Consider the following 66,580-nt stretch of genomic DNA (forward strand, 5'->3'; position numbering starts at 1 on the left):
TGAGTTATCGACAAAAAGACGAAAAGTCAACATTAGTCAACCATGATCAACTTGAACGAGGAGACATAATTTGGGCGGAGGTGCCTCAAGACCGGAGCAAAAGAGAGGGAAAAGGAAAAATAGAATAATATTGAGAGGGATTAATTAAACAATGTTCAATTAATTAAACAAATGTTTAATTAATTAGACAATTGTTTAATTATAGAAGGAGGCACGTGGGCTGTGAAAACAGAATGAAGGGATGGCTTGATTAACATAATCATCTCCATCAATGAGCACATGACACGCAGCAAGAAGAAAAGAAGAAAAGAAAAGACCAGATTTCCTTCTTCAATCCCAGCCATCCACACCGACCATTGCTTTTTCTTCTTTAATCACAACCGTCCATTACTCATCCAATTTCGCTCCTCACGACCAGCCACTCCTTTTAATTGATGGATTCATCCTTTCTCTAGGAGAGAACCCTACGGAAGACACCCTTTCTGCAGTAGCCGCACCACCACAAAACAGAGGCAGCCCTTTGGGCTGCTCTCTTCCCCATCTTTCTCCACCATTTTTTCATATTTTCTTTAGTTTTATTTTAGGGATTTGAAGGATTTACTCACCCAAAGCTTCAAAGAATTCATCAAGGGCTCAATCTCCACAAGATTCAAGATTTGGGTATTTTATGGGGTTGCAATTCAAGACTAGTCATGCTAACTTCATAGCTATTTGTGACTATCTTTGTTTTCTCCTACACTTCTATACTCTTTTCCCTTTGAATTTTGTATCTTTGATGTTCATAATTATTGGTTGTGAGTAATTTTCTTGTTGGTGGTTAGGGTTGTGTCCCTAACCCAAATTTTGTGTAAAAGATGTTTAATTTAATGTAATGATGCAATTTTCATATGATGGATGCTTATATCTATTTTTGTTGAGTTAAAATGTATGTCTAGGAGCCTAGTCAACTCTAGGGTTTGTATTTTGAGCATGTCTAGGACGAAGTTAGAGGCTTGACCCCCTCTAATTCCTAAGCTAGAAACCTTCAATTTCGTATTTGAGGGGTTAAGAGCATGGTGATTTACACCCGTTGCGTGATTGCGCGGGTGGGTCACTTAGTAGTCTAATTCCTCGATCTCTACGCCTCTTGATGTGAATTAGGGACCCTTGAACAGGCTCTAATTCATGTCAAGTGAGTCCCTATGACCCTTGAACCAGAGTAGGAATACCATGAAAGGGAATTTCGGTCCTTGAGCCTTGAAACGCCTTGGATACGACTACCGCTAAAGTAGGAGATTTGCATCTATATTATATTATCTTCTGACACATAGAATTTGGGTGAAGGAGCCTCCCTAGCACCCGACATTCCCATCTATTTGGTTTACACTTTTATTAATTTCTTTGCATTTTTATTAATTGTTTTACATTTCATTACTTTTTGTTAACCTAAAATCAACTCTCAAAATATTGAATTTATACCTCATTGTAAATAGTCATCACTAGGCTCTTAGTTTTGATTAGACTTGGGTGAAAACCAAAGCCGAGCATTGCTAAGGCCTGGTGCCTTAGATTAGCATTTTTTTTTTTTTTGTATTTGTATTTGTTTGCTTAGTGACTTTAGTTCCAACCACCCAAGGATTGTGGGTTAGCCACTAATCCCCGTGGTACGATAATTTTGGGCACAATATTTCCCTATCTTGACAACGATACGTACGCTTGCTTAAATGTATATCAAGTCAATGACACCGTTGCCGGGGATTAGGGTTTCATAGCCTTAATCCCTTGGTGAATCGGTTCTTTAGGTCATATTAGCATATTTTTGTTTCCTTATTTGAAAAAAAAAAAAAAAAAAAGAAGAAGTTGGTTGTTTATTTTATTTGCTTACTCTCTAATTTATATTTTCTAATTTTTTGGTTACTAATCTTACTTTTGGGAACTCATAGGTGCTTAATTCTTATCATATTGAGTTATGGATCAATGGAATTATGGATGGGAAGATCCGAGGGGATATGAGCAAGAAAGTTTCTATGGTGGAGGTTATCAAGAGTGGAATTCTCATGCGATGGGTTCTATGTCCTCTTGCAATGAAACTTGTGCTTTGTGTAATTCTCTGTGGCATTCACGTTTTGAGTGCTCTATGAGATTTGAATGCCCAAATTTTATGCAAGAGCGTGAGTTCATGTATCAAGAGACATTTGTACCCGACGCATATCCACAAGATGAAGTTTATGAGCCTAGGAAGGAATTCGTTGAAGGACTACTAGCTCAATTGCAAGCCTCCCGAGATCTTTTACAAACCTCCCAAGTTAGGATTTCACAAGAGACCATGGTGTCCGAAGGATATCCTCATGAGCAAGTGTATGAGTCTAGGAAGCCTTCTCTTGAAGAATTGCTAGCTCAATTGCAAGCGTCCCAAGCTCGATTGCAAGCTTCTCAAGAAATACTTATACATACCAATGAACAACTTGAGACCAGTCTTTCACAAGAACCACCCTTCACCATTTATGAGCATGAATCTTTCTTTGACCAAGTGGAGCCTATTTCAAGAGAAGAAGTGTATATTGAGCATCTTGAGTAAGAATCCTTTATGCAAGTTGAAAATGATGATAGTGATGTTGATGTACAAGAAATTGAACTTGGTTATGAAAGTTTCAATGCAAGTGAGGTGAGAGTCTACACTTCGGAGGAATGGGTGCAATATTGGAAATCTAAGATTCCAAATGGAGGAGAGATATTTGAAGATGATTCCAAAGAAGAAGATGTCTTGTCTAGTGAGGAGGATGCGGAGCTTGAAGTTATACACCAAAATCCCTTGTTCATCAAGGAGGATGCGGAGCTTCAAGTTATATACCATAATCCTTTATTGATTGACATCAATGTTCCCAAGGAGGAAGAGAGTCCTTCAATACTTTGTGATGGTCAAGAAATTGAAGAGCCAAGGACTTTCTCTCCTCCCACATCCATGGAGATCCATCATGAGCTTCCCAAGGTAAATTGTAGAATATTGAGCACTTATGTTATTCATGAGAAGGTTGAGATTAATGTACTTTTACCACTCAATCCACCATTAAGTGGCCAATGTTTCTACAATGAGGTGATGGATTGGAAAGGAAATGGAGCACTTGCACTCACCCTTTCCCATCACTCTCAAGAGCTTGTACCACCTATTTTTCCTATGAGCATCATTTCTACACCACTTTTGAAGGAGAAGGCAAGGTTGGCTCCTAAAAGAACAACTATGAAGAAGAGGAAGATTACGAAGCAACACTTTTGCTCGCCACTTGGAATATTCATAGGTAGTTCTTGGTCTTGCCTCTATGATACATCAAGGAGTCCATTAGCGCTGAACAATAGGGTGGTCATACTTGAGAAGTACCCACCTTGACAAAAATTACAATCTATGGACCGGCAATGAAGTCCTTAAACAAAGCGCTCGCTAGGGAGGCAACCCTAGCACAACATTGGTAGTATTTATTTCTTTCATAATTTATTTTTGTTGTGAATGAAGCTTTTGAATCATTTTTGGGAGGATGGGAGGTGTCCGGAGTTGGAAATGTGAAGGAGAATTAATTTGGTAGTGGGCAGTTTCTGTCTAGAAAGTTTAGTTAATTTTGGGTGACTATAGCTTCCATTATACATGTTATTTTAAGCTGAAGTTTTTTGCAGCTATTTGCCTATATGTCTACTGTCTTGTACCAAAATTTGAGTCACTTTCAGTCACTAGAACTCTAGTTATGTAATGGTCAATGCAGGGTGGTCAGAACAGAGACAGCTACTGTAGAGTGATTTTGGGAAGCACATCCTCTACATATTAAGTTATTTGGAGCTTAAATTTTCAGAGATGTATCTTCACATGTCCTCTATATGCTGGTATAACAATTTTTTATTTGAGCCTCTCTAGCTTCAGATATGGTATTCCAAGCAACAGGGGCCAGAAACAAGACACAGCAGAAACTGCAGAACAGATCAGTGAGTTTGGAGGCCAACGATTTTTTACTCAGAATTTATTTTCCAGTGTAATTTTAAGATAATATAGCTTCATGAATCTAGTTTTATATCCAGTTGGTCTCACCCTCTTTGCACGTCTGGAACTTCAGAAATTGCAGTATTGGTGACTGAGGGTCAGCAGCAAACTTCATTACAAGCTAGCTAATTTGACCAACTATAGAATTCTTCTCAATTGGAGATAGGTGGCTCACTTTATTTGGATAGAAATTTCTTTGAGTCTACTTTCCATTCCAAGTGGTCTCACATATTTATCTCTTTCTGAGTCTGAGATATGGGCATTTGAAAACAGAAAGGTCATTGCTGGAAGTTTTCTGCACTCACTAGTTTTGTTCTCTCGGGGTGATTGGACTTCTTTGCACTTCATTTCATCTTTGGAGGATAATTTATGGGCAGTCGTGGAGTGTGTTGGATGTGTTCAAGGCCATGATCTTAATGGAGGACCTTGGTCCTTATTCTTTGAAGTGAGCCTATTGTGTGACGCATTGCTCTTTGGACACTATATATTTCTCAATGGAGTCAATCTTTCATGAGCACCTAGAGCTATTATGGAGCATACGTTGAGGAAGTCAAGGCCTTGTGGCTTGAGGTTGGTGTCTCATATTTGTCTTCTCCGAAGGTCATGAGCAATGGAGGTCTACAAAGGGGGTTTTCCATAACTCTACTCCGTATTTAGATTTTTATTTTCGTAGTTAATTTTTGTGCTTTCACCCAGACGTACTTCACTCTCATGCCTAACTCCAACACGGATTTAGCTTTCGAGCTCACTTTACAACATTGAGGACAATGTTGGTTTTAAGTGTGGGGGTGAGGGCTCGGGTGCCCCATTTTTCATTAAAAAACAAATAAAAATAAAAAAAAATAAAAAAGATTTTCCTTTTTTAGATTAGCTTTTGTAATTATATATAGTGGTTAATGCCTTTTCCAACCCCAATGACGAGTCATGAACTTAATTTGTTATGATTGTGAATAGATTAATCATGATTAGGACTTTGAATTTGTTTTGTGATTAAGTATATATGTGATCTATGCTTGACTATATGTGTGCACATAGCCTAAAGTTAGGTTGGTTTATCATAATTAGAGAAGCATATTGGTGATTTGATTAGCTTGTATACCTTATTTGTGAGCTTTTGTGCCTATATCTATAGTGTATGCATCGTTCATTCACTTATTCTTTCATGTGTGTACAATTTCATGACATTGCGTATCTAGAACTTGCTTGAGACCTCTCGAGGCTATATGTTAGCTTACGATGGGATAGAAAGGATTGAGGCATTAGGCATAATACCACCATGGCCAAAGAAGCATATGCCCAAAGATATTTACCACTAGATTGCCACTTTGAGATTTAGCCTTTTTGTTCATTTGCACCACAAATCTGTACCTAGCCTAAACAGTTTTATCCTACCCTTCCATGGTAGTTGGTGAAGCGATTCGAGAGAATGACTTTATGTTTGAGTGCTTCAATAGAAAAGAAAAGTCAAAAGTGTGAGGTTACAAAAGAATAAGTGTGGGGGTGAGTGATTTGTATAGAAAAGAAAGTTCTCAAAAAAAAAAAAAGTTTGTGAAAATAGGAAGAATGCTCAAGGAAAAGAAAAGTAGAAGAACAAAAAAAAAAAGTAAGTTGTGTGAAGAAGAAAAAAAAAAGAGTATTACGGCTATTCGAGAGAATGACTTTATGTTTGAGTGCTTCAATAGAAAAGAAAAGTCAAAAGTGTGAGGTTACAAAAGAATAAGTGTGGGGGTGAGTGATTTGTATAGAAAAGAAAGTTCTCAAAAAAAAAAAGTTTGTGAAAATAGGAAGAATGCTCAAGGAAAAGAAAAGTAGAAGAACGAAAAAAAAAAAGTAAGTTGTGTGAAGAAGAAAAAAAAAGTATTACGTAGTATAGTGTGGGTTGTACATTGGATTTTAGAGTGGGTGACTTAGCATTCGAAAGCAAAAGTCTTAAATCTCTACAAGAGAGAGTTGCTTCACCGATTTCTATGGACTTTGTATTTCCTTATCCTTCATTTCTATTAGCCACTTGCCCTTAGCCCTATTACAACCAAATAAAAGACCTCTTGATCTTGAATGTTGTGGGCTACCCAGCGGAGATGAGATCGAAGAGTAAGCATATGATGGCGCATGTTGTGAAATTACTTTTGAGTGAAACACATATAGCCTCTAAACACTTGAGCGGTAATATTTAGTGAACCTATGTGAGTTTAGTGGGTTATATCGGGTCTTCTATATGTCTATTTGATTGTGGTGGATTGATTTGACACATGGTCAACACATGCATATACTTGAGCATTTCTCACATGTGCATCTTAATTGCCTTACAAATTCAAAAATCTTATGTTGTGCTTTGTCAACCTCATGGTCATATACATAATTAGTTCTCTGAGGGTTATGGTTGGAAAGGCTAATACTAAACTATCTTTATGTTTGTGAGTTATCAGATTTTCGGATTAAATTTCATTTAGTTTGCTTGAGGACAAGCAAAGTTCAAGTGTGGGGGTGTGATTACACGCATTTCTATGCGCGTAATTACTTTCTAAACGCTAGAATTAAGTTAATCTTCAAGTAAATTATTATGTAATTAACCCATTTTTATTTATTTTGTAATAAATAAGCGGAGTTGTAGATCAGAAGAAGTTGTGCAAAAATGGAGCAAATTGAGTTATCGACAAAAAGACGAAAAGTCAACATTAGTTAACTATGATCAACTCAAATGAGGAGATATAATTTGGGCGGAGGTGCCTCAAGACTGGAGCAAAAGAGAGGGAAAAGGAAAAATAGAATAATATATATTGAGAGGGATTAATTAGACAATGTTCAATTAATTAAACAAATGTTTAATTAATTAGACAATTGTTTAATTATAGAAGGAGGCACGTGGGCTATGCAAACAGAATCAAGAGATGGTTTGATTAACATAATCATCTCCACCAATGAGTTTGTGACACGCAGCAAGAAGAAAAGAAAAGACCAGATTTTCTTCTTCAATCCCAGCCACCCACACCGACCATTGCTTTTTCTTCTTTAATCACAACCATCCATTACTCATCCAATTTCTCTCCTCACGACCAGCCACTCCTTTTAATTGATGGATTCATCATTTGACTGGGAGAGAACCCTACGAAAGACACCCTTTCTGCAGTAGCTGCACCACCACAAAACAGAGGCAGCCCTTTGGGCTGTTCACTTCCCCATCTTTCTCCACCATTTTTTCATATTTTCTTTAGTTTTATTTTAGAGATTTGAAGGATTTACTCACCCAAAGCTTCAAAGAATTCATTAAGGGTTCAATCTCCACAAGATTCAAGATTTGGGTATTTTGTGGGGTTGTAAGTCAAGACTAATCATGCTAGCTTCATAGCTATTTGTGACTATCTTTGTTTTCTCCTACACTTCTATACTCTTTTCCCTTTGAATTTTGTATCTTTGTTGTTCATAATTATGGGTTGTGAGTAATTTTCTTGTTGGTGGTTAGGGTTGTGTCCCTAACCCAAATTTTGTGTAAAAGATATTTAATTTAATGTAATGATGCAATTTTCATATGATGGATGCTTATATCTATTTTTGTTGGGTTAAAATGCATGTCTAGGAGCCTAGTCAACTCTAGGGTGTGTATTTTGAGCATGGCTAAGACGGAGTTAGAGGCTTGACCCCCTCTAATTCCTAAGCTAGAAACCTTCAATTTCGTATTCGAGGGGTTATAAGCATGGTGATTTACACCCGTTGCGTGATTGCGCGGGCGGGTCACTTAGTAGTCTAATTCCTCGATGTCGACGCCTCTTGATGTGAATTAGGGACCCTTGAACAGGTTCTAATTCATGTCAAGTGAGTCCCTACGACCCTTGAACCGGAATAGAAATACCATGAAAGGGAATTTCGGTCCTTGAGCCTTGAACTGCCTTTGATACGACTACCGCCAAAGTAGGAGATTTGCATCTACATTATATTAGCTTCCAACACATAGAATTTGGGTGAAGGAGCCTCCCTAGCACCCGACATTCCCATCTATTTGGTTTACACTTTTATTAATTTCTTTGCATTTTTATTAATTGATTTACATTTCATTACTTTTTGTTAACCTAAAATCAACTCTCAAAATATTGAATTTATACCTCATTGTAAATAGTCATCACTAGGCTCTTAGTTTTGATTAGGCTTGGGTGAAAACCAAAGCCGAGCATTGCTAAGGCTTGGTGCCTTAGATTAGCATTTTTATTTTTTATCTTTTTCTTTTGCATTTGTTTGCTTAGTGACTTTAGTTCCGACCACTCAAGGATTGTGGGTTAGCCACTAATCCCCGTGGTACGTTAATTTTGAGCACAATATTTCCCTATCTTGACAACGATACGTACGCTTGCGTAAATGTGTATCAAGTCAGTAAAGGTCATGCAAATGAAGCCCGGCCCGACCCTTTAAGCCCATCCAATTAAGCCCTAATAATTTTCTATTTTTTCTATTTTTTAAATATGTTTCTCTTTAGTCTATAACATACAACTTATCTATTTTTTGTAATTGATTTCCTAAGCTTTATTTTCTCTAATTTTTGTTTCCTATGTTAAACAAGAATTAATTTTGAGTGGTTTAGAGTGATAGTTACTTGAATATAACCATCTTAACTAATATTTATAAATGTTATAACTTACAAGTTAATTCCAATATATATATTTATATTAAATATGATCCACAAAAAATAATCAGTCTTGTATTACCTATATAACCATTAAGCCACATTTTGAGCTAAAAAACAAAAGTAATATATTTCTTTTTGTTAAACAAATTAAGGCCCATTTCGGCCCTATTTCGCCCTATTCGGAGGGCCGGCCCTTTCGGCCCTAGTGACTCGGGCCTTTTCGAGTGGGTAAGGGTTAGCATATTTAAGCCCCGGCCCAACCCTATCCGGCCCTAAGTTTTGTTGACTTTAACTAGGCTCCGCCTGGCTCGACCCTAAGCCCTAAAATTTAGAGTAAGGCCTGCCCTAGCCCGGCCCATGATGACCCCTATATTGACGAGCGCCTAAACCGAAGCAAATCTTTCACATGCTAGTTCTGAAGATTAATGGTCATTCTCTCAAGAACCAGTGGACTTAAAAGTAGAGATTTGATGATATCTAATTCAGCAAGTCACAGTTGAGTAAATGTGAAATTGTAATCCTTATCCGACATGACTTCAATTCTCCAAAGATAACTCCTCTAATCATTTTGGCAGGCATTCAGAAAGGTCCACAACATCAAATCATGAAGTACAATAAAATTTGATATGTAGATTGACTTCACAAATTAGTACGCTAGTCTGTGACTACTTCACTTTTGTATCAAATTAGTTTACCTCTATATTTAACTAAGTGTATTTGATGTATCGGTACCATAAAATTTTTCTAAATGAAATTTGTGTAAAGTGTTTTACAATTTTTTACCAATTTGTTTATAATTATAACCATTGTAGGAGTTGTTAAATCACAATGCTGTTTCTTGTTGTTGGAGAAACTATATCTTATTTTTCAATAAACCAACGCTAGGATAATTGCCAAACAACAATTTAAAAACTTGGGGAGGTGATGATTTAGTTGCAGTGGGTAGCAGAGGATTACTAGGGGCAATGTTTCTTTCTCGCTGTTGTAGAATGAACATAAAAGAACTTGAGAGATGGAGAGAGTTTTGATGCTAAGAATGGAGTGTAATATGTTCTGTATTCATCTCATAACATGGATGAGAAATGGACTACATATAGTGGAAGACAAGGAACATGTAACCTAAAGTCCTCCTTAAAACAAGGACCCCTAAAGTCCTCCTTAAAACATGGAACCCCTAAAACTAGGAAGAGAAAGGCATTTACATGATATAGCCATTACAACACATTTATACTATAACACTCCCCCTTGGATATTTCATGTCAATAGTGTTGCCTAGGCCGTGCGCTTCTAAGTTGCCTCATTAAAAACCTTGCCAAGTAATAAAAACCCTGTGGGAAAAAACAACCTTGGTCAAAGGAGAAAAAGAGCACAACGCGCATGAGTGTGGAGTAGTAATATCACAGCTTCAGAGATAAATGGAGTCTTCTTATCAGCATCAGAAGTAGGTAGTATGTCGACGAGGGGGATGCATTTAGATTTTTCTACACCAAAACCTTGCCCGGTAAACCCAGTGGGAAAAACCCTTGGTCGAAGGGAAAATATGAGCAAATGCATATATGTTGAATCAAAACATCTTCAGGATGTAGTATAAGTGGAGTGACCATGCTAAAGATGTGCCTCGTTAAAACCTTGCCAGGTAACAAAACCCAGTGGGACAAAATAACCCTGGACGAAGGACAAAAGAGTACACGGGGTCAAGTGGGTATGCTTCTGGATACTCCCCCTGATTTCAACTCCCCCTGAAAATATAATCATGGGAGTTCGGATAACTTTCTCAATCCGATACTCTTCACATGTTTCTCGAAAGGGGATTTTGGTAATGACTTAGTAAATAATTCTACTACATTATCCTCTAATCTGATCTGATTTACTTCAATATTTAGAAGTGCTTGTTGTAGCTGATTGTAGAAGAATTTAGGAGATATATGCTTGGTATTGTCGCCCTTAATAAAACCTAATTTCATTTGCTCAATACAGGCAGCATTATCCTCGTAAATGCATGTAGGTTCATTTGAGGTAGACTTCAAACGACAAGTTCCTCGAACATGTCTAATTACAGACCTTAGCCATATGCATTCATGCATAACTTCATGTAGAGCAATAATCTCTGCATGATTTGAGGAAGTAGCAACAAGGGTCTGCTTTGTAGACCTCCAAGATATCGCAGTGCTTCCTATGGTAAAGACATAACCTATTTGGGAGCGACCTTTGTGAGGGTCAGAGAGAGATACCCTGCATCAGCAAAACCCATCAAGACATCGTTGTCATTTTGATGGAGGGGAGGAGGAGGACGTTGGCCACCACGGACGGCAGTGCCACCATCTACGTTACGGAAGGTGGCATTCTGCCTTATGGGGTCCGATCCCATACTTCCGTTATTTCACTTCTCTCTGTAGGGATAAAATAAGCCCATATCAATCATACCTCTCAAGTATCGAAAGATTGTCTTTATACCAATCCAATGGCGGCGTGTTGGCGCAAAGCTATGTTGAGCTAACAAGTTTACTGCGAATGAGATATTCGGTCTTGTGCATTGAGTTAAGTACAATAATGCGCCTATTGCACTTAGGTAGGGCACTTCTGCCTCTAACAATTCTTTGTACTCATCCCGTGGACGAAACGGATCTTTTCTGAGCTCAAGACTTCGGCTGATCATGGGAGTACTCACAGGCTTTGCTTTATCTTCATTAAAGCGCCTTAGTAATTTTCGAGAATATGCAGACTAATGGATCATAATCCCATCATTACGGTGCTCGAGTTCTACTCCGAGACAAAACCATGTTTTCCCAAAATCTTTCATCTCAAGTTCAGATTTCAAGTATTTAGCAGTTTTCTTTAACTCATCTAGGGTTCCAATTAGGCCCATGTCGTCGACATAAACTGCTACAATTGCAAATCCGGAACTTGTCCTTTTTTATAAACACGCATGGGCATATTTCATTGTTGACATATCCCTTCCCAATCAAGTAGTCAATTTGACGGTTATACCACATCCGTCCGGATTGTTTCAATCCATATAGTGAGCGTTCCAATTTTATAGAAACACTACTACAAAAAGGTCATCAGACGACGATGGATTTGTGTTGTGTGATGACCAAGCTCACCGTGGTCTAAGTGAGTGTTGTGTGATTGAAAAATCAGACAACGGTGATTTCACCGTTGTGTGATAATAGTTTGCTCAACAGAAATACCTATTTCCGTTGTGTGAGTTCTGCGCAGCATGTGCCTGGCATGGCATGCGCGGCGATGCCTTGGCACATTCAGACAACAGAAGATGAAATTTTGCTGTTGTCTGAAATACATAACACACAACAGGTATGACTTATTCTTTGTTGTCTGAGATTCATAACACACAACGGATATAACTCATTCTTTGTTGTCTGAGATTCATAACACACAACGGATATAACTCATTATTTGTTGTCTGAGACTACTAACAGACAACGGATATAACTTAATATTTGTTGTCTGAGGTAAGTAACACACAACTGAAGTAAAATGATCTCCCTTGTCTGTTGATTACTCAGACAACAGTGATCATTTTATTTCTGTTGTGTGTTATGAATCTCACACAACAGAATTTTGTTTTCTTTTGTTGTTGGTTGTTAGTTCACACAACAACTATATTTGGTTATCCGTTGTGTGAATACTGTAATCAATTGGGTACCAACTAGTGACTGTTGTAGGAGAAGCCTCAATTTTGAACTCTTTTACATTCATACAACACATTGTTTTGTATTGTGTTGTATGACAAACCCTTGAACAACAAGAAGAATATCGATATAAATGTTTGTCCAGAATAATGCTCAATATATTACCATATAAACAATACTCTAATCCATATATATCATTCAAGTACCATTATTCAAGCATCAATACATTCAAGTAACAAGATAATGCACCAAACAAGAGCATTCGCTTCTACAAAAATCTTCGTCACTCCAAGATATGCCTTAAGTTGATCCTTTATTTACTCCTTCGTCAAATTAGGTTCCTGGTTTTATCTAGCAGGCACTCCTCAGTAGTGAGGCAAGTCCCTAAAGGAAGAAAGCAATTTATGATTAACAAAATAAGATGACAACTGTGCTTACACAGAACGAGCTTTCATAGTGCCTTGATTGTTACCTTCTCCATCTGGCCAGGATGCTTAGTCATTGGAGGCAGATTAGAGGAAATGCTATCTACTTTATCTGTACATTCTAATATTGACTTTTGTATTGCTGGAGCAACTTCCTTCAGTTGATTAATGAGGACCTATACAAGTTACAATTGGAAAATCTCAGCACGGCATCAGATGATTATACAAGGACATTCAAGAAAAATGAATTTTGCATCGCGGGAATTCTAGAAGGCGTATCCACCACTTGTGTCTCAATTTCATAATTGCCTGCCTTACGATGTCTATTCAGTTCTAGGAGTCCAAGCATACTAGGATTCACTATCCCACATCCCCTCATACCAACAAAAATAACTCAAATTGAAATACTTAATTTAATGTCATATATGAATATTCAAATGAATAACAACTTCATTACAAGTTTATGTTAGATGTCTACCATGTTAGACAAGAATTGGTTCTAACTTCTACATAAGTCCAAACTGAGAAGCTGGAAGCACTTTAGCCATAACCAGTTCAGTTAAAGCATAAGCTTACCTGAAAGCTAACCAAGTGCTGCTGATGTTCAGCTAGTGTTGCAGCTAATGACTCGGCATGACCACTTGAACTGCCTTCATGCGCACTTCTTAGAATTTCTGGACCCTCTCCCTCATTAGCTTTTGCCTACAAATTACCATTTGCACAATACAGATTCAATTACTGAGAGGTTGTAGACCCAAGTCAGCATATAAGCACGACTAAAAGAATGCAATCTTTCAAATCATTTTCCCAACAAAATCAAAAACATAATTCCAAGAGCTTACCATATGAAGTGACTGTTTATGAATACGCTGTAAAGCATGTGTCCAACGCCTGATAATTTCTGCCACGTCAACAGTTGGGTGGATAAACGCCTAATAAAATCCATTCAGAATTTATGCAAACAAGAGGTATAGTTAAGTACAAAATCAACTCACCTGCTGGAGCAACCTCAAAGTACCAAGCTTTTCAAGTGCAGGAACATATTGAGACAGTTGCACTTCAGGAACAGAAGAAGCTGAAGCCAGCTTACCCCCAAATTTTGAGATTTTAGTCAACAGTGGTTGTATCTTTACAGCAAGGTCGAGAGGTAGAAATTCATGCTCCAGGAGATGGAAGAGATCCTTTACTTCCTGGGTTGCACAGCTCAAGACACCTTTGGAGACCTGAAAACACAAAAACAAATAAGACCATACTGAAAAAACAATTAAAAAAAAGACAGCATTTCCAAAGAAGCACAAAATTTCAATTTGCAAGCCATTATTAGTAAATACTAGTTTTGGATAAGCATCATGACTAGCCCAGAAAAACAGTCGTTCATTCACACCAATATTAATAAGTGCCAAGGTTTATGGAAAATGATATATGAATTTCAAAATATCGAAAAAGGTGGCCTGAATATAATTTGATTCATAAATAGTTGATGATCAACTAACAGCACCTTAAGAAGCTTGACCCAGGTTATATTAAACCATAATACCTCCTTAAAAATGTAATAATTGTCTATGACCCAAGCTTGACAACAGATGATGCTATTAACTGCAAATCCTTCTGGCTTAAGTTTTTGTTAAAGCTTTTCTGAAGCGAGAATAGCTTGAACCATGCATAAGCATGATTAAGGTGGCTAGCAGAAATCCAAAAAATTTCTGTGAGCTTCGCATAGTAAACCACCATCAACGATGGTTTAGGGGTTTTCTTAACCATGCACATCAATCCATGAATATCTTCAACAGAGCGGAACGCTTCCTACAGATAGCATAATGGCAAAAGGATTAAGAGATAGAAATGGACATATTTTGCACTTTGTCGACAAAATGAACACATAAAAAATATACTCAAAAAGAATTCAGACACCTGCCACAGTTCAAGTTCAGTAGCTATCTTCAGCTGCTCAAATCTAGTATCAAGATACAGTTGCAAGCTCTCAGGTGCAGATAGGTCAGGTCGGTCTCTTTGATCTCTATACTTGTTCAGATTAGCCAGATGATTCCTGATGATTTCACATAACCTTCGAAACTCCGTAGTTCGTTTGTATTGCTTGCAGAACTGAAAGGCTCGATGTGCCGTCATCTATAAATGAAAGGTTTCAATTAAAACTGAATGCTTTAATGCAAATTACAATAATGAGCGGAATAATGCTATTCAACACAAACCAAATATGTACACTCTGTAATAAAAATAGACAATTTAATCGAATATAACATATGTTATGTTATACACGGCATTACTGCAGATGGTAAAAGCATAAGCAAAAATGGCAGCATGATTCAAGGTAGTGCATGAAGTGGAAGGCCATAAAAATGGCAACATTAATACTTAAAAAATTAATCTAAACAACATCAAAGCACAAGGAAAAACTAGAGCCCGTGAACAAGCCATGCAAATCCTCTCAATAGCAGTAGAACTGTAGAAGTAACAGAAACTTGGAGAACGCATAGAGATCACAAAATAATCAGAAGGCAAGGGAAGCAAAGTATAAGAACCATAGAGACCCATGAATATAGATTTTACATACTATTTTAACTTTATGAACACAAATGGTAATGAACAATATGATCAAAACAACCAATTGGAATCTTTATCTGAACAAGAAATACAGTACCGCATAAAGGGCCTCCAACTTTGAGTTGTTGCGCAAGATCTCAAGCACTGTTCTGTCATCTGAGCCACAAACACATATTTTAGATCTGGTGAGAATCGCAATCGCCGCGGAAATCATCTCAATTCAAACACGATACACACACCAGTTAATCAGTGAAAAACTTAAAAAGGATCCAAATCCAAACAGTTTTTTGACCACATTGGAACTTTCATTAGGTATTGGTCTGGGCAGACACGTCAACACTCATAAAGCACCGAACTTTCAATTCTAATGCCATAAATTGGTTGATTGAGAAGAAAACAAATTCTGTTCTTACACATAGCTACATTTCCCTGCTTTAATTTAGCAGTCATTTCTGGATTAAACAAAACTACAACCTCACTTTATCGGTAGATTTCAGACTTTCTACTCATAAACAAGCTCCATTCCACTCAAAAACCGAATGAACTAACTACGAAAACGGTAAAAAAAAAAAAAAAACAATAACAGGAGAAATAAATCATCAACCAACCTCGGTCCACAACATGTAGCAAGTGATGAAACCCTCGAATTGCTCCTGGGAAGCGCCCCTTGCGATTCGAGCTCGCTAAAAATCCCTTGCACAACCTTCACAACCAAAAATCACACCAAAATTTCAAACACCAACACAATGCCTAATTCAACAAGCACCAAAACCAAAGCATCAAAAAAAGAAAAAGGAAAAAAGGAATCAATCTTCAAGCTTTTTTCACCTTACGAAAATCGCGAGATTGCGTAGAATCGAAGATTGGCCAGACCTTATCGAAATCCTGCAAGATCATCAAAAACGCGGTGTCACGTAAAACGACGACGTAGAGAGCGACATCAAAATCGAGGGATTGGAATTCGGTGTGTTATTATTACCTTGGCAGATTGAATTGGGCCACGGAGGGAAGAAAGGATGAAGTAGAGGAGCTGCTCGCCGAGTTTGGGGTTGGAGTGGCGGAAGAACCCGACCCGGGGAGTGGAGTTGGAGGCTCCGAGTCCGATAATGGCCGGGGGAGGAGGCCATTGCTGGGTGTTGGAATCGCCGTTCAGGGTGTGGTTGTGGTCGGGGGAGGAAGATTTTAGGGTTGGGGTTTGAAAGGGGGTGATGAGATTGAAGAAGAAGAGAGCATGAAATTGAGACAAGAGAGATCGAGAGACTGAGAGAGAGGGGTTTCGAGACGATTGGGAGAGTCGTGGGGAGGGGTGGTGGAGAGAGACGGGGTTTCACAACTGAGAGAGCTCGAGAGAATTTGTTTCATTTTTCTTTCGACACGATGTGGCTTGGGAGGAACAATTAAACTTCCAACAAATTCTAAAGTTGCTCACACAACAGAAACCTAACAAACTGTTGTAAGAGTATCAAAATGTCAAAACATGGAGGGAAATCTGCCGCATACAGCAATTTGGCTCAAAATGTTGCCGCCTATATGTTCCCACTTTCACACAACAGAAAAGTATAACTTCTGTTGTCTGATTTCTACAGCTTGCACTAGGTTTACCTTGTGGAAGACATTCAATCAAGCGTCCTCAAAATTTGGCATTCAGTTTTCAATCACACAACGGAAATTATAAAGCACCGTTGTATCAAGTAGCACAAATTTCAGATTTCAAGAGGCAACCAAGGCTCCAAAGTGGAGGGAAATCTGCCGCTAATTTTTTTAGGACTCAGACGACAGACATTACTTAAATCCGTTGTGCAATGTAGTTCTGATAAAAAAGTTATCACTTTGTTGGCATTCACACAACGGAATATAACAAGTACCGTTGTGCAATAAAGCTTACTTAAACACACAACGGATGATTTCTGTTCCGTTGTGTGATTAGTGTTGTGTGATTAACTTTTTGTAGTAGTGAAAACGCGCTCCGTGGTTTAGAGCCACTTGACTTGGGTAATTGAAGTCCATCTGGAACCTTCATATGTATCTCTGAATCTAGATCCCCATAGCGATACGTTGTAACCACATCCATAAGCTATATGTCAAGTTTTTTCAGAAACTACCAAACTGACAAGGTAGCGGAATGTTTTAACATTCATTACGTGAGAATATGTCTCCTCGTAGTCAATTCCAGGGTGTTGAGAGAAACCTTGCGCCACAAGGCGGGCTTTGTATCTAACAACCTCATTTTTGTCATTATGCTTTCTAACAAAGACCCATTTATGGCCCACATGTTTTATACTTGGGGGTGTCAACGTTATAGGCCCAAATACCTGTCTCTTTGTCAGTGAATCCAATTCAACTTGGATCGCATCTTTCCATTTAAGCCAATCTGCTTTTCGTTGACATTCTTCAATGGAGCGAGGTTCGATATCATCGTGTTCTATAATTCCTTGAGCAATAGAGTATGCAAACACAAGATCAAGGATAATAGAATCTCTATTGAACGTCTCATGTACACTAGTGTAATTCATGGAGATCTCCCTATTCTCTGGAATTGGTTCTAACATTGAAGCATCCCCTAATGATATCTCTTGGATATAACCATAATCCGGAATATCTTCATGAGACGGTTTATTTATATCGATGATTAATGGATCTCTTTATGTCAAACTCGCTTTATTTCTTCTGCAAGAATCCATCAAATTGGTCCTCCCACGTTTCCTTGCTGGGAACCCGGCCTGAGCCACATTGCTATCACCATTAGTGGTGGCGGCGCCATGCTCAATACCCCTAGGGGTGGCGCCATGTCCATGATTTTTAGGGACATCAATCCTTGCAAGCACGTTTGCAGCAAGTATATGTGATCTTGTCACTTTAGCGATATCAGAAAACACATCAGGCATCGAATCTGCTACGTTCTGAAGATCGAGAATTCTCCGCACTTCAATTTCAGACTGTGCGGTTCGGGGATCAAAATGAGACAAAGTGGGGACAGACCATGACAATTCCTGTCGTTCCTGTTGAACATTAGTTCTTATCTCCTCCTAACGACGGGAAGACTGTCTCATCAAAGTGACAATCCGTAAATCTAGCAGTAAATAGATCGCCTGTCAAGGGTTCTAAGTAGCGGATAATGGTTGGAGAGTCATATCCAACATAAATGCCTAAGTTTTTGAGGACCCATTTTGGTGCGCTGTGGCGGCGCAATTAGCACATAAACTGCACACCCAAATATGCGTAAGTGTGAGACATCAGGCTCATACCCAGTCACCATCTAGGACGTAGAAAAGGGTTGAGTGGCAGTGGGTCTCAAATGAATAAGCACAACTGTATGCAATATTGCATAGCCCCAAGCAGAAACAGGGAGATTGGTGCGCATAACCAATGCTCTAGCAACCATTTGAAGTCTTTTAATGGCAGCTTCTGCGAGACCATTTTGGGTGTGAACATGGGGGACAGGGTGTTCAACCTCAATCCCAACGGACATGCAATAATCATCAAAAAAATTTGATGTAAACTCTCTAGCATTATCAAGACGAATTGACTTAATAGGATGATCAGGGTGGTGAGCCCTTAATTTTATGATTTGTGCTAGGAGTTTAGCAAACGCTGCATTTCTTGTGGATAAGAGCATGACATGTGACCAGCGTATCGATGCATCAACCAACACCATAAAATATCTAAATGGTCCGCAAGTTGGTTGAATAGGTCCACAAATATCACCTTGGATTCTTTGCAAGAATGGAATATTTTTGTTAGTGTCCTTTGCATAGGATGGTCTTGATCCTAATTTTGCTAAAGAGCAGGCTTTGCAAAACGAAAGATGGGCTTTAGAAGCAACTAGGGAAGAATCCGGTTGAGCCACGAAGTCACAATTAACTTTAGAAGTAGAAAAATGAACCAAGGAGGCATTGGTGGTGTCAATACCACTTTTGGGCCGCAGGGGGTAGGCAGCGCCAGCCCTACCTTGGACTGAATTTCGGTTCTGACTTCTTTTCTTTTTGAAAAAATGGATGTCCGTGTGAAGTCTTTAATATACAGATCATCATATCACGACCTAGATGTCCCAAACGGTCGTGCCAAAGCCTATATGTGTCAAAATCCCATAAGTCATCTTTTATGACATGGTTTGATTCAATAACTCGAATAGTGGTTGCATACAACCCACTAGAGCGACACATAAGTTTCTCTAATACTCGTTTATGTCCGTAGTCATTAGAGGTGATGCAAATGAACTCTCGTCCATTCTCACAATGTATTTCCACATGAAAACCATTGGCTCTTATAACTTTAAAACTTAATAGGGTTCTTCCAGCCCTAGGAGCATATAGAGCTTCGGTGACATTAATACTTGTGCCATTTGGCAACATAAATTGAGCTGGTCCTCGACCATGAATCAATTGTGATGGTCCAGCCATCATAGTCACTGAAGATCGACTAGGAGTCATCCGTAGAAATAGTTGCCTGTGTCGCAATATAATATGTGTGGTGCCACTATCAACAAGGCATTCCAACTCTCCGGAAAACATACTGAAAAATAATAAAGTTTGGAATTAAAATATGTCCATGACATTGAATGCGATACTTTATTAATAAAAATAGCCAATGATTACATCAAAGTTTCTTTAACCAAAGTCTAATCCAAATTGAAAATCAAACTTAGACAAATTGTAGTCACTCTATCCATTTGGTAACTCCAATCAAATATGACCAGGAAAGTAGTGAGAGATGTTGGTAGAGCGAGGCTCTCTTAAGTACCATATCTCAATTACTTTCCTAGACATCATATTTCATTGGATGCGCCACATGAGAAAGAGTTAATACAATTGTCATTTATTGACTAAGGCATATTGCCATTACATACTTCTTGGAAAAAAAAAAAAAAAGGACTATTCCAATCAAAGTCTGTGGCATCCTTGTGCACTTCATCTTCAGCTTTGAAGTCCTATATAGTGAGATTGACATCTTCACCATCTTCTTCTTTTGCAAGGTAAACTTCTTGCTCCCTCAGGTTCTTGTATACCCTGTATCTTGCAGCTAGTAGCTCGCTTGCTTTGCATTGCTTGAACCAATGCTCACTTGATCCACATCGATGACACACATCATTGTGGTTGCCTCCCTTCAATTGAGGTGCACGTTGTGGACGTTCCCTAGGAGGGTTGGTGCCACCACCACGACCTATGGCGCCACCACCGCGGCCATCCTCTCTCACGTGTGGCATTGCCACCACATGTATCTGCACCAAACTTGCAGGTTCCTTCCTTGTCAGGGTGGTTATATGGACCCATACGTCCTTCATGTCCCTTATTCTTAGGGTTCCGCTCCTTGCCCTCTTTTGGGTGCATTATAATTCGCCTCATGAACGCTCTTAGTTCCAATGGGCCTTGAATTATAATTCCTCACGAGTATGTTATCATGTTTCTCAACTACAGACATAACATTGATAAGCTGACCTCGTGATCCGTCCAGCATTGACCTCGATACGATATTGCTTTGAGACCACAATTGCTGAAACGGGGAAGGTGGAGAGAGTTTTCTCAATTAGCTCTTACTCTGTGACAGGTTGTCCACAAAATCTCAACAGGGATTGTAGGTGAAGACCTTTTGAATTATATTTAGCAACAGGCTTGAAGTCGGCGAAGCGCAGATTGTTCCATTGAACCTTCAAGTCAGGGAGGAGGGAATCTTAGACATTGCCAAAGTCCTCTTCTAGCGCTACCCATAACTCTCTTGCATCTTTGATTGACATATATTCCAATCTGAGTGATTTCTCCATATGACGTCGCATCAAAATGACTGCTTGAGCTTGCTTTGTAGGTGTTCGTAAGAACACGAGATCCGGGTTAGGTGCCTGGATTATGGGTAATATTCCCTTTGAAGTGAGGTGGTTCTCAACATCATTTACCCAGTTATGGTAATCCGAGCCCGTTGATTCAAGCATGGGAAAGTCGAGTCTTGGTTCATTCGACATCTTGAAAATAAGAAGAGAAGATATATTAGTTTCAGAGCTAAACTTCCACGAAAACTAAAATAATAAGATTTCCTAGCTATGCTACCAAGAAATCAATTTCCAAGAATATTTGGATTAGACCAAACAATGATGTTTTAATCTGGTCATAAATTGATGCTTGCGGACGCTCTTAGTCCTAATATTATGAACACTCTTAGTTCATTGATTACGAACGCTCTTAGTTCGTTTAGCGTGAATCCCTACAATTCCGCTTTTGGTCTCCCCTATGAAGAAGAAACGGGGGTAGAAGAAAGGAGGTTGTAAGTCCCCGAATCAAATGAAGAAATTGAAAAAGCGAAGCAGGAACTTTAATCTTTAGAACTTACTTGTTGAAACTCGGAGCAGATTTGCTTCTGAACAGTTCCCACTTCGAATGGTGTATAGGTCTCCAAGCGATTCCAATAGGGTTGAAATTTGGAGGTCAGATATAAGAGACAGAGATGAACAATTTTTTTGAAGGAAGGATTTTGATCAGAGGTCCCAAACAAGACGTTTCTTGGCGTGCAAGCAGGCTGATCTGCACAGAAACGAGCGTGCTGAACAGCTCCTACTTTAAATGGTGTAAAGGTCGCCAAACGACTCCACTAGGGCTGGAAGTCAGATAGAAGAGACAGAGATGAACAACTTTGATAAAGAAAGGAGTTTGATCTGAGGTCCCAATCAAGATGTTTCGGGGCGTGCAAGCAGGCTAGGGTTAGAGCCTCATGCTGATAATGTGTTGTACAATGAACATAAAAGAACTTGAGAGATGGAGAGAGTTTTGATGCTAAGAATGGAGTATTACATTCTGTATTCATCTCATAACATGGATGAGAAATGGACTACATATAGTGGAAGACAAGGAACATGTAACCTAAATTCCTCCTTAAAGCAAGGACCCCTAAAGTCCTCCTTAAAACATGGAGCCCCTAAAACTAGGAAGAGAAAGGCATTTACATGATATAGCCATTACAACACATTTATACTATAACACTCGCCATTTAGTCCCGAAGAAAATCAAGATCCATTAAGGGTCCTCAACTCTTCAATTAGAGAAGTTAAATCTGAGAAAGATGAACCACCTTCTTCAACAGCCCTGCTTGCCATCTCTCCAAGCGCTTTAGCTCTGTTTCTCATTTCTTCTGCGTCATCACCCTCCATGATTCTTGTCACAGCCTTCTCTATGGCCTCCCTCTTCACACTGGCCTCACTCTTCAAACTTGCATCCACAAATGAAACCCATTTTTCAGCACCAATAGCGACCCCAACGCGGAGTATCTGCGTCACTAGCTTCTCCGTGTAAAAGTTTTCAGCAGACACCGGCCAGGTGATCATCGGTATCCCAGCAGAGACTCCTTCAAGGAATGAGTTCCACCCACAATGATAGAGAAAAGCTCCTATTGCTTCATGCTCAAGAATCAGCACTTGAGGAGCCCAATCTCTTATAATCAGTCCCTTGCCTTCCATTCTCTTCTCAAATCCTTCAGGCAACCACTCTTCTATCTCTTTCTTTTGTTTCTTCACAACCCAAATGAAGTCCTGTCCAGAAGCCTCAAGGCCTGCTGCAATTTCTAGGAGTTGACAATCAGTGAAGTTGATCATGCTTCCGAAACATACATATACAACCGAATTGGGTTTCTTAGAATCAAGCCATTTCAAGCACTGGTGTTGCTCAGCAGTGGCCATATCTTCTACTGGCTTGTCAATTAGGAAGACCGGGCCAATATGCCACGTCTTCCTCCCATACACCTTCCTGTAATGATCAGCATAATCTGGTTCAAGTTCATAGAAGCTGTTAACAATGACCCCATAGCTCCTTTTCTCACACTCTAAGGCCGCTTTCCAGAACCTGCTAAGTTCTGCTTCATCATCTAGCTTTAAAAAATCCGCCATTTGGTTTCCTGTCATCTTGATCTCATCTGGGAGACCAGGAATAACAATGGGTTCAGTTTCAGATAGCACTTTCTTCTGAGGTTGATGTATCATCAGACTAAATGCAGCACACAAAGGGAACAATCCGGTTGCATGAAAATATAGCCTTGGAATTTCAAATTTGGCAGCAACATCTGTAGCCCAAGGAAAAAACAAATCAGCAACAAGGCAATGAGGTCGATGTTGGTCCAAAATCTGCTCGAGCTGTGGTTCAAGCAAACGCGTGGCTGTGAAGAATTTTCCTTCCATCTCTGGTTTTGTGATCAAATCAGCCCTCTCGCATTCCTCAGGCAACCCAACTTCAGCAGATGGGAACTTTATGAGAATAAGTTCAATTTTCTGATCAAATCCCAAAGTACTTTTGCTTCTTTGGGTTGCTTTGGTAATGAATGGTGCATTGAGCGGAGTGGTTATTATGGTCGATTTCACACCACGAGACGAAAATAATTTGGCTATATCTGTGAGGGGTATAATGTGGCCTTGAGCCATGTATGGGAAGAACAAGATATTAAGCTGCTCACAAGATTTAGTTTCCATGGAGTGATCGATAGACAGCAGATCGAGAGTTGAAGATGATGACACTGATGTTGAACAAGAAATGATAATGGCTTTAGGCTAATTAGGGGCTTAACTAGCCCCAATATATATTAACAAGCATTTTGATCTGTAATCTCGACCTCTAATCTCTAATCTCTATTCTCATCCACCCATACTGTTGGCTTTCTGTTTCCTATGGGTCGATGAAAATGAACATGCATGTGAGCCGGTCCCCACCTGGAATGGGTCACCATCTCAGCCAAAAAGATATTTTCAGCTTTCCACCGAATTGAGCCTTTGAATGTGAGGCAGATGATTAAATACCTTGACCAAATTGCTAGGAGTCCCCAGACCCCGTATTTGGTCGACCTTGATGTCCAAATCAATTGAAGCAAGATTAGAGGTATTCACAAGGTTAACGTCTTCAAAAACACCTAAAATGTTAATATACTCGAGATTTGGTGCACCAATCTCAAAACCATCACAATATCTCGCAGTTATCTCTTAAGCAGCGGACTACAAGAAATCAAATTTTCAACCACAGCTTCAGACAAAGTAACATAGAAAATGGTTATGTACTTCAAATTCCTGAAGCCTCTGAATGTGGACGGAGGGCTTAGCAAACAACTATATAACTCTAAGCAAACCATATCTTGGCAAGAGAACAAACATGATGGCATGTGGTAACGACTCGATGTCCACGGATAAAGTATTAACCGTTTGATAGAATTTCTTGATCGATGAGTCACCCATCGATCTATATCATGACTTGGTGTTGGTACTAGAGGATCTATATAATAAAGCTTGAACTTGCGTAGGGGGCCAATATGAAGTAAGAGTACATGATCAGCAACGTTCACAAAGGTTGTACGGCTTTGAGTCGAGAGACACTTATCATCAAAACGCTAGATCTTGAAGCATAGCCACTTGCTGGACAAGACACTTGTTCTTGTTGCCTCCCTAAGCGGCAAACGTGATACAATATTTTCTGTGACATCATCCGGCAGATTGCTAATTCTATCCAACATTTGCACCCTAACGTACTCACTAACTCAAACTAGAACAGTTACAAGAGTTTAGAAGATGATGAAGAGCGACAGACATATACCAAGCACGTCTTTAATATTGCTAGCCCTTCTTTTTCTATTACTTCGAATCCGAGTACTAAATCTCCATGTTTAATTGTAATTCAAATCCCCAATGATCTTCTTTCCTTTCTTGTATCCATCTCTTTTTCAATCAATTTGATCGGAACCGCACCCCCAAAACTATATCTTATTGGCTCCCTTTTCTACTGGTCGAAAATTTCTCTTAATTACAAGAATTAGTAGCATACTATAGGTCTTGGCCATGAATTTACCAGGCAAGGAGTGATATTATGTAATTTTTTGAGAAAGCAGGGTCGAGCCTGCTCGGTTTTTGGCCCAAACCGAGTTCGACCTGGACTGAACTACAAGTTCTTGGTGCTGCGCCTCCGCATGCGTCTGCAGCTCCTGCATGCGAAGGCGTTTGCTATTAATTATTAGATATGAATCAAAGATATGATACCATACTTCACATGCATCATTTCTTCAATTACTTGTCAACAATTATTTGTATGTTGTAGATTTAAACCCATAGAAAGATGAATTCTGTTCAGAACTTCCATATCGAAAGAAAATGTTCTTAACAAACAATTGATAAGCAAATTTCACACTTAAGACGGTGGAAATTTGGATAGAAAACATGAGAACTTTTCTTAACAAACAGACATACATCATACATAAAGACTAATAGCAAACTGTACAACTCCAAGCCTACATTCAATTCTTCAAGAAAGTCCTCTCACCTGGTGCAACTCTCATTCATGAATTATGGGTCCAAAACCATTATCTCTGCACCCTTTGAATCACGCTTAAACAGAAGTAAATCTTTTACTAGCTTAAAAGAACCATTGACAGATGCAGGTTGAACAGTCATTCTCTCAAGCAAAGGTGAACTTAGAAGCAGAGATTCGATGAAATCTAGTTGAGCTTTTACACCAGAGATCTTGGTTATTTCCACAAGCCGCAGTTGAGTATATGCACAGTTGTAGTTGTCATATAAACAAGATTCCACTTCTCCCACAGCAGATTGATCCTTTTTAGGGTCCACCTACAAGAGCTCTGTAGCATCAAAATCTGGAAGTTTTTGACAACATAGCTGTCAAAACTAATTAAAATATTTTATGGTAGAAATTCTTAACTCGGCAGAAAAAAAAACTAACCAAAATTTTCAGTTCTTGTAGAGCAGGAGAGCTTCTCAGAAGGCATAAGACAGTTGAAATTTCATCCGGATTGTCAAAGTTCATGTCTAAAGAAAGAAAATTGAGATATTGGCATGGTTTAGGGAGCTTCTCTGGCAAGGCACCAATAGACAAGTACTGCAGCAGAATGCAAGCAGCAAATTAACAACATGTTAATGAGTATGGTCAAATTCCTATGGCAATTAATGTCAATGATCACTAAATCACTTATGAAACTTCCCAGTCAAAACCATTACTTTTAGAAAGTTCCTCTTTATTGTGAGCCTTTGAATATGAGGCAGCTGGTGATCAAAAAACTTGAGCAAATTCCCAAAACTACTACAATTCCCTCTTTGATCAACAATGACCTGCAAATCAAAGGAAGCATCCACAAGATTTGAGGAATCCACGAGGTTAAAATCTTCAAAGTCCCCTACTATGTAAATAAACAGGAGCTTCGGTGCATCAATTTTGAGATTGGTGAAACCATCACATCTTTGCAATTTCAATATCTTAAGCAGAGGACTGCAACCAATCAAGTTGTCAAACACATCTTGGGCCAAAGTAACAGACCAAAGATCAAGGCTCTTCAAGCTGCCAAAGCCTTTGAATGTCGAAGGAGGGTTTAGCAAACACCTGAATAACTCTAAATGAACGATATCTTGAAAAGAAAACAAACATGATGGAATGTTGTAGATGTCCCCTTCGAAATTGTCGAGTATCATCTCTTTGATGACAGGGTTTCTGGATAGGTGAAAAATCCATCGATCTATATCCCTAGTGGCTAGCTTACCATTGAAAGAAAGCTGGAACCTGTGTATGGGACCTTTATGGAGTAAGAGGACATGATCAACAATATTCACAAAGCTGAAGGTTGGATGACTTTGAGTCTCGAGACACTCATCATCAAACACTAGAGCTTGAAGCATGTCCGATTTGTACCTCCACTTTCTGGATAAAATACTCGTCCTTACTGCCTCCTTAAGTGGCAAACCTGACAAAATCTTTTCTGTAACATCATTTGGTAAGCTGCTAATTCTATCCAACTCCATTTTCAGTACCAGCACACCCTAACTTGATCACTGCAAAGGAGGAAGGAACGTATATTTGGGAGAACAGTCAAACATGATCTAGCTAGGAATTATTCTGAAATCTGAATATATTGCTTGATATCAAAGGAACTAGAACATACGTAACTGATGATGACCCGGATCTTGGCAGAGCTACGTCTAGATCTAGTAATGTCCGGGACTCTTACTTCAGTTTGAGTGTTCTTGTTCTCCTGTTTTTGTAACTTTGTACTGTGTGATGCTTTGGCTTTTCTTTGCTTTACCTAAAGCATACGATAAAATGCTCGTCCTTTTATTCCTGTCCCGGCTATTTGGGCTTAGGAAAAAAAAAAGAGATATTCCAGGAATGATTTTACTTTAATCGGATATTTGTGTTTGGAATTATTTTAATTCATTTAAGACAATGTTTGTAAGGGATTCTTACGCAGGACAAAAGTATCACGTGGATAGTAAGATTGTCTCATTATTAAATATGTAAGAGAATATTTTAGGTATTTTATTTTAATAAATGAGGATAAATTTAAAATACTCTAAATTTTAATTAGACTACTCTATAACTATATGGTACGTTCGCTAAGAATTTTTCAAATGTTGTTTGGATGAGGGAGATGACATTTTGGTGGAACTAAAAATCCCACGTGGAAAATTCCTCGTTTGGTAAACAGGACGGAGAACAGGCGTGATTCTGAAATTCTAGAACGCGAAGAACGGCGACTACCTAACATCTCGATTTTTCACTCTCTCTTCTTCTTGCATCGATCGCTGATCTCCAGGTTCGATCTCCACCTTGGGCTTTTGTTTCTCTTTGTATTCTAGGGTTTGATCGTTGAGTTTTGGATCTTTTCATCTCTAATTTGATCGATCCATGGTTAGGTTTCATCTGTGTTTATGGTTTTGTTATGTAATTTGATTTCATTGACTGCTGGCTTGTGTTTCTTTCATTTGAATTATGGTTTCTGTGATTTCTGCAACTGGGTTAGCTGCAAATGCCTCATTTTGGGTTTGGGTTTTTGGCGAATCATACACACCAAGCTTGTGATGAGTTGCATCCCAGAAATTTGGATTGTCTTGATGATATTGTGTATCTCTGTGATTGAATTTGATAGTGGATATGATTAGGAAGATGGTTCCGTAGGTAATGGTTTTTTGTTCTTTGTATTGAGAAGTCGACGGTGTCCAATACGAAACCTTATATTGTATAGCCATTGCTGTGTTTATGGTCGTTAATAGCTTGATTTCAAATACAAACCTAATGTGTGCAATGGTACATTGCTCGTCACCGTGGAAATCCTAATGTTTCACGATGCTCAAGAACTTCTTCTTCCTTTGTGTATTGTAGTCAGTTATTTACTAGTTCACAGTATGCACAAATTATGGCTCCTCGTGAGAAGAGCGGACAATAATGATTCATTGATGGGGATCCTGATATCATCTTGCCCATCTACTAGTCTTGAAATGTTATCATCTGCAACATTTCTTTTCTGGTCAATCTCTTGAAGTAAGAGGACTGACCTTGCCAGTCTCGGCTTCACTTCTTTCTTAGCTAGTACGTGGATATATGCAGTTGTTCTTGCTGCTTTGGCTGCACCGAGACCTTACTTGATTACTTGTTCTGCCGTTTCTGTTAGACCTGGGGATTAGATTAACTACAAGCTTAATTTGATCCTATTGTTCCTATTTCACTGTTCATATTAGCATATCAAACGTGATGCTGTATCTTTAAATTTGAAGTGAATATGATTCTTTTGTAATACTAATTCCCTCTTGATCTAATTTTGAGTACTGGAATTTCTCGGATGTGGTTGTGGAATTAGAACTAGTTCTAGATTCTGAATTCCTAGCTAGCTATTTGATTCATTTCTGTATAACTAGCTGGATTAGAAGGCCTATCCCTTCAGAATCTGAGATCATGTCATTGATAGGGATTTCCTCGATTTAGGTCATTCTTCTTGAATGTATTCAATGAAAGGTTTCTCTTGGGCTCCCCCACCTTTAACCCAATCCCTTCCCCTCCTGTCCTTCTTCCAAACAACAATCGTGGTTAGGAATGTCTTTCAACTGGTGTGGGCGATGATATTTCACGACAGATCTATCCACATATGTTACTAGTCAATCAATGCCTCTGGAAACTTTGTAGACATGTATTGCTTCAATCGGAGATTGTGCTATAGATACATGTTTTTCACAATACTTTCCTCTTGATACTATGTTTGAAATGCTTGCCTCTTAGAGCAGTTCTTGGTGGTCTTTTTTACGTCTGATTTTCTTTTTTTCTTTCTTTCATTTTTCTTTCCCATTTCCAATGATTGTTCCTTTTTTTTGCTTACAGTAAGAGTTACTTTGTCAGAGATTCCTTTGTCCTCAAATTAAAGTTACTGACTAAAAATTGTACATCCTTTCAGGTTGTAAATGTTAATGTTTTACTTTGCAGCTACTATGACCATGGAGAAGAAAATAGAAATTTCTAGAGGCGCATTTATTCAATGCTTGAAGAGTGAGTATTCTAGTGTAAAATGAGTTTTTTGTATTATGTAAACTGTTATTTGCATCTATCTATCAAATAATTCGAGGCTTAGCTATTTGCACTATAAATGTTTTCAATTGCAAGCATTGAATTTCTAAGACTGTCTTCCTTTTCAGGCATGTGCATTTATAAGATTTGAAAAAGAAAATTTACATTAACCATGCTAACAAACTTGACCTCTGCTGCAGGGACTACAAGAAATCAAATTTTCAACCCACAACTTGAGACAAAGTAACAAAGTGCATCAAGCTTGAGATTGGTGAAAGTGTGAAACCATCACAATGTCGCACTGTTAATCTCTTAAGCAGAGGACTACAAGAAATCAAATTTTCAACCACAAATGGTTAGGTACTTCAAAGTCCTGAAGCCTCTGAATGTGGACGGAGGGCTTAGCAAATACCTACCTATATAACTCTAAACAAACCATATCTTGGCAAGAGAACAAACATGATGGCATGTTGTAATGACACGATGTCCATGGATAAAGTATGAACTGTTTGATAGAGTTTCTTATAGATTAGTCACCCATTGATCAATATCGTGACTCGGTGTTGGTACTAGAGGATCTATATAATAAAGCTTGAACTTGCGTAGGGGGCAGTATGAAGTAAGAGTACATGATCAACAACGTTCACAAAGGTTGTACGGCTTTGAGTCGAGAGACACTTATCATCAAACAATAGATCTTGAAGCATAGCCGATTTGTACCTCCACTTGCCGGACAAGACACTTGTTCTTGTTGCCTCCATAGCAAATGTGATAACAATCTTTTCCGTGACATCATCTGGCAAATTGCTAATTCCAACATCTTCAGCTTTTGCACCCTAACTCACTAACTCAAACCAGAACAGTTACAGGAGTTCAGAAGATGAAGATCGACAGGTGCTACCAAGCAAGCCTTTAATACTGCTGGCCCTTCATAATCTATTGCTTCGAATCCGAGTACTAAATCTCCATGTTTAATTGTAATTCAATTTGGCTCTCACCTAATGATTATCTTTCCTTTCTTGTATCCATCTCTGAATTAAGCTGGAGATTTCCAATCGATTTGATCGCAACTGCACCCCCAAAACTGTATCTTGCCTCCTTTTTACTGGTTGAAAATTCCTCTCATCCCACTGAGCTATATTATTGGTCTTGGCCATGAATTTACCAAGCAAGGAGCGATATTAACGTGGCACACACACTAGGGTCGAGCCTGCTCGGTTTTAGGCCCAAACCGAGTTCGACCAGGACTTGGCTACACAAGTTCATTGTTCTGCATCTGCGGCTCCTGCGTGTGGAGACGTTTGCCTTTAATTATTAGACATGAATCAAAGATATGATACCAATACTTCACATGCATCATTTATTCAAATACTTCTCATCAATTATTTGTATGTCAAAGATTCAAACTAAAAGAAATTCTTCATTAGATGAATTCTGTTCCCAATTGCATATCGACATAAAATGTACTTAACATTAACATGCAGAACAATTGATATGCAAACTTGATACTTAAACTCTGGAAATTTGGATGGAAAATACAAAAACTTGTCTCAGCAAACAGACATATATATAGACATCATATATAAAGACTAGTAGCAAACTGTACTCCAAACCCACATTCATGCAAGAAAGTCCTCTCACCTGCTGCAACTCTCATTGATGAATTATGGGTCCAATACCATTATCTCTGCACGCTTTGAATCGCGCTTGAACAGAAGTAAATCTTTTAATAGCTTTGAAAAACCATCTACAGAAGCAGGTTGAACAGTCATTTTCTCAAGCACAGGTGAACTTAGAAGCAGAAATTTTATGAAATCTAGTTGAGCTTTTACACAGGAGATCTTGGTTATTTTCACAAGCCGCAATTGAGTGTGTGTGCAATCGTAGTTGTCATATAAACAAGATTTCACTTCTCCCATAGCAGCGTGACCCTTTTCAGGGTCCACCTACAAGAGCTTTATAGCATCAAAATCTTGAAGTTTTGACAAAATAGCTGTCGAACTAATTAAAATATTTATAGTAGAAATATTTAACTCGGCAGAAAAACACTAACCAAAATTTCTAGTTCTCGTAGAGCAGGGGAGCTACTCAGAAGGCATAGTACAGTTGAAATTTCATCCGAATCATCGAAGCTTATGTTGACAGAAAGAAAATTCATATATTGACATGGTTTGGGAAGCTTTTCTGGCAATGCACCGATAAACAAATACTGCAGCAGAGTTCAAGAAGAAAATAGCATACTAATTACTAAGTGATTATGGTCAAATTCCAATGGCAACATCAATGATGGTTAAATAATTTATGAACCTTTCAGGAAAATCCATTACCTTTAAAAAGTTCCTGTTTATAGTGAGCCTTTGAATATGAGGCTGGTGATCAAAAAACTTGAGAAAATTGCCAGAACTACCAGGACCCCGTCTTTGGTCGACCTTGACATTCAAATGAATTGAAACTTGAGCAAGATTTGAGGTCTTAGCAAGGTTGACATCTTCAAAAACCCCTTTAATGTAAATAAACCAGAGCTTCGGTGCATCAATCTTGAGATTGGTGAAACCATCACAATTTCGCAAGTACAATATCTCAAGCAGAGGACTGCAATCAATCAAGTTCTCAAACACATCTTGGATAATAGTAACATTCTCCAAATCAAGGGTCTTCAAACTCCTGAAGCCTTTGAATGTGGACCGCGGACGGTTTAGCAAACACCTGTATAACTCTAAGTAAATGATATCTTGACAAGAAAACAAACATGATGGAACGCTGTAGGGATTCCCTTTCCAAATCTCAAGTATCATCTCTTTGATGACAGGGTTTCTCGATAGATGCAATATCCATCTGTCCATGTCTCTAGTAGCTAGCTCATCTCTGCGAGAAAGCTTGAACTTGCGTATGGGGCCCGTGTGAAGTAAGAGTACATGATCAACAATATTCACAAAGCTGCAGGTTGGATGACTTTGAGTCGAGACACACCGGTCATCAAACACTAGATCTTGAAGCATTTCTGATTTGTACCTCCACGTTGTGGATAAAATACTTGTCCTTACTGCCTCCTTAAGCGGCAAACGTGACAAAATCTTCTCTGTAACCTCATTTGGTAAACTGCTAATTCTATCCAACTCCATCTTCAGTACCAGCACACCCTAACTTGATCACTGCGAAGGAGGAACGAATATATATTTGGGAAAGCACTCGAACATGATGTAGCTAGGAATTATTCTGAATATACTGCTTGATATATATACATCAAAGGAATTAGAACATACCTAAGTGATGACCTCGATCTCTTGGCAGAGCTTCGTCCAGATCTAGTTATGTCCGGGACTCTTACTTTACCTTTGACTGAGAACAACTGACTTTGTACTGTAGTGAGCTTTGGCTTTTCTTTGCTTTATCTAATCATATGATAAGGTGCTCGTCATTTTATTCCCTAGTGAGCTGTTTTCCTACCCTGGATTTTTTTGGGCTTAAAAAAAAAAAAAAACAGAGAGAGGGAGGTGCTCTAAATGAAGTTTCCCATTATACTTTAATCGGATGCTTGTGTTTGGAATTATTTTGATTCATTTAAAGGTTTTTGAATCTAGGATACAAGACCGAACTCATTGTGAGCTGCATTGTTGCAACGTCGATGAAACATAAGCCCAGTTGACAAAGACAAACCCTTTCTGACTCTCGTGTTCAAGTGTATTGGGTATCTAGAGCTCGATCGAAATAGTAAGGAAATAGTTAAAGATGTTCTTACCGTTACCAAAACTAATTAACAGCTAGCCAAATTTCAAGTCATATACAAAAAATATTTTCTAGTACTCCATTAATTGAGTAATGGAGTCGTCGTGGTCAGCTCTAAGGCATGGAAAGTGCATTGGTACCTTGGCTGAACAAGCTGGAGGTGCTCTGCATTTGTTCAGTGACTTCTCATCAATTATTTGCATGTCAAAGATACACAGCCATTGAAACCATCTATTTAAGCTGAGAAGCGAGAAGGGTTTCTGATGATGAACCGACATTGTTCTTACATCAAAGAGACTGCTACTACACCCAAATTTTTCTTACTAGGTTCGTACCTTTCATTACTCTGATAGAAAATGTAACATGATACATAATTTCATAAGCAAATTCAACTAATAACGACAGTGGAATTCTTGATATAAAGACTTTAGACTTGTCCCAAAAGGGACAACTCCAAGCCAAATTCATTTCTACAAGAAGTCCAGAACCTCTTAGCTGCTTCAATACATTGATGAATTAAGGGTCCAGGAGAATAATCTCTGCATGCTTTGATTCACGTTTAAACTGGAGTAGCTCTTTTACTAGTTTCGGAAAACCATCCACAGAAGCAGACTTAGGAAATTGAGGAGGTGTGATAGTCATTCTCTCAAGCAGAGGTGAACTTAAAAGTAGAAATCTGATGAAATCTAGTTCAGCTTTAACACCGGAGACGTCAGTTATTTTCACAAGTCGCAGTTGAGAAAGTGTGCAATTGTAGCTCACATCTAAACAAGAACATTTCTGTTCTTCGACAACCCAGGGTCTCCTTGTGAGTTTCTTTCTGCCATCCATCTACAAAAGGTCTATAGCATTAAAACTGAAAGTTTTGGCAAATAACTGTCTAAACTAATATGATAGTTTACCGTAAAGTTGGTACAAACTAAATTTTAAGTCAGCAGAATCAACTCACAAGAATTTCTAATTCCTGTAGAGCAGGGGAGCTTCTCAGAATGCATAGAGCAGTTAGAATTGCATCCGGATCATCGAAGCATATTTCTATAGAAAGAACATTCAGATATTCACATGATTTAGGAAGCTTTTCGGGCAAGGCACCCAGAGACAGATACTGATCGATGCACAAAAGAACACACTTGGTTAAATATGGATCAGATTCCAATGGCAATGTCAAAGATCATTAAATAGAAGTATAAAATTGGCTAGCAAATACATTACCTTTAAACAGTGCAACTTAATTGCGAGCTTTCGAATGTAAGGGAGGTGATCAAAAATCTTGTGCAAATTGCTAGAACTGCTAGGAAACCAACTGTCAGGAACCAATCTTTGGTTATGACCATCAGTATAGATGGTCACACCGATTGAAGCATCTGTAAGATTTAGGGTACTTTTGAGATTGACAACATCAAAGATACCTAAAATGTTTAAAAATTTGAGATTTGGTGCATCAATATTGACAGTGGTGACACTATCACAATGTAGCAATATTAATCTCTCAAGCAGAGGACTGCAACATATCAAATTTTCAAACACATTTTGGGCCACGGTGATGCCCACAAGTTGAAGGCTCTTCAAGCTCCTGAATCCTTTGAACGTTGACGGAGGTTTGAGCCAAACCTCAGTTAAATTTGAATCCATAAGAAAATATTTAGTTAAATCCAAAAGAACGAGATCTTGACAAGAAAACACACATAATGGAATGTGGTATTCATCTACCCAGAGACAAAGTACCAACTCTTTGATCGAGTTTCTTGATAGATGAGTAAGCCATCGATCAAGATCTCTAGTGGATACCTCATCAGCAAACAGCTCGAACTTGCGAATGGGGCCAATATGAAGTAAGAGTGCGTGATCAACCATGTTCACAAAGGTTGTTTGGATTTGATCATCATACCGATTTTGGCTTCTCCTCCAAACATATTCATTAAATTTTAGATCTTGAAGTATGGCCGATTTGTACCTCCACTTGCTGGATAAAACACGTGTCCTCACTGCTTCCCTAAGCGGCAAACGTGACAAAATCTTTTCTGTGACATCATTTGGTAAACTGCTAATTCTGTCCAACTCCATCTTTAGTACCAGCACGCTAAAACTCCATCACTGCAAATGAGGAAGGGATATCTAGTTGATGCAATATTTGAATATGATCCTGCTAGGAATTCTTCTCTGAATTGCTTACTATATTGATTGATATACCTCAAAGGAGTTAGAACATACCTAAGCGTCAACCCGGATCTCGGCGGAGCTTCGTTTACATCTAGTTCTGCCCCAGAGTCTACTTTTGACTGTTCTTGTTCTCCTTTGTTCAAGTAGCATGGCAATCTTTTGTGGTATGTGGTTGTCCTATGTTTATTCTACAAAGGAAGCTTAAGCTTTTAAAACCTATTCTGAAGGATTAGAATGTTAATGTCTTCGGTAATGTTCATACTGCTGTGGATAGTGCACGCGCTGCCCTTGAAAAAATTCAACTAGCCATATCTCTTGATGGGTTTACTGAAGTGCGTCGTGTTGAGGAGCTTTTAGCCCAGGATGCTTTATCAAATGCTTTATTGGTTCAGGAAAAATTCTGGGCGGAGAAGGCAAGGGTGAGATGGGTTAGGGAAGGTGACAGAAATACTGGCTATTTCCATACTTTGGCAAAAATTCGGAGAGCACGCTCCTCTATCACTTCTCTTCGCATTGGGAATGACTTGGTGGATGATGTTAATATTTTGCGTGATCATGTTGTTCAGCATTTTACAAGTGCCTTTTCAGATGATGGAAATACTGCTGATACAGGTTTGGTTGAAAATATTATTCCTTCAATGGTTTCAGATTCAGAAAATGGCTCTTTACTTGCTATTCCTTCTGCTGAAGATGTCAAAAATGTTGTATTTTCCATGAATGCTGATAGTGCCCCAGGTCCGGATGGTTATTCTGGTCACTTTTTTCAGGCTTGTTGGGATGTAGTTGGGTTGGATGTGGTCCGTGCTGTTAGATCTTTCTTTCAGTCAGGTTATATACTGCCTAATCTAAATTCCAGCTTTGTGGCGCTTATTCCAAAGGTTCAAGAAGCTGATGTTATCACTCAATTTCGGCCCATTGCTATGGCTAATTTTTCTTTTAAAATTATTACTCGCATACTGGCAGACCGTCTTGCTCCTATTGCTTCCAGGATTATATTGCCACATCAATTTGCTTTTTTGAAAGGAAGACAAATCTCTGATTGCATTTTCCTGACTTCTGAGTGTGTTAACTTGTTGGATAATAAATGTCGTGGCGGGAATGTTGCCATTAAGTTTGATGTAGCAAAGGCCTTTGATACTCTGAATTGGGACTTCCTTCGAAGGGTTCTTAATGCTTTTGGTTTTCATGCAACTTTTGTGGAATGGATTAGTTCTATATTGGCTTCAGCTCGGCTCTCTATCTTATTTAATGGCTCTCCAGTGGGATTTTTTAGTTGTAGCCGTGGAGTTCGACAAGGTGATCCACTGTCTCCTCTTCTTTTTTGCCTTGCTGAAGAGGGTCTTAGCCGTGGTATCTTGCTTTTGGTTGATATGGGGCATGTCCAAGCTATATCCTCTCCTCGTGCTGTGAAAGTCCCTTCTCATGTTTTATTTGCTGATGATATAATGGTTTTTTGTAAGGGAGATAAAAGAAGCCTACTAAATCTTATGGCTTTCTTTGAGGAGTACGGACTCAACTCGGGTCAATTGGTGAACAAAACCAAGTCTCATGTTTATTTGGGGAAGTCAGCTCTTCATCGTCGTACTCTAATATATTCTTGGTTGGGTGTTTCAGTGGGTAAATTGCCTTTCATGTACCTTGGTGTGCCAATTTTTGTTGGCCGTCCAAAGCGAATTTACTTCCAAGTCTTGGCTGATCGAATTCGTAATGTTATGTCTAATTGGAGAGGGCATTCTCTTTCCATGGCAGGACGGGTAACTCTGGTCAATTCTGTGGTGGTTAGTATGCTTTCCCATAGTTTCACAATTTATGCTTGGCCAAGGACTGTATTGCAACAAGTTCAAAATTGGATGAGGAATTTTATTTGGACCAGCAATGTGTCTTCTAGAGCCTATTATCCAGTCTCTTGGAAAAAGTGTTGTGCTCCATTAAAGGAGGGTGGTCTTGGAGTTCGTAATATTATGGCTCTTAATAAGGCTTTCCTCCTAAAAAAATTTTGGGATTTCTTAACTAAGTCTACACCAGCGACTGCTTTTTTTTTCTGCTCGGTTTCTTCAACGTTCAGGTCAGCCATGTTCTTACTATAAAAAATCATCTATTTGGCCTGGCATGCGACCCTTGTTTATGGATATTTTCTACAACTCTAAATGGTTAGTGGGCAATGGTCGATCAATTGATTTTTGGCATGGTAATTGGCTTATTGGTTCAGTTGTTGATAGATTGGGTATTGTGCATCAGCTTGGCAAATTATTATGTGCCAAAGTTTCTGATTTCATCAGAGATGGCTCTTGGTATTGCTCTACAAATTTGATTGCTGATCTTTCTTCACTTTGGTCAGAAATTTCAGCTGTTAGACTTCCTTACTCAGACATGGAGGATAAGCTGGTGTGGTTGGATTCTTCTTATGGGAGTTTATCTTTATCTATAGCCTATGAGTTCAAGAGGAGTAAACAGGCAATTGTTCTTTGGGATAGATGGGTTTGGCGTCAATGCTTTCGTCCTCGAAACTCTATTACTTTATGGAAATTTCTTCATGGTAAGCTTTTAACAGATGATCTCTTACTTCAGCGAGGCTTTTCTTTTGCTTCTATGTGCTCTCTCTGTCATGCATCTGCTGAGACGGCCCACCACCTTTTTTTTTAGTGCTCTTTCTCTATGAAGGTATGGTCTGCAGTTTTATCTTGGTTTAAAGTCAGTATTCATTTCCTGGATATATATGATTTCTTCTCTTACCCATTGCAACATGGTTTTGGTACTCAATTGCAATTGCTATGGTGGGGAATGATGGGAGCTGGCTTCTACTCTCTTTGGGAGGCTAGAAATTCTATCCGTTTTGATGAGCGTCGCTTAACTACTGATTATTTGATTCGCTCTATCAAGCAACAAATTCGAGAGGTTGATTCTTGGGGTTTAGGAATTATGCGTAACTCAGTAGATGAGCTTTGTATTTTCAGTGCTCTTAGAATCAGCGGTAGAGCCTCAAGACCACATCAAATTCGTGAGGTAAATTGGCATGCTCCTTGTGCTTTTCAATTAAAGGTTAATACAGATGGTGCCGCTCGTGGGACGCCAGGACTCGCGGGCTATGGAGGTATTTTTCGTGATCACTTGGGTAATTGTATGGGTTGTTTTGCTGGTTCCTTGGGTATTGCTACTGCCCTAGAAGCAGAGCTTCAAGCCATTATTCATGCAGTTTCAATAGCATCAGGAAAAGGATGGACTTCTCTATGGATTGAGTGTGATTCAGCGGTAGCAATTCACTTTCTTGCCAATAAAAATTACTCAGTCCCTTGGCGTCTAAGTGTTGATTGGGTCAATTGTTGTATCATTCTCTCCTCTATGCAGATTCAGTTTTCACATATTTATCGAGAAGGGAATCAAGTGGCTGATTGCTTAGCTAACTATGGGGTGGATCATGAGGGGCATTATTGGTGGGACTCTTGCCCTCCTTGTGCATCAGCTGCCTTTGTTCATAATCTGCAAGGGTTACCGAATTTCCGTATTAGCTAATTCTGAAGTGCTTGATAGATTTCATGCAACGGTGGTTTCTGCTACATGATTGCTCTATTCATTAGTTTGTAACTTTTTTAGCTCAGTGCTCACTTTGAGTACTTTATTTCATTTTGTTTTCAGAGAGGTTTTGGTTCTTGTCCCCCTCTCTCTTCTTGTGTTTTCTTTTCCTTTTTTAATAAAATAAAATAGAGGGATGGGCGGTGGGTTCCCGGTTGCGATGGCCCCCTTTCTTTCGAGATTGTGGGTGGGTGCCAGTCACCCCAAATCGGCTGTCGCAGAGGAACTAATATCGCCTAATCCTCTATTTATTTTTAAAAAAAAAAAAAACTTTGTATCATGCTTTGCTTTTTCTTTCCTTAATGCCCTTTGTGAGCTGTTTCCCTCCTGCCCTGGCCATTTGGGCTTTTTTAAAACCAAAAAGAAAAGGAGTACGTCCAACGTGAAGTTTTTTATGCCATTTTATAACCCTGCCCAATATCAACGAAGGTACCGTACCCCCTCCGATGACAAACGAAAGGAACTTGATGACTTTCGACTCTTAGAGCATCTCCAACAGTAAAAGTTATTTTTTTAACTAAATCATCTAAAAGTTAAATTTAGGTAGTAAATTTCTAGTTTTTCCTCCAGCAGTGTTAGCTAAACTAAAAAAATTAAACGTGGAGTGTTTAGTTTTTTGTTATTTTCTCTCTCCTCCCTAGCTAAATTTAGCTAGAGATTTTAGCAAAAGCTAAATTTGACTTTCATATAGCTATTCTGCTGGAGTGCTAAACTATCTCAAATTAGCCAAATTTTTAACTTTTTGTTGAAATAGCTAGTCTGTTAGAGATGCCCTAACATGAGAAGCTAGCTAGGATAGATGAAATTAGGTGGCAGTTCCACCATCCAATACCATGCCTAAAAAGAAGGGTAAACACATTTAGCAATGTCGTGAGCTACATTCTTGCAAATTCAATGAAAGTATGTCCAGTTGACAAAGATAACCCTTTCTGACGCTCTAGTGTTTAAGTGTATTGCGAATCTAGAGCTGGATCGAGATAGTAAGCAAACTATTACACAGAACTTTTCTATTACCACAACTAATTGAGTAATGCTAGCCCTATTTAACCTGTCATATACAAAAGATGTTAACTTTCAAGTAAATACAATTTAACGTGGATTTGTCGTGGTCAGCTCTAAGGAGAATGGGAAGTGCATTAGTGTTGTGGGCAAACAAGTCAATGGTGCTCTGCATTTGTTCAATGACTTCTCATCTATTATTTTCATGTCAAAGGTGCAAAGCCATAGAAATTCAGAAACAAACAAAACCATCTAATTGAGCTGAGAAGCGATGAGGGTTTTTTGATGATGAAACAACATTGAAATTACATTAGAGATTGCCACACCCAAATTTTTCTTACTAGATTTTGTTCGGACCTTCCATTGTTCTGACAAAAGATATAACTTGATACATCATTTCATAAGCAAATTCAGCTTAATTATGACAGTGGAAATCTTGATATTAAATACCGTAAGGTACAACTCCAAACCCAAATTCATTTATACCAGAAGTCCATAACCTCAAAGCTACTCAATTCGAAGTTACAGAACTTCCTGAAATCAAATTCGGGTGGGGAAGTGAAGGAGCTCGTCTTTCAATGGGTCCAGGAGAATTATCTCTGCATGCTTTGATTCACGTTTAAACTGGAGTAGCTCTTTTACTAGTTTCGGAAAACCGTCCACATAAGAAGGCTCGGGAAATCTACGAGTCGTGACAGTCATTCTCTCAAGCACAGGTGAACTTAAAAGTAGAAATCTGATGAAATCTAGTTCAGCTTTAACACCAGAGATCTCAGTTATTTTCACAAGTCGCAGTTGAGAAAATGTGCAATTGTAGTTGTGATTTACACAAGGAGACTCCACTTCTTCGAAAATAGAGTGTACTCTTGAGAGGTTCTCTCTCTGATCCACCTACAAGAGGTCTATAGCATCAAAACTGGAAGTTTTGACAAATAGCTGTCGAAACTAATTGTGTATTTTTACTTATATATTTTAAAAAAGTAAAAATGGTACAAAATTTGAAGTCAGCAGAATCACTCACCAAAATTTTTAGTTCTTGTAGAGCAGGGGAGCTTCTCAGAAAGCATAGAGCAGTTGAAATTTCATCCGGATCATCGAAGCATCTGTCTATAGAAAGAGCCTTCAGATATTGACATGGTTTAGTGAGCTTTTCTGGCAAGGCGCGCAGAGACAAATACTGATGAAGAACACAAAAAATTTAATAAGTATGGTTAAATTCAAATGACAATGTTGAAGATCAAGTAACAAATTTGCAAACACATTACCTCTAAAAAGCGCCTCTTAATTTCAAGCCTTCGAATATGAGGTAGGTGATCAAAGATCTTGAGCAAATTGCTAGAATTGCAGGCAGGAATCCAACTGGCAGGAACCCCTATTTGATCATTATGGATGTTCATACAAATTTCAGCCTCAGTAATACTTGAGGCATTCTCAAGGTTAATGACATTAAAAACACCTAAAATGTGCACATATTGGTGATTTGGTGCATCAATTTTGAGATTGGTGACATCGTGTAGCAATTTTAACCTCTCGAGCAGAGGACTGCAACGAATCAAACTTTCAAACACATCTTGGGCCATGTCAACACGCACGAGTTGAAGACTCTTCTGTTAGAACCATATACATGCTCACAATATATGCACACAATCATAAAAGGGATCAAGGCTTACCTTCAGCAATCACTGGCATGGATTCCATCTTTTGCAGCTGCAAACACGAACACTGAATATGGCCTTCTGTTACTTACCAACTTGCTTCTCAATGGACAGAACAATATGCAAAACGTCGGTAGTAATCAGGAACCAATTCATCTGTATATATATAGGTGACTTAAACCTCAAGAAGCTTCCCATTAAAGCTATCCATATCGGTTTAGGTTTCCTAGTTAGATTCCTAATGTAAGACTTCATTGTAGTCTTTCTTGCTGACTAAGAATAGGATTACTTACCTTAATGAATAGATACACTGCTTCATTAAGTTACAAGTATTGATTTACAGTTTGTATCCATGTTAAACTAGGATTGATATTAAGCTAATCATCAATTACTTTATGATGATATGTGTTATGTCCATATTTGATCTTACAATCTCCCCCTTGGACTCACACATATCATGCTCGATGATTTGCACCAGAGAACATCAAAACCTACTTAACTTACTGAAGTGCGCCCCAGATAACAAACTCAAATCGAAAATCCATTCCAACATGGTCAAATCACAGTTACTTATGCAGAGCAAGAAACAGTATACATTTTAACAAAAATGCAGAGTTTAAAAACCACAAACATAAGCTCCTGCAATCCACATATGTCAAACCAGAAGTGATACAATATATGTTAATGTGTATCAACAAGTAAATATATATTAGGTCCTACTTTATGTTTCTAAAACCAGAAACTCAAGCAAATTTACTGAACACTAATGGCTTAAAATTATTGCTTGAACCTCAACATCATGCTATACATGATTTAAGCCATCTGATAGCAAGTATGATATTCAAAACAAGATGATAATTTCCAAAACAAAACAATAAAGCTGCAGCAAAATCATAACTGGAAATACCTCAAAATTTTATTGATAATCAAAACTGTCATTACAAATAAGTTGTGTTAAACAAAAATAAAAGATCACAACTAAAACACAAGAACTCAAAAAACCTTAGAATTTTAAATGCTCCAACTGGACTAACTCTCTACTGAACCTAAGCATCTAAATTAGCTAAAACTCCAATGCTTGTTGTATGCTTCTGGAATACTGCTACTGACAAGGCCTTGGTGAAAGGATCTGCTAGCTGTGAATTTGTGTCAATACTCAAAACAGCTATTTCACCATGCTTTACTCTTTCTCTAACACTGTAATACTTTAGATCAATATGCTTGGAATTATTTGACCTTTTACTATTCTTGCTAAAGAAAACTGCAGCCTCATTGTCACAATAAATCACAAGTGTTCCAGCCACAATGTGACTCAATACTTTGGTCTACATGAGAAAATTCCTAATCCAAAGTACTTCACACACAGTTTCATATACTGCAATAAATTCAGCTTGCATAGTAGAAGTTGAAACAAGTGTTTGTTTCATGGTTTTCCAAGCAATAGCACCTCCTGCAAGCATGAACACATATCCACAAGTCGATTTCTTGGAGTCCGGATAATTCCTTGCAAAATCCAAGTCTGAGAATCCAATGAGTTTCAGATCCTCCACTTGCCTATAAACTAGCATGTGGCTTTTAGTTCTCTGCAGGTATCTCAACACTTTCTTCCCAGCTACCCAATGTTCATGGCCTGGATTAGATTGGAATCTTGACAAAATCCCTACTGCAAAAGACAAGTCTGGCCTAGTGCAGACTTGTGCATACATGAGACTTCCTACAAGTCTGGCATAAGGCTTTGATTCCATATTTTCCTTTTCAACATCACTGTTGGGACTTTGCTTCTTGGTTAACTTATCTCCTTTGGACATGGGAACTTCTCCAGCTGCACACTTCTCCATACCAAACCTCTTTAAAACTTTGGTAATATAATTGTGTTGAGACAAACCAAGTAGTCTCTGTGCCCTATCTCTTTTAATCTCAATACCTAGTACATAGGATGCTTCTCCCAAGTCTTTCATGTCAAAATTCCTTGACAGAAAACTCTTGGTATCTTTCAGCAATTTAATGTTACTGCTAGCCAAAAGTATATCATCCACATAATGTACCAGAAAAATAAAATTGTTCCCAACTGTCTTCAAATAAACACATTCATCAACAAGATTTTCTGTAAATCCAAAAGTAGAAATCATAGAATCAAATTTCTTGTACCACTGTCTAGAAGCTTGTTTTAGGCCATAAATTGATTTTCTTAACTTACACACTAAATTTTCACTTCCAGCTTGTACAAACCCTTCTGGCTGCCTCATATAAATCACTTCATCTAGTTCACCATTCAAGAAAGCTGTTTTAACATCCATCTGGTGGAGCTCCATATCAAAATGAGCCACTAAAGCCATGATTATCCTAAATGAGTCTTTTGTAGAAACTGGAGAAAAAGTCTCAGTAAAATCAATGCCCTCCTTCTGTGTAAAACCCTTGGCAACTAACCTTGCTTTATGTCTCTCTACATTGCCACTTGCATCTCTTTTGGTTTTGAAAACCCATTTACAACCTATAGGCTTCTGGTTGGGGTCAGGTTCAACTAATTCTCAAACTGCATTTTGACTCATGGAATTAATTTCTGCTTCCATTGCTAGCTGCCATTGATGAGATTCACTACTTTCAATGGCCTGATTAAATGTAGTTGGATCATTGTCCTCTGCACAATCCATTTCAATTTCTGCTTCTTGCAGATAAACAATATAGTCACTCTCTTCCCCCCATAAGTTGGTTTTCTTGCTCTCTGTGATCTTCTAGGCTGAGCCACTGGAGGATTTTGAGGTTCAGTTACGTGACCAGTTACTTGATCTGTGACATGGTCAGTGACTTGACCAGGTATAGTTACATGGGCAGTGACTTGACCAGGCACAGTTACTTGGTCAGTGACATGGGCAGTGACTTGACCAGGCACAGTTACTTGGTCAGTTACATGGTCAGTGACTTGGTCAGTGACATAGTCAGTTACTTGGCCAGTTACTCGACCAGGGACAGTTATTTGGTGTAATAACCCGAAAATTAGTGTCAACTATAGAACACTATATTATTAACTATATTTGAAAAATCTTTGTTATTGAGTTCAAGACTCTCATCTATGTTATTTTTGTGATGCATGTCATTTTAGTACTAATTATTGTAATTTTTTTTACTAAAATTCTTTACTTATTAATTGGGTAAATGTGCATATGGATGTGTGTGTGTACATACATACATATATATATATATATGTATATATATATATATATATATATATATTTAGCAAGTGGATTTATGCTTTCTTTCTTTTATTACTTTTTTTAATTTTATTTTTCCTTTAATCATTTAACCTAAATAGTAATTAGTCACTCACCTTATAATAATTAGCCACTTACTTATTTTATGCTTAATTCTAGCCTATATAAACACATGATCTCTATCATATTTCCTACAAGCTTAAAAATCAAGTGCAAAACTGATTTGAAGCCTCCTTAGTTGTAGAGAAAACTCAAGATTCCCACACAAATCCTTCATCCTTTCTTCTCTTTAGAAGCTCCCTTTGTTTTTCTTAAAGAAGTCCAAGCTTGAATTCAAGACCAAAATCTTCACCTCACCCCTGAGTTTCTTAAGTAAGTACATGAATACATTTTTATGTTCTTTTGTCTTTAAGATTTATCAAACTACATAATCAATGATAAGATGGAAAAGGATCTGCTTTGCTGCAAACCAGTATTTTCGTATATAACAAAATCTGTTTTGTCAAAACTAATTACAGTATTAAATTCCTCATCAAAAGTTCTTCAATTTAGGCTTTTGAATCACTAAAAAAGGTTAAGAAATGAAGAAGTTATGGCTAATCAAAGTTTTCAACTTTTAAACTTGCTGGAAATCTCATACAGCCATCACAACTTCAAAAATTCATATCTCCCTCATTTCTTATCCATTTTCTACAAACTTTATATCAATTTGAAGCTTAGGACCTCGACTTGTGATCTGGAAAGTTTGAGAATTAATGGTAATTTTATACTATACGTAAAGACTGAGATATCAAAGGACATTATTAAAAATATCGGTTTCTGCACTGTTAAGGTTCTTCACCATTTCTGGACTATATCACTCTGATTTGGACTACATGACTTATTCCTTTGGATTCCTTGTGAAAAACCCTTTGAAATGATGTACTCATTTGACTAATTCGGACTTGTGATGGACAACATAACACATCTTGAAGTTTGATGATTCTAATCGGAGAAACATGAACATGGTTGATGAACTTTAATGAATTTGGACATAAGGACTGAAATACTAACTATAATATAATTTTGTTAAATTGTTTATAGTTACTTATTTAATGCTTGTGCTTTATTATTACCTATTTTACTTGATTTCAATTATGTATAAGCTTCTTTTTAATGTTTATACTAACTATAATTTAATTTTGTTAAATTGTTTATAGTTACTTATTTAATGTTTGTGCTTTATTATTATCTATTTTACTTGATTTCAATTATGTATAAGCTTCTTTTTAATTATGTTGTTTGCTAGTGAATTTACTTATTTGTGATATACAATTATGTTATACATGTTTTCATATGAGATTATTCCTAAGTATATGTATCTATATGTGTGTGTGCATATACATATATTTCGATCTATAATTCATAAAGATTGTATGATGTGAATTTGATTATGTCTGAAAAATATAATTATGAAGCCGGGTGATTACAACAACCCCGTGCTTAAGTGAATTACTGGTAAATGTGCTTGGTGGTTATGCTTCGTGGTTGTGCTTCGTGGTTATGCTTCGTGGTTATGCTTCGTGGTTGTTAAGCCTTGGGCCCTAGTCCCTACAGATAGTGCACTATTATACTCTTAGGAAGGGTGGTACTTTGAGTATACATACTTTGGAGGGTGTCCTTGGTATGCTGCGGCTTACCCATGCTTTGGTATTATGGACCCTAGCATGTGGTTTCCCGTGCTTTGGTATTATGGACCCTAGCACGTGGATTTATGATTTGTTACCAGTCAACCTGGTTTTCCCGTGTTTTGGTATTATGGACCCTAACACGTGGATCTGTGATTTGTTACCAGTTAATCTGAAAATTCACTAAAAAGAGAAATGTACTTACGTTATTTTGATCAAATATCTATCTATGATATATTTTGATTATGTGAAGGTGTTTGTGAAAAGAAAATCAAGCATGTGTTGCTTTAATGTTATTTCACATATTAATGTTGCAATATTTGTTGGTTGTGATTAAGCATGTGTTGCTTTAATGTTATTTCACATATTAATGATGCAATATTTGTTGGTTGTGATCAATATTTTGAATATGTGAAGGTGTTAGTAAAAAGAGAATCAAGCATGTATTGCTTTAAGGTTATTTCACATATTAATACTACAATATTTGTTAGTTTGATAAGAAGATGTGACTTTGTGATTTATTACCAAACCATTCACATGAATGAATATATTTGTATATATGTGTGTGTGTATTGTGTGTATATATATATACATATTTAAGAATTCGTATGAACATATAAATGGTTCTTGGTACATTTTACTTGGTTGTTCAGTTTTGATTTCTTATAAGACACATTAATATAAGAATGTAAGTTGTGTACTTATTGGGCTTGTGTTGCTCATGATGCTACACCTTCTTGTTTTCAGGTATTGAGTAGATGCTTGGGGAAACGAGATGAACCTACTAGATAAAATAATATTTTTCTACTACTATTTCTAGTGAATACCTGTACTGATTCGAATTTTGCTTAACTTTGGTTTTGTAAATATATTACCGATATTTGTTTTCTAATAAAAGTACTATTCAAACATGTTTATAATTTCTTTTACTTCCTGTTGATTTATTCAAGAAGAAAATTGTATTTGTTTTGACTCACGTCACAAATTCACGAGCCATATTTCAATACAATATTGGCCTTGGATTTGGGGGCGTGACACTTGGTCAGTGACATGGTCAGTGACATGACCAGTGACATGAACAGTTACATCTTGTTCTAAAGGCAATGCTACACTTATATTCTCATCTGACACAATTTCCTCAAAATCTGAGGTTAAATCCTTAAGGTTTGTATTGTGAACTTTTTCACTTAGAAACTTTACTTGATGTGTTTCAAAAATTCTAGGTGAATGATGAGCATAATATAATTTATAGCCTTTAGATTTATCTGGATAACCTATAAAATAGCAACTAATAGTTTTGGGGTCAAGTTTATTCAAGCTTGGATTATAAATTCTAGCTTCTGAATGACATCCCCAAACATGGCAGTGATGAAGACTAGGTTTCTTGCCACACCAAAGCTCAAAAGCAGTATTTTCTATGGCTTTGCTAGGTGTCCTGTTGCAAATATAATTTGCAGTTTTTAAAGCCTCACCCCACAGAAATTTAGGCAAACCAGTTGTACACCTCATGCATCTAACCATGTTCAAAAGAGTCCTATTCTTTCTCTCTGCAACACCAATCTGTTGTGGATTATAGGGTGTTGTGTATTGAGCTTTAATTCCATTGTCTTGCAAAAACAAGGAAAATGGACCCTTTTGTTGGCCGGATTCAGTGTACTTTCCATAGAACTCTCCCCCTCTATCTGACCTCACTGTTTTGATTTTATTTTCTAGTTGATTTTCTACCTCAGACTTAAAGATTTGAAAGGCTTTCAATGCTTGTGCCTTTTCTGAAAGTAGATAAATATAACTGTATCTAGAAAAGTCATCAATGAATGTGATAAAATACACATTCCCACAGATAGTTTGATGCCTAAATGGTCCACATATATCAGTGTGTATGAGTTCTAATAAATTTTGGCTTCTATATGCAGTTTTCTTTCTAGTATTAGTTATTTTTCCCTTAAAGCATTCAACACAGTCTGTTAGATCAGAAAAATCAAGTTCATTTAGGATGTTGTTTTTCACCAAAATTTTCAGTCTCTCTTTTGAAACATGGCCGAGTCTTCTATGCCATAAAAATGCAGACTTTTCATTTAGTTTGGTTCTTTTAACACCTGTTAAAGTGCTAGTACTATTTGTGTTATTTTCAACAAGTAAAATTTCTTGTTGAGCCATTGAACAATTTAACTGTAAATAATCATTCATAATAACACCAGAACCAATTTGAACAGAATTTTTAGAAATAAGAATTCCATTACTATCCATAACAAGTCTACAACCAGATTTTACTAAAGAGAAACTGAAACCAAATTCCTTCTCATGGAAGGTACATAAAAAACATTGTCCAAAACTAACAATTTTCCTAATCCTAAATCGAGCTTTAAGGTTCCAATAGCCTTGACTGCCACTCTCATGCCATTGCCTACACACAGGTTCACTTCATCACTTTTTGGGATTCTCCTCCTTATGAATCCCTGCAAAGAATTAGTAATATGAATAGATGAGCCTGAATCTATCCACCAAGACTGTGGTTCAATATTTATAAGATTAATTTCTAAAGAAAAAATTGTATTAGAAAAAATCTTACCCTTTTTGGCTAACCAATTTTTATAGCCAGTGCAGTCCTTTTTCATGTGTCCTACTCTTTTGCAAAAGTAGCACTTGAACCTAAATGGCCTGTTTTCCTTGGCCACTACAGCTGTTGAACTCTTAGTTATGGCTTTGGTAGGCTTGAGCTTGTTCTGGGGCTTTTTCTTCTTAGGCTTCTCTATGAGATTTATGGCTGTAGCAGGTTCCTTTTCTTCCTTGATCCTATATTCCTCATCAACACAGATGGATATAAGTTCATCTAAAGTCCATTTTCCCTTTTGTGAATTGTAATTGGTTCTTAGATGACTAAAACTATTAGGTAAGGAATGTAGTGCATAATGCACTACCTGTTCATCCATAACACCCATCAATAGCTCCCTGAGTCTGCCGTTTATATTGATCATCTTCATGATATGCTCTCTAACTCCCCCTGAACCCATGTACTTCAAATCATGAAACTCTTTGGTTAGCCTAGCAGCTTCTGCTTTTTCACTTTCTTTAAACTTAGCACCTATGAGTTCCAGAAAATTTGATGCTAGCTCAGGTTCTTCTATACTTCCTCTGACAGTCTTGGACATAGAGGTACGAATGAGGTTCTTAGCCATTCTATTGGATCTATGCCACTTCTTGTAAAGGTCAGTTTCTTTCTTGGTGCTCTTTTCATTCAACTCTATAGGCTTATCCTTAGTAAAGCAATAGTCAATGTTCTCATGCATTCCCATATAGTTCTCTACAGAATCTAGCCAAGCTCTATAGTTGGTTCCAGTTAACATCAAGACACTGTTCAAGTTCATGTAAGAGTTACCTAAGGAGCAAAACAAAAAATTCATGTGAGTTCTCAATTTGTAAAGAAAATAACTTTAAGTTTTCTGTGTTTTATTTAGCTTTAAGCAACCAAAACAAGAACATACAGAAAACCTAAACAAACCATACTTGCATTCATATCAGTCCATAACCAAAAATAATGTTAAGCAACACTTTTGAGCAGAAGCATAACATCCTGAAGTTCTTTATCAATATACCATGTTTAATGAAAACAAGTTATCCAAAGAAATTTATCCACATCTTTAGAAAGAAGAAAAATTTCTAAGTATCCGTATTTATTTTCATCAAGCATGCATATTGCTGTTTTGTCTTCTAAAACCATACTTGACCACTTCTTTGGAAGATAAAACTGAAGCATAGTTTTAAAACACAAAACACAATTTCAGTTTTTTTTTTTTTTTGTTATTCGATCAGGTACTTGATTAGTGACCTGACCAGTTACTTGATCAGTGACCTGACCAGTTACATGGTCAGTGACCTGACCAGTTACATGGTCAGTGACCGGACCAGTTACTTGGTCAGTGACCCGACCAGTTACTTGGTCAGTGACCCGACCAGTTACATGGTCAGTGACCTGACTAGTTGGTCAGTTACCTGATCATTGTTTTCTGCCAACATCAATGAAGAATGCTTTGTGCCTCATAATCACATATGCCAACAGAAAACCACAAAACCCATGAGCTTTTAGCTTTATATTCTACCCAGATTCATCCTTGTAAGAAAATTAAGCTCTCGTATCTGTCAATTTTAATAATGTGTAACAAATTCTGGGAGATTTTTGTTCTTCATGCAATTTTTACACAATCACATATACAATACCATATCATCAATCAATTCAACATGCATATTCAAGCATAACCAAAATTGATTTGATTCCAAGAAACCACAGAACAATCAAGAATTTGTAAATTTCATCCGGTCACCATCTACTCTAACCTAACGCACGCCGGGAATGCAACTAGTGTTCTTGAGCACAATCAAAAACTCAATTATCATGCTATGAATCAAAATCAATTTCACAGAAAAACCTGTTTTTGCTTTTTCCCCAATTTGCTGCTAAAAATCACAGCGGAAGCATGAATTTGATATTTAACCAGATGCAGCAATCGACTTAAGTAACTTACCTTGATCAGGTACATGACCAGTTACATGATCCGTAAAGCAAAAACCCTTTTTTTTTTTTTTTGTGTGTGTTTGTTTTGCAAAACCCTAAAACGATTTTGATACTTGTGAGCCTATGCTCTGATACCAATTATTAGAACCATATACATGCTCACAATATATGCACACAATCATAAAAGGGATCAAGGCTTACCTTCAGCAATCACTGGCATGGATTCCATTTTATGCAGCTGCAAACACGAACACTGAATATGGCCTTCTGTTACTTACCAACTTGCTTCTCAATGGACAGAACAATATGCAAAACGTCGGTAGTAATCAGGGACCAATTCATCTGTATATATATAGGTGACTTAAACCTCAAGAAGCTTCCCATTAAAGCTATCCATATCGGTTTAGGTTTCCTAGTTAGATTCCTAATGTAACACTTCATTGTAGTCTTTCTTGCTGACTAAGAATAAGATTGCTTACCTTAATGAATAGATACACTGCTTCATTAAGTTATTGATTTACAGTTTGTATCCATGTTAAACTAGGATTGATATTAAGCTAATCATCAATTACTTTATGATGATATGTGTTATGTCCATATTTGATCTTACATCTTCAAACTCTTGAACCCTTTGAATGTTGACGGAGGTTTGAGCGAACACATCTGTAACTCCAAATGAACAAGACCTTGACATGAAAACAGAGAGAATGGAATGTTGTATTCAGGCTCTATCCAAAGGTCAAGTGTCAACTCTTTAACCGAGTTTCTTGATAGATGAGTAATCCATCGATCAATATCTCTAGTGGATACCACATTCATGGCAGAGAATAGCTTGAACTTGCGTATGGGGACAATATGAAGTAAGAGCACATGATCAATCATGGTCACAAAGGTTTTGAACAATTCAATAACAACGTCAACAGCATCTCGAAATTGGTACGCCCCCCAGTCACACTCATCAAATTCTAGATCTTGAAGCATGGCCGACTTGTACCTCTACTTGCTAGATAAAACACTTGTCCTCACTGCCTCCCTAAACGGCATACATGACAAAATCTTTTCTGTGACTTCATTTGGTAAACTGCTAATTCTATCCATCTCCATTTTCAGTATCAGCATGTTAAACAGCGACAAGCGTGGCCCGTGGCCCACCATTGTACCGATATTGTCTCAACTTAACCACCCGATAGGTGTTGAGTTTTAATCACAAAAGGCCTCGGTACAATTGGGTGAGATCCACCCACTTATAAGTTATATTTTATTTGTCACTTTTCCAATGTGGGATCTTTCCTCTCCAACACGCCCCCTCACGTGCAACCTAGCTCTAGGTATGCACGTGGAATTAATTGACAAACCCAATTTCACATTGGAAATTGGGTCACAAGTCCCACATTAGAGACTTGACCAATCACACAACAATCCAAGGCCCACATCGGACACTTGGCAATAATCCAATTGGAAACTTCCGATGGCCAATTTAATGAACCCAAACTAGGTCCATGATTGGAGAGGAGATTAGTGAATCAATTAATGAATGAACCCATATCCAGGTCCATGATGACGAAGCAATTGGAGAGAGACCCGCTTTGATATCATGTTAAACAGCGACAAGCGTGGCCCGTGGCCCACCATTGTACCGATATTGTCTCAACTTAACCACCCGATAGGTGTTGAGTTTTAATCACAAAAGGCCTCGGTACAATTGGATGAGATCCACCCACTTATAAGTTATATTTTATTTGTCACTTTTCCAATGTGGGATCTTTCCTCTCCAACACAGCAGACCCTTAACTCGATCACTACACTGGAGTAAGGGATATATAGTTGGTACAATACTCAAACATGATCTAGCTAAGAATTCTTCGGAATATATACATCAAAGCAGTTAGAACATACCTTAGCAACGACCTGGAGCTTCGTCCAGTTCTAGCTCTGTCTCAAAAATCTACCTTCGATTGTTCTTCTCCTCCTGTGTTTGTAATCTTGTACGATGCTTTGCCTTTTTGTTGATCAAGAATTGACGTAAAGGTGACCCAGGTCACTCAGGAGGTCAAAATTCTTGACCCAAAAACTGACCCACGGTTGCTGGTTGCCAGCTCAGCCCAAGGGAGAACGTGGCTGACGTCATGGCGTTCGGTGGAGAGAGAGACGCATTAAGCAAGAAGCGTGAAGAAGACGACGTTGTCTTGTAGCGCACTAAAGCTGCTGGCGCGTGCGGCGTCGGTTTTTTGTCGCGTAGTAAAGTGTTGATCTGGTGTTACTGAAGAGAGAGAGAGAGAGAGAGAGAGAGAGAGAGAGAGAGAGAGAGAGAGAGAGAGAGAGAGAGAGAGAGAGAGTGGAGTCGTCGTGGTCAGCTCTAAGGAGAATGCATATATGGAAAGTGCATTGGTATCTTGGCTGAACAAGCTAGAGTTGCTCTGCATTTGTTCAATGACTTCTCATCATTTATTTGCATGTCAAAGATACACAGCCATTGAAACCATCTATTTAAGCTGAGAACCGAGAAGGGTTTCTGATGATGAATTGACATTGTTATCACATTAAAGAGACTGCTACGTGCTACCACACCCAAATTATTCTTACTAGGTTCGGACCTTTCATTATTCTGACAAAATATGTAACCTGATACATAATTCAAATTCAACTATAAAGACAGTGGAATTCTTGATATAATGACTTTAGACTTGTACCAAAAGGGACAACTCCAAGCCAAATTCATTTCTACAAGAAGTCCAGAACCTCTTGCTGCTTCACTTCATTGATGAATTATGGGTCCAGGAGAATAATCTCTGCATGTTTTGATTCACGTTTAAACTGGAGTAGCTCTTTTACAAGTTTCGAAAAACGTTCCACATAAACAGGCTTGGGAAATTTATGAGGCGTGACAGTCATTCTCTCAAGCACAGGTGAACTTAAAAGTAGAAATCTGATGAAATCTAGTTCAGCTTTAACACCAGAGATCTCAGTTATTTTCACAAGTCGCAGTTGAGAAAGTGTGCAATTGTAGCTCACATCTAAACAAGAAGATTTCTGTTCTTCGACAACAGTGGGACTGCTTGTGAGTTTCTTTCTGGCATCCATCTACAAAAGGTTCATCGCATTAAAACTAGAAGTTTTGGAAAATAGCTGTCTAGACACTAATTATATAGTTTTCTGTAAAGTTGGTACAAATTAAATTTCAAGTCAGCGGAATCAACTCACAAAAATTTCTAATTCCTGTAGAGCAGGGGAGCTTCTCAGAATGCATAGAGCAGTTAGAATTGCATCCGGATCATCAAGGCATATGTCTATAGAAAGAACATTCAGATATTCACATGGTTTAGGAAGCTTTTCTGGAAAGGCACCAAGAGACAAATACTGATCGATGCAGAAAAGAAACATACTTAGTTAATATGGGTCAAATTCCAATGGCATTGTCATAGATCATTAAATACATTACCTTTAAAAAGTGCGACTTAATTGCGAACCTTCGAATATGAGGGAGGTGATAAAAAATCTTGAGCAAATTGCTGGAACTGCTAGGAACCCAACTGACAGGAACCCGACTGACAGGAGAATAGATGGTCACACCGATTGAAGCATCAGTAAGATTTAGGGTACTTTTAGGATTGACAACATCAAAGACACCTGAAATATCTAAAAATTTGAGATTTGGTGCATCAATATTGAGAGTGGTGACACCATAACAATGTCGCAATATTAATCTCTCAAGCAGAGGAGTGCAACATGTCAAATTTTCAAACACATGTTGGGCCATGGTGATGCCCACAAGTTGAAGGCTCTTCAAGCTCCTGAATCCTTTGAACGTCGACGGAGGTTTGAGCCAAACCTTATGTAAATTTGACTCCGTAAGAAAAGATTGAGTTAACACCAAAAGAACGAGATCTTGACAAGAAAACACACATAATGGAATGTGGTATTCAGATACGCAAAGACGAAGTACCAGCTCTTTGATCGAGTTTCTTGATAGATGAGTAAGCCATCGATCAATATCTCTAGTGGCTAAATCATCAGCAAACAGCTCGAACTTGCGAATGGGGCCAATATGAAGTAAGAGTACATGATCAACCATGTTCACGAAGGTTGTTTGGATTTGATCATCATACCGATTTTGGCTTCCCCTCCAAACATATTCATTAAATTTTAGATCTTGAAGCATGGCCGATTTGTACCTCCACTTGCTGGATAAAACACTTGTCCTCACTGCTTCCCTAAGCGGCAAACGTGACAAAATCATTTCTGTGACATCATTTGGTAAACTGCTAACAGGGCCGGCTCTGTGAGTTTAGAGGCTCAAGGCAGGAAAAAATTTGAGGCCCCAAAATAAATGCTCAAACATTACAAAAGAAAATAATATCCCAATTTCAAAGTATCACTGAAATATGACTCGTCTTGCATTTTTAGATGCAAAGGTACTAATCAAATTTACATAATCAAGTTTTCCAACAATATCTTTTTCAATAGATATCATAGCCAAACCACTCAATCTCTCTTGTGACATAGTAGACCGAAGGTAAGATTTGATCAATTTCAACTTTGAAAAACTTCTTTCTGCAGAGGCAACTGTGACTGGTATAGTTAGCAAAATCCTATAAGCAATCCAAGCATTTGGATAACAGCCATCAACTTCTTTTATGTAATTCAACACATCAATAGCTCTTTTTGTTTCATTGGGTAAATCTTCACTCAACATTCGTAAGTCATGATATAGATCATCTTCATTAAGATCAGAAATCTCGCCATGCTTCAACAAATTTGTAAGGTTAGCACAAAAACTCTTCAAACTATCTCTATCTGCAGACCTTAACTTGTCCAAATCAAACAAAAGCCCAAAATTCTCTTCAAAAGTCTTAAATTGCTCAAACCTGGTTTAGAAAAAAAGAAGAAGATGAAGTTCAATAAACTATATAAACATGTCTCACCCAAAACAACGGCTTCTCTGCTTGGATTCTCTTTGCTATAATCTGCTTAGATATCATTAAGTTGGATAAATCAAGTGGTAGGTACAGAGTTGTTCAATTTGAAGAAACTCACAGCTATGATCTTGTAATACAAGAGTGTGCTCACAGTTACTTGGTCAGTGACATGGTCAGTTACGTGACCAGTTACATGACCAGTTACAGTTACTTGGTCAGTGACATGGTCAGTTACTTGACCTGTTACATGACCAGTTACAGTTACTTGGTCAGTGACATGGTCAGTTACATGGTCAGTTACGTGACCAGTTACATGACCAGTTACTTGGTCAGTGACATGGTCAGTTACATGACTAGTTACATGACCAGTTACTTGGTCAGTGACATGGTCAGTTACGTGACCAGTTACATGACCAGTTACTTGGTCAGTGACATGGTCAATTACGTGACCAGCCAGTTACTTGGTCAGTGACATGGTCAGTTACATGGTCAGTTACGTGACCAGTTACATGACCAGTTACAGTTACTTGGTCAGTTACATGGTCAGTTACGTGACCAGTTACATGATCATCAGCTTGCTCAAAACATCATGCTCATTAACTGATTATATTAAATTTGAATGAAATTGTGCTAACCTGGTTTTGAATGAAGAAATAGCTTGATCAACTATGTAGAGAAAATAATTGACTTTAAAGGATTCTGCAGCTGATTGTGTCACCGCTTCGCTAGAGCTTTCACCAAATTGTCTCTTTTTGTGAATTGTCCGTTTTTCCATGAATACCGGTTCAATCCCCATCTCACTTGCAATCTCTTTAGCTTCAATCAAGGACTCCTCAAATCCAGTTTCTCTAAACTTTTGAAGAAAGGAAAGAAGACGTTCCAATTCTTTGATGGCAGTATCAACATGCATATCTTCAGTTTGCAGATTTTTGCTGACATTGTTAACAGCATGTAACAATTCATACCATATAATCATACCGAACAAGAACTCAAAATTCTGAAGATTATATGTTGCTAAAGTCTCAGCATCACTTTTTGTCTTGACATCTTCTTTACCATTCACCAAGTGAATCAAAGCTTCTCTTATTTCTGGAGCTTGATACCTTATTGCTTTAACACTCTCCACACGACTTTCCCAACGAGTTTCTGATAATGGCTTAACGGTAAAACCTGTCACATGCTCTGTAAAAACCTGCCATCTCTTTGTAGAAGCTGAAAACAAGGAATAGATTCGTTGAATTACACCGAAAAAGGACTCGGCTTTGGGACAACAATGAGCCATATCAGAAAGCACAAGATTTAGAGAATGACAAGCACAAGGTGTGTAAAATGCTTTTGGATTTATTTCAAGTAGTCTACTTTGCACACCTTTGTTTTTTCCTTTCATGTTGGATCCATTGTCATACCCCTGTCCTCTTATATCATTAACATCAAGTCCAAGAGTCTTCAATGCAGTTAGAAGTTCATTAAGCAGTCCAAGACCTGATGTGTCAGATACCTTTAAGAATTCTAGAAAATATTCTTCAACCACAATAGGAGTAGCCGAAACATTGACACTTCTTAATACAAGAGACATCTGTTCCTCATTACTTACATCTGGAGTACAATCAAGTATAACTGAAAAATATTTGGCTTCTTTGATTCTACTAATAATTGAGCTTTTCACCTCCCCTGCCAACAATTGAATCATCTCATTCTGAATTTTGTGACTCAAATAATGATATTGAACCTCATGTTTATTAATACGTCGAACATGTTCTTGCATAGTCGAATCAAATTCAGCAAGCAGTTCTATCATCTGTAAGAAAATGCCATTGTTCTCCTCATATAGCTTTTCACTATCTCCACGAAAAGCTAAATTATTTTTCCCAAGTCTTTTCACAACTGCAAGAATTCTCTCTAATACTTGCTTCCAGTGTTCCTTTTCTTGATTGATTTGTTCTTGTAGACTTGCATCAATTGTTAACTTCAATTTCAGCCTTTTTGCCAACTCCATCCAACTTGTCATTGAGCCAATGTGATACCTACTTCTTTCATGACTTTTAAGTCGATCAGAAATATTGTGCCAATCATTGACACCTTCATCAGCTAATTGCCCCACAAGATGTTTCTTTGCAAACAATTTACAACAAAAGCAAAAAACTTTATCCAAAGAAACCGAATATACCAGCCACTTTCTTTCTTGTTTCTCTCCATTTGGCCGGTAATTCTCTGAAGTAATGCTTTGAGGAAAAACATCTGTCACATTTATCTCTCGGAAAGATGACATTATTGTCTCTTTTCGGGCCTCTTTCAACCAAGAAATCTGTAATATTTTGGTCTGTCCTGTTCCAATTCCCTGGATCATCCATGTCAAAAAGAATTTCCTCAGTTGAATTTGTAGTGTGAACATCTTCATTGATAAGGTCATTAATTTCCTCATTCTCTGACTGATTTGGCTCTGCATTGTGAACATCTTCATTGAGAATTTCATTATTTTCCTCATTCTCTGATTGATTTAGCTCTTCTGCCTCTTCAATATGATGATCATTCACCACCTGCTCTGGTTCCTCACTTGTATTCTCATTCACAGCTTGACATGCCTCTTCTTTGTTGCTACTAAAATACTTATTAAGAGAACCAACTTGAGTTTTACGTAAAGCTTCTCTCCTCTCTTTCTCTTTTCTTTTCTGCGCCCCGGACTTAAACTTTCTAGTAGGAGCCATGATAACAACTTCAAATCCAACCAACAATCCAACAAATTCAACAATTGAATGATTTGAACCCCTAAAGAATATCATATAGAAAGCCTCAGGCATATAGCAAATTTTCAACAGAGAATGAATGAAACAGAGACGAAAGTTGAAACATGCATAACTGATAACTCTAAAATCCCTAAAAACAAAGATGAAACAAAATCATTGTTCATTGTTCTGCAATATATTAAATAGTTCACAAGTCTTAAATTTTCAATAAATGTTATAAATCATGATTTCATAATTACATGTTTCAAACCAAAATTGAAAAGGAATGGAATACAAGAGGCCAAGAGCATCAAAAACACAAATAGAGAACGAAAAAACCAAAATTTCTTCAAAATCGAAAATAAAAACCTTCAAAGATCTTACCTTTTTGCGTTTTTGGAAGATAAAATCAACTCTTCAGTCTCTTGAATTTACTTTTTCATCTGATCCTCTCAATCACAATTGGATTTTCGATAGCCACCGAGGAAACCTTCTGAGATGTTCAATCATAATTGGATTTTTGTCTTGGATTGAGAAAGAGCTTCAAAAACTTGAACTTAGAAAGAGGAAAATCATCTCCTCTCTACTGCTTTGCGTCTCAATCTGATGGAAGTCATGGAACTATGGAAGTATTGAAAACAGAGGGTCATGTTGCGTGTACAAAGACACGAAGTGGTTTAGATTGATTCTTTTTTTTTTTTTTTTTTTTTTCTGCAAGCCTACATAATAAAAATTTTTGAGGCCCCTAAAATATGAGGCCCTAGGCTTGGGCCTGCTTCGCCTAGCCTCAGGGCCGGCACTGACTGCTAATTCTATCCAACGCCTTCTTCAGTACTTTTATTTGACCACTGCAAATGAGGAGGGGATATATAGTTGATACAATACTTTAATTTGATCAATCTAGGAATTCTTCTAAATTTCTTAATATATAGTTCGGAAAATAAGCAAATATGATCCTGCTAGGAACTCTTCCGAATGTATTGGTTGATATACCTCAAAGGAGTTAGAACATACCTAAGCATCGACCCGTATCTTGGCAGAGCTTCGTCTTGATCTAGTTCTGTCCCAGAGTCTACTTTTGACTGTTCTTGTTCTCCTCTCTTTGTAACTTTGTATGGTGGTGCCCTTTGTGAGCTGCTTCCCTCCTGCCCTGGCATTTTGGGCTTTTCTAAAACCAAAAAGAAAAAGATTGTGTCCGACATGAAGTTTTTTATGCCATTTTACTACCCTGCCCAGTATCAACGAAAGGAATACCATACCCCTTCCTACGACAGACGAAAGGAATTTGATGACTTTAAACTCTTACATGAGAAGCTAGCTAGGATAGATGAAATCAGGTGGCACTTCTACCATCCAATACCATGCTTAAGATGAAGGGTAAAGCACTTTCAGCAATGTAGTGAGCTACAATGTTGCAACTTCAGTGAACGTACGTAAGTCCAGGTGACGAAGATAACCCTTTCTGACACTCTAGTGTTTAAGTGTAGTGAGAATCTAGATCTGGATCGAAATAGTAAGCAAAGTATTACAGATAAGTTTTCTATAATTACCACAACTAATTGAGTAATAGCTAGCCCAATTTAACCTGTCATATACAAAAGAAGTTTTCAAGTATATGAAATGTAACGTGGAGTCGTCGAGAAAAATGCAAACACATGTTATTGGGTTGTCTCTATATCAGATTTGTTTGGGGTGATATTGGCCATTGGAGAATTATTCCTATGGGCAAGGGATACTTCTCTTTCAGCTTTACATCTAATGCGGCTTGTTCTAGGGTTTGGGAGAAGGGTGCAATTGCCCTTAAGCCTGGGATACTGAGGTTTATGAGGTGGGCACCCAAGTTTTCCCCTGCAAATCAAAAGAACACCAATGCTCAGGTTTGGGTGAATTTTTGGGATTTAGGTCTTGAGATTTGGGAGCCTCTGACGCTGTTTGAGATTGCAAATGAAATTGGGGTGCCTGTGAAAATTGATCAGAATACCTTGGATAGAAAACTTGGCCTCTTTGCTATGGTCTTAGTTGATATTGATTTATCTTCTGACCCTCCACATGAATTGGTTGTTCGTCGCAACAACGGAGATATTGTTGTGATTGAAGTTGGATACGAGCGTCTCCCTGATCTTTGCTCGCATTGTGGCAATGTTGGGCACAACGTTACAACTTGTAAGCTTCTACGAAATCATGCAGCTTTTGGACAGACTGTGATTGAGATGGGTCAAGGTCAATCGTGTAAGCGTCGTTCACGGAAGACAACACAAGTATTTGTTGCAAAGAATACTGAGCAAGTGGATAAGGGAAAGAAGATGGTTGTTGCTCCTATCCCAAGTGTGAATGCAGATGCTAGAGAGGGTCCTTCATTGGCACAAGCATCTCCTCCTCTTACTACAATAGTGGTTGTTGATTCGTAATTGAATAGAGTTATGGATATTGTTGAACAAACACCAATTGTTGAGAAGGTTACTGCTCCAACTACTAGTCCATCTGTTGTTGAGCAAGCCATTGTTCCATTAGTACAAGAGATAGGACAAATTATCTCCAGCCTAGCTAGTTGCAAGTTCAGTTCCAAAAAACTCTCCAGGTAATGTTAATGTCAATATTTCCACTGGTAATAGCTTTGAGATTCTTTCTCAAATGCAGCAAGGAAAGAGCATTGTTATAGATGAGCAAGAGGAAGTTGGAGAGCGCACTGATAATTTGGTTGGCAATAATAATACAAATTCTACTTTGGTAGAATCTATTGCTCATCAAGCGAAGTTCTATTGGGGTGATTTGGAAAATGAAGAACCCCTTGGTCATCATACATATGCTCAGCCTGAGATAAGTCCGGTGTGTTCTTGGTTTGATGAGGGTGAAGCAATTCTGACAGATGAGAATCTTCTTAAGTCTCTCTCAAAGTCTCAAAATAAAAAATTGAAGACTAAGAGAGATTCACGTGATCCTTACCCTACCCGCAATCGAACGCCCGTTGTGCGTCTTGATCTTTGATTCAATCGGCTCTACTTAATCTTGCTTATGTTTTGTTGCCTTTTGAGTTAGCTGTTTTTTTTTTTTTTCCAAAGGGGTCTTGGTTTGATGTCCCCCCTACATACATGTTTAAGTAAAAGAGAATTCGAGAGAGATTGAAGAGAGAATTATAATCGTATTATTGAGAATAGGAGTCCTATATATAGGGATTATAAAATACATATTCTAATGTTACAAGGAAAACTAATCCGAGTAGGATTAGGAAATCTAGAACCTTCTCTTCTATTACTACTCCTAGTTTGATTAATTAGGCACACACAAAACTGATTTTCCATCAACACTCCCCTTTATGCCGCTCAAACTTGGTGATGACGCTTCATCCGTTGCCTCGTTAAAAACCTTGCTCAAGTGAAAAACCATGTGGGACAAAAACACACTCGAGGAGGAGAAAAAGAGTACAACACGTCCTCTATTCTTCGACATCAAACATGTAGACATCATAACTCCCCCTAATGTCGATATCGATCTCCCCCTGATTGCTACAATCATGGGAATTCGGATAACTTTCTCAATCCGATGCTCTTCACATGTTTCTCGAAGGTGGATTTAGGTAACGACTTAGTGAATAAGTCTGCTACATTATCCTCTGATTGGATTTGATTCACTTCAATCTTTAGAAGTGATTGTTGTTGCTGATTATAAAAGAACTTAGGCAATATGTGTTTGTTGTTGTCGCCCTTGATGAAACCTAACTTCATTTGTTCAATACAAACTGCATTATCCTCATAAATGCATGTAGGTTCATCCGTGGTAGACTTCAAACCACAACTTCCTTGAATATGTCTAATTATAGACCTTAGCCATATGCATTCACACACAGCTTCATGTAGAGCAATAATCTCTGCATGATTTGAGGAAGTAGCAACAAGGGTCTATTTTGTAGACCTCCAAGATATCGCAGTGCTTCCCATGGTAAAAACATAACCCGTTTGGGAGCGACCTTTGTGAAGGTCAAAGAGATACCCTGCATCAGCAAACCCATCAAAACATCATTGTCGTTTTGATGGAGGGGAATAGGGTGAGGCTGGCCACCATGGGCGGCGGCGGTGACAACATGGCCAGCGGTCATGTTATGGACGGTGGCAATTTGTCTCTTGGGGTCAGGTCCCAAATTTCTGTCATTTCTTTTCTCTCTGTTGGGATAGAATAAGCCCATATCAATCATACCTCTTAGATATCAAAAGATTGTCTTTACACCAATCCAATGGCGGCGTGTTGGCACAGAGCTATGTCGAGCTAACAAGTTCACTGCGAATGAGATATCTGGTCTTGTGCATTGAGCTAAGTACAATAATGCGCCTATTGCACTTAAATAGGGCACTTCGGCCTCTAATGGTTCTTCATCCTCATCCTTTGGACGAAACGGATCTTTTCCGGGCTCAAGACTATGATCGATCATAGGAGTACTCACAGGCTTTGCTTTATCTTCATTAAAGCGCCTTAAGATTTTCTGAGTATATGCAGACTAATGGATCAAAATCCCATCACTATGGTGCTGGAGTTCTAAACCGAGACAAAACTGTGTTTTCCCAAGATCTTTCATCTCAAATTCGGATTTCAAATATGTAGCAGTCTCCTTTAACTCATCTAGAGTTCCAATTAGGTTCATGTCATCGACATAAACTGCTATGATTGCGAATCCGGAACTTGTTCTTTTAATGAACACGCATGGGCATATTTCGTTGTTAATATATCTCTTCCCAATCAAGTAGTCACTTAGACGGTTATACCACATCCGTCTGGATTGTTTTAATCCATATAGTGAGCGTTTTAATCTTATTGAAAATGCGCTCTGTGGTTTAGAGCCACTTGATTTGGGTAATTGAAGTCCATCTTGGATCTTCATATATATCTCTGAATCTAGATCTCCATAGAGATATGCTGTAACCACATCCATAAGCTGCATGTCAAGTTTTTCCGAAACTACCAAACTGATAAGGTAGCGGAACGTTAAAACGTCCATTACGGTAGAATATGTCACCTCGTAGTTGATTCCAGGGCGTTGTGAGAAACCTTGCGCCACGAGGCATGCTTATATCTAACCACCTCATTTTTCTCATTACACTTTCTAACAAAGACCCATTTATGGCCAACATGTTTTACATTTGGGGGTGTCTGCGTTATAAGCCCAAATACCTGTCTCTTTGCTAGTGAATCCAATCCAGCCTGGATCGCATCTTTCCATTTAGCCCAATCCGCTCTTCGTTGACATTCTTCAACAGAGCAAGGTTCGATATCATCATATTCTATAATTCCTTTTGCAACATGATATGTAAATGCATCATCAATTGCCATGGAATTTCTATCCATCATCTCATGTACACTAGTGTAATTATTCTCTAGAATTGGTTCTGACATTAGAGCGTCCCCCAATGATGTCTCTTGGACATAACCATAATCCGAAATATTCTCATGAGATGGATTATTTTCATCGACGATTAATGGATTATTTTGTGCCGAATTCGCTTTCTTTCTTGGGCGAGAATCCATCGAACCTATAGGCCTCCCGCACTTCCTGGTAGGAGCCGTAGGCCTAGCCACAATGTCACCAAGGGTGGGGACATTGGCGCCATACTCATGTACTCTTGAGGTGGCGTCATGTCCTCTAATTTTAGGGACATCAATCATTGCAGGCACGTTTGCAGCAAGTATGTGTGATCTCGTCACTTTAGCGATATCAGAAAATGCATCAGGCATCGATTCTGCTACATTCTGAAGATCGAGAATTCTCCGCACTTTAATTTCGGACTGTGTGGTTCGGGGATCAAGATGAGACAGAGTGGGGATAAACCACGACAATTCATGTCGTTCCTGTTGAACATTGATGTTCTAGTCTTCCCGTCGTTATCTCCCCCTAACGACGGGAAGACTGTCTCATCGAAGTGACAATCCGTAAATCTAGCGGTAAAGAGATCGCCTGTCAAGGGTTCTAAATAGAGGACAAACGTTGGAGAATCATATCCAACGTAAATGCATAATCGTCATTGAGGACCCATTTTGGTGTGCTGTGGAGGCGCAATTGGCACATAAACTGCACACCCAAATATGCGTAAGTGTGAGACATTAGGCTCATACCCAGTCACCATCTGGGACGCAAAGAAAGGCTGAGTGGCAGTAGGCCTCAAACGAATAAGCACAGCTGCATGCAATATTGCATAGCCCCAAGCAAAAATAGGGAGAATGGTGCGCATTACCAATGCCCTAGCGACCATTTGTAGTCGTTTAATGGCGGCATCTGTGAGACCATTTTGGGTGTGAACATGAGGAACTGGATGTTCAACATCAATCCCAATGGACATGCAATAAGCATCAAAACTTTTTTATGTAAACTCCCCAGCATTGTCTAATCTTATAGACTTAATAGGATGATTAGGATGGTGAGCCCTTAACTTAATAATTTGTGCTAGGAGTTTAGCAAATGCAATGTTCCTTGTGGACTATAGCATGACATGTGACTAGCGTGTCGATGCATCAACCAACACCATAAAATATCTAAATGGTCCACATGGTGGTTGAATAGGTCCACAAATATCACCTTGGATTCTTTGCAAGAATGGTATATTTTCTTTAGTGTCTTTTGCATAGGATGGTACCGATCCTAATTTTGCTAAATAGCAGGCTTTGTAGAACGAATGATGGGCTTTAGAAACAACCAATGAGGATTTTGGTTGAGCCACGAAGTCACAATTGACTTTAGAAGTGAAATTTGGAGTAGAAAGAGCATTGGTAGCGTCAATGCCACCCTGAGGCCGTAGGGGGACGGCGACGCCAGCCAAAGATGGCCGGTTTTGGGGGTGAATGGCGCCGTGAGGCGCAGGAGCTCTTTCGGAGTCCAAAATCCGATTTTTACTTCTTTTCGTTCTGAAAAATGGATGTCCTTATGAAGTCTTTAATATACGGATTATCATATCACTACTTGGGTGTCCCAAAAGGTCATGCCAAAGCCTATATGTGTTAGAATCCCATAAATCATCTCTCATAACATGATTGGATTTAATTATTCGAATAGTGGTTGCATACAACCCACTAGATTGACACATAAGTTTCTCTAAGACTCTTTTATGTCTGTAGTCATTAGAGGTGATGTAAAGGAACTCTTGTCCATTCTCACAATGTGTTTCCACATGAAAATCATTGGCTCTTATATCTTTGAAGTAATAAAGTTCAAAAAATATGTCTACGACATGAGATAAAATAAATGGATACTTTATTAATAATAGCCAATGATTAATACATCAAAGTTTCGTGACCATTTATCTAATCCAAAATAAAAATAAAATTTAGACAAATCGTGGTCACTCTATCCGTTTGATAACTCCAATCACGTATGACCAGGGAAGTAGAGAGAGATGTCAGTGGAGCAAGACTCTCTTAAATACCACTAATCTCAATTAATTTCCTTGACATCATACTTAAGTAGGTGAGCCACATGAGATAGAGTTAATACAATTGTCATTTATTGATTAAGACATATTGCCATTACATAATTCTTTGAAAAAATAAAAGACTATTCTAAATAAAAATCTGCGGCATTTTGTCTTCATCGCCAGATTCAAAGTCTTTGTGAACTCGATGTCTTGATCACCATGATGCGACTACCTTTGTAGGTAAATTGCAAATTCAGGTCCATTGATCAGACGTTCCATATCAGAAATAGACACCATAAAGAGGATTCTCCCTTGATTGGGGCGCATTGGCGCAATATGCATAGTCCCTAGGACTGGTGGCATTGGAAAGTGATGACCATGGCCAACGTTGGCTCCATGATTTCCAACCCTTCGTCCCTCAAAATCACGCCTCCTACGGTCGTGTGATTGTCGCCTTAGGCGATTACCTTCTTGAGCATTTTGATAGCATGGATTATGACGTCGATGGCGA

General features: G+C 38.2%; 8 protein-coding genes and 1 long non-coding RNA gene across 15 annotated transcripts; 1 reads left to right on the forward strand and 8 right to left on the reverse strand.

Annotated features, from left to right (window-relative positions):
- Window positions 1-14,241: 14,241 nt before the first annotated feature.
- Window positions 14,242-15,412, reverse strand: LOC112170416 (eukaryotic translation initiation factor 3 subunit A). Its single transcript, XM_024307704.2, has 3 exons — window positions 15,356-15,412; window positions 14,608-14,823; window positions 14,242-14,499 (listed from the first exon to the last, which is right to left on the reverse strand). Exons 2-3 carry the CDS (start codon window positions 14,821-14,823, stop codon window positions 14,257-14,259), a joined length of 459 nt encoding a protein of 152 aa, XP_024163472.1. The 5' UTR covers window positions 15,356-15,412; the 3' UTR covers window positions 14,242-14,256.
- A 6,596-nt stretch (window positions 15,413-22,008) lies between these two features.
- LOC112170407 (UDP-glucose flavonoid 3-O-glucosyltransferase 7) lies at window positions 22,009-23,792 on the reverse strand. The gene has a single exon (XM_024307681.2). It carries the CDS (start codon window positions 23,696-23,698, stop codon window positions 22,247-22,249), a length of 1,452 nt encoding a protein of 483 aa, XP_024163449.1. The 5' UTR covers window positions 23,699-23,792; the 3' UTR covers window positions 22,009-22,246.
- Window positions 23,793-24,493: 701 nt separating this feature from the next.
- On the reverse strand, window positions 24,494-27,316 carry LOC112170413 (F-box/FBD/LRR-repeat protein At1g13570). Of its 3 annotated transcripts, none has more exons than XM_040508699.1 (4): window positions 26,219-27,313; window positions 25,944-26,099; window positions 25,527-25,831; window positions 24,494-25,191 (listed from the first exon to the last, which is right to left on the reverse strand). In XM_040508699.1, exons 1-3 carry the CDS (start codon window positions 27,011-27,013, stop codon window positions 25,550-25,552), a joined length of 1,233 nt encoding a protein of 410 aa, XP_040364633.1. In that variant the 5' UTR covers window positions 27,014-27,313; the 3' UTR covers window positions 24,494-25,191; window positions 25,527-25,549. The 3 variants fall into 3 exon arrangements, with proteins under 3 accessions (XP_040364633.1, XP_024163464.1, XP_040364634.1); XM_024307696.2 differs by lacking the exon at window positions 24,494-25,191 and having other exon boundaries at window positions 25,375-25,831; window positions 26,219-27,043; window positions 27,154-27,312; XM_040508700.1 differs by lacking the exon at window positions 24,494-25,191 and having other exon boundaries at window positions 25,375-25,857; window positions 26,219-27,316.
- Window positions 27,317-27,606: 290 nt separating this feature from the next.
- On the forward strand, window positions 27,607-30,112 carry LOC112170417. The gene is made up of 3 exons (XR_002925093.2): window positions 27,607-27,804; window positions 29,434-29,525; window positions 29,744-30,112. It is a non-coding gene; the product is annotated as an uncharacterized LOC112170417 (long non-coding RNA).
- On the reverse strand, window positions 29,869-32,954 carry LOC112170414 (F-box/FBD/LRR-repeat protein At1g13570). 4 transcript variants are annotated; one of them, XR_002925092.2, is made up of 6 exons: window positions 32,807-32,954; window positions 31,871-32,695; window positions 31,597-31,752; window positions 31,376-31,489; window positions 31,185-31,290; window positions 29,869-30,828 (listed from the first exon to the last, which is right to left on the reverse strand). XR_002925092.2 is itself a non-coding variant. In XM_024307701.2 (5 exons), the coding sequence occupies exons 2-4, from the start codon at window positions 32,663-32,665 to the stop codon at window positions 31,208-31,210; spliced, it is 1,233 nt and encodes a 410-aa protein (XP_024163469.1). In that variant the 5' UTR covers window positions 32,666-32,695; window positions 32,807-32,954; the 3' UTR covers window positions 29,869-30,828; window positions 31,185-31,207. The 4 variants fall into 4 exon arrangements, 3 of the variants coding, with proteins under 3 accessions (XP_024163469.1, XP_040364632.1, XP_024163470.1); XM_024307701.2 differs by having other exon boundaries at window positions 31,185-31,489; XM_024307702.2 differs by lacking the exon at window positions 29,869-30,828 and having other exon boundaries at window positions 30,950-31,290.
- A 553-nt stretch (window positions 32,955-33,507) lies between these two features.
- LOC112170408 (F-box/FBD/LRR-repeat protein At1g13570-like) lies at window positions 33,508-35,557 on the reverse strand. 2 transcript variants are annotated; one of them, XM_024307682.2, is made up of 4 exons: window positions 35,481-35,557; window positions 34,482-35,363; window positions 34,219-34,374; window positions 33,508-34,100 (listed from the first exon to the last, which is right to left on the reverse strand). In XM_024307682.2, exons 2-4 carry the CDS (start codon window positions 35,331-35,333, stop codon window positions 33,786-33,788), a joined length of 1,323 nt encoding a protein of 440 aa, XP_024163450.1. In that variant the 5' UTR covers window positions 35,334-35,363; window positions 35,481-35,557; the 3' UTR covers window positions 33,508-33,785. The 2 variants fall into 2 exon arrangements, with proteins under 2 accessions (XP_024163450.1, XP_024163451.1); XM_024307683.2 differs by lacking the exon at window positions 35,481-35,557 and having other exon boundaries at window positions 34,482-35,442.
- Window positions 35,558-40,538: 4,981 nt separating this feature from the next.
- On the reverse strand, window positions 40,539-41,505 carry LOC112170415 (F-box/FBD/LRR-repeat protein At1g13570). The gene is made up of 3 exons (XM_024307703.2): window positions 41,264-41,505; window positions 41,020-41,175; window positions 40,539-40,889 (listed from the first exon to the last, which is right to left on the reverse strand). Exons 1-3 carry the CDS (start codon window positions 41,393-41,395, stop codon window positions 40,539-40,541), a joined length of 639 nt encoding a protein of 212 aa, XP_024163471.1. The 5' UTR covers window positions 41,396-41,505.
- A 12,300-nt stretch (window positions 41,506-53,805) lies between these two features.
- LOC112174366 (F-box/FBD/LRR-repeat protein At1g13570) lies at window positions 53,806-55,111 on the reverse strand. Its single transcript, XM_040508378.1, has 4 exons — window positions 54,983-55,111; window positions 54,479-54,883; window positions 54,241-54,396; window positions 53,806-54,120 (listed from the first exon to the last, which is right to left on the reverse strand). Exons 1-4 carry the CDS (start codon window positions 55,109-55,111, stop codon window positions 53,806-53,808), a joined length of 1,005 nt encoding a protein of 334 aa, XP_040364312.1.
- Window positions 55,112-55,411: 300 nt separating this feature from the next.
- Window positions 55,412-58,224, reverse strand: LOC112170620 (zinc finger MYM-type protein 1-like). The gene is made up of 3 exons (XM_040508379.1): window positions 57,324-58,224; window positions 56,591-57,167; window positions 55,412-55,904 (listed from the first exon to the last, which is right to left on the reverse strand). The coding sequence occupies exons 1-3, from the start codon at window positions 58,222-58,224 to the stop codon at window positions 55,412-55,414; spliced, it is 1,971 nt and encodes a 656-aa protein (XP_040364313.1).
- Window positions 58,225-66,580: the final 8,356 nt, after the last annotated feature.

The sequence above is a fragment of the Rosa chinensis genome, chromosome 6 (assembly GCF_002994745.2).
Source record: "Rosa chinensis cultivar Old Blush chromosome 6, RchiOBHm-V2, whole genome shotgun sequence".
NCBI classification, from domain to species: Eukaryota; Viridiplantae; Streptophyta; class Magnoliopsida; order Rosales; family Rosaceae; genus Rosa; species Rosa chinensis.

Excerpts from the sequence above, each read along its gene's own strand:
- LOC112170407 (XM_024307681.2), bottom strand. The coding sequence starts at position 23,698 with ATGGAAACTAAATCTTGTGAGCAGCTTAATATCTTGTTCTTCCCATAC.
- LOC112170413 (XM_040508699.1), bottom strand. The coding sequence starts at position 27,013 with ATGGAGTTGGATAGAATTAGCAGCTTACCAAATGATGTTACAGAAAAG. Across the intron at positions 26,100-26,218 it reads TAAAGAGGAACTTTCTAAAA|TACTTGTCTATTGGTGCCTT; the intron begins GTAATGGTTTTG and ends ATTCTGCTGCAG. Across the intron at positions 25,832-25,943 it reads TACAAGAACTGAAAATTTTG|GTGGACCCTAAAAAGGATCA; the intron begins GTTAGTTTTTTT and ends GAGCTCTTGTAG.
- LOC112170414 (XM_024307701.2), bottom strand. The coding sequence starts at position 32,665 with ATGGAGTTGGATAGAATTAGCAGTTTACCAAATGAGGTTACAGAGAAG. Across the intron at positions 31,753-31,870 it reads TAAACAGGAACTTTTTAAAG|TATTTGTTTATCGGTGCATT; the intron begins GTAATGGATTTT and ends ACTCTGCTGCAG. Across the intron at positions 31,490-31,596 it reads TACGAGAACTAGAAATTTTG|GTGGACCCTGAAAAGGGTCA; the intron begins GTTAGTGTTTTT and ends AAGCTCTTGTAG.
- LOC112170416 (XM_024307704.2), bottom strand. The coding sequence starts at position 14,823 with ATGACGGCACATCGAGCCTTTCAGTTCTGCAAGCAATACAAACGAACT. Across the intron at positions 14,500-14,607 it reads CTGAACTTGAACTGTGGCAG|GAAGCGTTCCGCTCTGTTGA; the intron begins GTGTCTGAATTC and ends TGCTATCTGTAG.
- LOC112170408 (XM_024307682.2), bottom strand. The coding sequence starts at position 35,333 with ATGGAGTTGGACAGAATTAGCAGTTTACCAAATGATGTCACAGAAAAG. Across the intron at positions 34,375-34,481 it reads TTAAGTTGCACTGTTTAAAG|TATCTGTCTCTGGGTGCCTT; the intron begins GTAATGTATTTG and ends TGCATCGATCAG. Across the intron at positions 34,101-34,218 it reads TACAGGAATTAGAAATTCTT|ATGGATGGCAGAAAGAAACT; the intron begins GTGAGTTGATTC and ends GACCTTTTGTAG.
- LOC112170620 (XM_040508379.1), bottom strand. The coding sequence starts at position 58,224 with ATGTCATCTTTCCGAGAGATAAATGTGACAGATGTTTTTCCTCAAAGC. Across the intron at positions 57,168-57,323 it reads CATGAAAGGAAAAAACAAAG|CTTCTACAAAGAGATGGCAG; the intron begins GTGTGCAAAGTA and ends CCTTGTTTTCAG. Across the intron at positions 55,905-56,590 it reads ATTTCTTCATTCAAAACCAG|GTTTGAGCAATTTAAGACTT; the intron begins GTTAGCACAATT and ends TTTCTAAACCAG.
- LOC112170415 (XM_024307703.2), bottom strand. The coding sequence starts at position 41,395 with ATGAACATCCATAATGATCAAATAGGGGTTCCTGCCAGTTGGATTCCT. Across the intron at positions 41,176-41,263 it reads TTAAGAGGCGCTTTTTAGAG|TATTTGTCTCTGCGCGCCTT; the intron begins GTAATGTGTTTG and ends GTTCTTCATCAG. Across the intron at positions 40,890-41,019 it reads TACAAGAACTAAAAATTTTG|GTGGATCAGAGAGAGAACCT; the intron begins GTGAGTGATTCT and ends GACCTCTTGTAG.
- LOC112174366 (XM_040508378.1), bottom strand. The coding sequence starts at position 55,111 with ATGGTTGATCATGTACTCTTACTTCATATTGGCCCCATTCGCAAGTTC. Across the intron at positions 54,397-54,478 it reads TTAAGTCGCACTTTTTAAAG|TATTTGTCTCTTGGTGCCTT; the intron begins GTAATGTATTTA and ends TGCATCGATCAG. Across the intron at positions 54,121-54,240 it reads TACAGGAATTAGAAATTTTT|ATGGATGCCAGAAAGAAACT; the intron begins GTGAGTTGATTC and ends AACCTTTTGTAG.